This window comes from Perca flavescens, chromosome 20 (assembly GCF_004354835.1).
Source record: "Perca flavescens isolate YP-PL-M2 chromosome 20, PFLA_1.0, whole genome shotgun sequence".
NCBI classification, from domain to species: Eukaryota; Metazoa; Chordata; class Actinopteri; order Perciformes; family Percidae; genus Perca; species Perca flavescens.
This window is the reverse complement of record NC_041350.1, coordinates 21664751-21718336: the sequence shown is the minus strand read 5'-3', so window position 1 is coordinate 21718336 and position 53586 is coordinate 21664751. Positions and strand designations below refer to the sequence as shown.

At 39.2% G+C, this 53586-nt stretch overlaps 3 protein-coding genes and 8 gene segments (V, D, J or C); 7 read left to right on the top strand and 4 right to left on the bottom strand.

Moving 5' to 3' along the window:
- Positions 1–3402: 3402 nt before the first annotated feature.
- Positions 3403–5570, bottom strand: LOC114546551 (immunoglobulin lambda constant 6-like). The segment is given in 2 exon segments: positions 3403–4017; positions 4820–5570. Coding segments are annotated over 2 exon segments (474 nt in total).
- Positions 5523–6075, top strand: LOC114546552 (immunoglobulin kappa variable 4-1-like). The segment is given in 2 exon segments: positions 5523–5599; positions 5693–6075. Coding segments are annotated over 2 exon segments (387 nt in total).
- Positions 6076–11624: 5549 nt separating this feature from the next.
- Positions 11625–12117, top strand: LOC114547144 (Ig kappa chain V region BS-5-like). The segment is given in 2 exon segments: positions 11625–11699; positions 11792–12117. Coding segments are annotated over 2 exon segments (378 nt in total).
- A 488-nt stretch (positions 12118–12605) lies between these two features.
- On the bottom strand, positions 12606–14633 carry LOC114546557 (Ig lambda-1 chain C region-like; the record flags this gene model as incomplete). The annotated part of the segment is given in 2 exon segments: positions 12606–13187; positions 14507–14633. Coding segments are annotated over 2 exon segments (447 nt in total), but the record flags the coding sequence as incomplete, so codon positions are not given.
- A 538-nt stretch (positions 14634–15171) lies between these two features.
- LOC114546554 (Ig kappa chain V-III region PC 4050-like) lies at positions 15172–15739 on the top strand. The segment is given in 2 exon segments: positions 15172–15285; positions 15379–15739. Coding segments are annotated over 2 exon segments (378 nt in total).
- Positions 15740–18070: 2331 nt separating this feature from the next.
- On the top strand, positions 18071–18638 carry LOC114546555 (Ig kappa chain V region 3381-like). The segment is given in 2 exon segments: positions 18071–18145; positions 18328–18638. Coding segments are annotated over 2 exon segments (360 nt in total).
- Positions 18639–19163: 525 nt separating this feature from the next.
- Positions 19164–21151, bottom strand: LOC114546556 (Ig lambda-1 chain C region-like; the record flags this gene model as incomplete). The annotated part of the segment is given in 2 exon segments: positions 19164–19708; positions 21025–21151. Coding segments are annotated over 2 exon segments (447 nt in total), but the record flags the coding sequence as incomplete, so codon positions are not given.
- Positions 21152–21699: 548 nt separating this feature from the next.
- LOC114546553 (immunoglobulin kappa variable 3-15-like) lies at positions 21700–22261 on the top strand. The segment is given in 2 exon segments: positions 21700–21802; positions 21895–22261. Coding segments are annotated over 2 exon segments (384 nt in total).
- Positions 22262–24805: 2544 nt separating this feature from the next.
- Positions 24806–30129, top strand: tspan37 (tetraspanin 37). The gene is made up of 7 exons (XM_028565396.1): positions 24806–25265; positions 26763–26954; positions 27056–27130; positions 27225–27323; positions 28159–28311; positions 28406–28489; positions 29159–30129. Exons 1-7 carry the CDS (start codon positions 25203–25205, stop codon positions 29234–29236), a joined length of 744 nt encoding a protein of 247 aa, XP_028421197.1. The 5' UTR covers positions 24806–25202; the 3' UTR covers positions 29237–30129.
- Positions 30130–30620: 491 nt separating this feature from the next.
- Positions 30621–42600, top strand: elavl1a (ELAV like RNA binding protein 1a). Of its 6 annotated transcripts, none has more exons than XM_028565395.1 (7): positions 30621–30750; positions 32462–32521; positions 34811–34991; positions 35449–35552; positions 36133–36286; positions 36399–36624; positions 39645–42600. In XM_028565395.1, exons 2-7 carry the CDS (start codon positions 32486–32488, stop codon positions 39967–39969), a joined length of 1026 nt encoding a protein of 341 aa, XP_028421196.1. In that variant the 5' UTR covers positions 30621–30750; positions 32462–32485; the 3' UTR covers positions 39970–42600. The 6 variants fall into 6 exon arrangements, with proteins under 6 accessions (XP_028421196.1, XP_028421194.1, XP_028421193.1 ...); XM_028565393.1 differs by having other exon boundaries at positions 36133–36295; XM_028565392.1 differs by having other exon boundaries at positions 34799–34991.
- A 2198-nt stretch (positions 42601–44798) lies between these two features.
- Positions 44799–53207, bottom strand: slc1a8b (solute carrier family 1 member 8b). Its single transcript, XM_028566377.1, has 11 exons — positions 53076–53207; positions 51961–52040; positions 51138–51353; positions 48953–48995; positions 48630–48843; positions 47423–47522; positions 46501–46734; positions 46162–46356; positions 45923–46057; positions 45687–45823; positions 44799–44941 (listed from the first exon to the last, which is right to left on the bottom strand). The coding sequence occupies exons 1-11, from the start codon at positions 53205–53207 to the stop codon at positions 44799–44801; spliced, it is 1629 nt and encodes a 542-aa protein (XP_028422178.1).
- Between the last annotated feature and the right edge of the window lie 379 nt (positions 53208–53586).

Here is a 53586-nt window from a genome sequence, read left to right as displayed (position 1 = left end):
CCTTGTGTGTTGATGCTGGAAATTCGCAAGTGGAAATCGATGCGCAATGACGAACGGCTTTTGTGATCGCAGGGTTTGAATTTTTTAGTTTTTGTTTTTTTGGAGCAGACAAATAAAACCACACACATCCAACATACACATCCAACACACACACCTGTGTAAGATACCGTAGGAGAGATTCAAACCCACGTCTCCACGTCCCCAGTTGGTGTCCTTCACCACTGGACCATCTCTGGCGCTGACAAACACCAAAAACCAGAGAGACAAAGAAGATCAGACTGGAGCTGCAGAAACTTCATCTTCATCAACCTGCAGAGAAACAAAGTTTACAGACTGAAACAGATTCACACTGAAAGATTAGATTAAATTAGATTCAACTTTATTGTCCTTGCACAAGTAAGGACAACCAGTACAAAGAAATGCAATTTAACATCTAACCAGTAGTGCAATCATTAAAAGTGCTTTTTCTTTATAGCAGTGCTTAAAATAGATACATAAAACACAGAATATAGTATGATCATGTTAGTCCATTATAGTGCATTAGCAAATAAAGTGCATGGAGTTCTGAGAAATCAGAAGTCCATAGTCCATATAATAGTAGAGACAGAATGCAGTATGATCATGTATAGTGCATTGTTGAGGTGCATTGATGAAGTGCATAGTGATCAAAGGTAGTCAGACAGTCCATAGTCCATGTGCAAAAGAAGAGGTGGTGGAGCAGAGCGGTGCAGGGGCAGGGGCTAGTGTTGGGTCTTGGTGTTGAGCAGCGTTATGGTGTTATCTAAAAAAGCTGTTTCTGAGCCTGCTGGTGCGACTCTTGAGGCTCCTGTAACATCTCCCAGACGGGAGGATGGAGAACAGTCCATGACTGGGGTGTGTGTGTGTGTGTGTGGTCCTCGATGATATTGTGTGAACGTCGCAGACATCGTGAGTGATGAAGGTCAGAGATGGCCTGGAGTGATGTGCCAGTGATTTTTTCAGCAGTTTTTTTACCACTCGCTGTAGGGCTTTCCTGTCAGCCATTGTGCAGACTGGAGCTGCAGAAACTTCATCTTCATCAACCTGCAGAGAAACAAAGTTTACAGACTGAAACAGATTCACACTGAAACATGTTGACAAAGTCTGATTCTTCTCTTAGATTTCTGTCAGCTCAGCTGGTAAAATTGCAGTTTTACAGTGTGAAAATTGTGGGTTGAAATCCAACATGGACCGTTTTGTTTTCCTTCTTTAAAAACATTTAGAGGACTGTTTCGTAAAGGCTTCTCTTACTGTGTCTTCTCCACATGAAGGGCCCACCAGAGGACACACCATCATGTTTTCTTGCCCATTGGGCCTCAGGAGAGGGCACTCTATGGTATTATATCTACAGGCATCAACGAGGACACTTTGCAGCCTGTTTTCTGAACATTATCTCAATTCAGTTCAAACAACTTTATTTATCCCCGTAGGGCAATTCTGTTTTTAGCCTACCAGTCGTATCAACGAGACAAGACAACACTTAATCAAGCATACAGACAAACAGAGAAACACTGTCAGTGACATCATATTGCATAAATGGGCATCAAAAACAAAACAACAAATCCACATACACAGGCCACGATACTGACTAAGCAGCAACCAACTCTCAAGATAGTAGCATATTAAATAAATAATAATAATACTAAGTAAATACTAAATAACTAATAATAGAAAGGTTTGGAATGCCTGGCGCTTATTTAGTTGCCGCTGTCAACAGTATTTAAGAATCTAATGGCAGAGGGAATAAAAGAATTTGCATATCTGTTAGTTTTCCTTGGGGGGGCAAGGTAGCGTCGTCCTGAGGGCATTAGGCAGAATTCCTGACTAAGACCATGGCCAACTGACCTTTGACCCCCCCCATGGGTCCACTAGTGTCCCAACTGAAGCATCTGGATTAACAGATTGAAGTACATGATCAATGATGAACACAAAATCAATCTCATGTCCATGTGAAGATATTTAACCTGTACAGCCAGCAGAGGGCAGTCTGTATCTATTTATGAGCACAAAGGCCTTTGGGAAACGTTGCAAAGACAGAAACAGCAGAGAGAAGAGGAACAGAAAGTCCAAATATTCTACATGTTCTTAATCAGTCCACAGGGAGATGTAGCCTCTACTGACTCCTCCTCATCTCACCCTTTCTGTTTCACAAGGACAGGTGTACCCAGATGTGTTTTGCATGATTTTCATGCATCACTGCTCCTCACTGTTTTAAGTTCTTATGTCACAGAGAGTCTGAACTGTTTCCATGCACTCACACTGAAAACTGCATCAGGATGATGTTGCTAATAACTCTGTTTGTCATGTTGGGTTTTCTGAGTCAGGGTGAGAGATTTTGAAAGTGTATCTGATATTTAAGGAGAATTTTATGTGTGGTACAATTTCTGTTTGTTCTTTTAATGTTTGCGTCCAATTTTCTTTGTGTTTTGGTCTTCTTCTTCTTATTATAATTTAAACTTCTGATCCATGTTGTTGCCTATCTAACATTTATTCTTAGGGTCACATTTATTTTATCATTTCAGAGTCGTCTGCCAACAATTTTCTGACTCAGGCTGACAAATCCAAGTCTGTTAGTCTTGGAGGGACTGTGACCATCAGCGCCTCAGGGAGTTCAAATATTGGTGCTGATCTCAGTTGGTACCTTCAGAAACCTGGACAGGCTCCCAAACTTCTTATATACTCTTCATCAACTCTCTTCACTGGAACTCCACCTCGATTCAGTGGCAGTAGATCTGGTTCTCACTACACTTTAACCATCAGTGATGTTAAGGCTGAAGATGCTGGAGATTACTACTGTCTGGGTGCTCATGGTGGTGGAGCGTTCACACAGTGATTTGTCGCCGTACAAAAACCTCCTTCAGTTTGACTGAAGTGAAAGCGGCCTGCTGCAGGTGCAGAGGGTTGGTGAAGAGACTGTGATGAGGAGAACTGGTCCAGTGAACACAACACAAGAGTCATCAAGCAGAACCACAATGAATCTAAATCAAACTGACACAAACTCACTGACGCTCTTACACATATAGTTTTAAACTTATATTCTTATCAGTTAATTTAACTCTTTATAAGTAAACTGGGAAAGTTAAATTCTTGTTGGCATATAGCCATTTATATCAAACCCCTATTTAACAATGTTTCTACTTATAGCTAGACAAAACACCCTAAAACAGTCCAAAGAGACACCTTTCTTATTTATTGCTTCATTTTAAAAAACTCAAAAAGATTTTTAAACTCAAAAAGCAGTATTTTAAATTCAAATGTCAAACAAAAAATACAACATATCCTGAGCTATACTATAATATCAGGTGTTATACAGACATGATCAAGATGGTATTTCTCATTTCACATTCAATGACTATATTATAAAAGAAATACAAAGACACTGACTCATTATAATCCACAGTTTTATTTAATGATGGTTTAATGTTCATTCCACAGTTTTGATGAATGATTACTTTCTCTTGGAGTGAAACTAATTAAATTTAGTTTAACATGAATAGTGATGAACATAAAGAAGAATATGCAGAAGATGAGTATAAGAAAGCAACATGCACACTAAAACACAGAGTAGAGAGCTGTGAAACGTGCAGAAATATGTGAGCAGAGGAGATGTGTAGCTTCATCAAGATCTCTACCAAAGAAGCAGCATCATTTCCAGACAGGAAGTGTTGCTGAAGCTCTACTCTGAGCAGTGGTCAGGGTCCAGGTTTTGAGTGACAGGGCTCTGTCCATTCAGACTGGCCTCACAGCTCACTGAGCCCGCCTTCCTCCACTGGTCTGCAGGGAGGCTCAGGGTGCTGCTCCAGCTGTAGTGGGCGTCCCCCCCCAGGACCTCCAGGCTGTGGGACACCCCTGAGGAGCTGCTGCTGCCCCCCACCTTCCAGCCCAGCCTCCAGGCTGAGGGGAAGCCCCCGCTGGCCAGACACACCAGTGTGGCACTGCCCTGCTGCAGCTCCTCTCTGGAGGGGGGGAGGAGGCTCAGGGTGGGCCGCACGACACCCACTGGAGGAGAGAGGGGGGATGAAAGGCAGAGGAATCAGAGTGAAGGCTTGGTCATAAAGAAACATGACATACTGGTCATTTCTCATATTTGATCAAATAAAACAGAATAACTTGTGCTGCTGTTGCTCTCATAAATCACTCAGTATCAGACCATCAGACACATGGTTCAAGTGTAAATGCAACTAAAAGGATCATTGATAATGATCATTGATGACATCTTCATATGTGTTCCATAATGTGGGACAGTGAACAACTCGTCCCTGTGATGATTTTCTTCTGTTTAAACTGACAGAGCTGAAACACTCGTGAATACAGCCCAAACCTTTGTCATCTGTCTCTTTCACTTCCTTTCCACTACATGTCAAATGAATGAACCGTGAACACAAAGATAAACTGCATTTACTGATCAAATCGTATTCGTATTAAACAGGATTCCACATCAGATTTTAATTCCAAAAACATTTTTGAAAAGTGTAACAATTAAGGTTACATTTTGAAGAATGTTAATTGTTCAAATTCTACTTGAAAATGTATGTAAAATAATATTTTCTATTTCTTATTATTACAAAGATAATAGTAGAATTCCTTTTTCTGTTTCTTTACTTTTCATTATCTACAGACTGAATTAACATCGATTTTTGCAAAGTTTCCTCTCAGATTGTGAGATCAGCCTCACTTCATAAAATAATAAAAATAAATCAGCAACATACAACCACTGAACTTGATAACATTCGTGTTCAATCTTTGATAAAAAGTTATATCTGCTGTATGTTGTATAAAATAAATAATCTGTGGTACTTACAGTCAACGGTGAGTTTGGTTCCTCCACCAAAAGTGTACCACAGTGATACAAACTCATTAAGAGGCCGTACAAAAACCTCCTGCACTGGGAACAAGCATCTATCCACTGAAAACTCTCTGATTTTTCTAATCTCACAGACATTTTCATACATAATTGAATATACAATGGTTTAATAATGATACAGATTGAAATTATTGCATAAAGAAGATAATTTGTTTAATTTTGCTTTACTTTTCTACACCTGACAGAGAAACGATTACAGTCTCCTTGTAACAAAGGCATTTTTCATAGTTTTATATCAGTTGATACAAAGTTAAATGAATATGATTATTTTAAATAATAATAATTAATGCAAAATTTCAAGCAGAAGTGAAATATGTTATTTATCTTCAGTAAGCCCTGTAAGTAATTTAAAGGCAGACAAACAGACATCTCATACCAACCACAGTGGACACAAACTCATCCTTAAATCCTCAACTGCACTTCTAATATCAACATATTCTTCTATTCCATTAAGATCAGAGATATTGTTAATGCGAGCAGTATTTCTCCTGATGTTGTGTCCCACGTTGCCTTCAGTCTGTTGAGAGCAGAGAAATCATTTCCATAGAGAGGAGGCTTTGCATGGTCAGCTGATCCTCCAGTGAACTGAGAAGGTTTATAGTCCTGGGAGTTCAACACTGCAGGACTCAGATCTGTCAGTCAACACAGCAGAAAGCACAACCACCATGACTCTCATCACCATCCTCATCTGGACGCTGGTCTGCTGCTGTTTTACAGGTTCATTCACTCAGCAACATTTCAAACATCACGTGCTGCCTTTTTCTCTCATTTATTTCTGCTGATAAATGAATGATTGGTTTTTGTCTGCAGGATGCAGCGGTCAGGTGACTGTGACTCAGCCTCCAGTAGTGACATCTACTCCAGGATCCACTGTCACTCTCAGCTGTAAAACCAACAGACCGGTTTATCAATATAGTGATGGAGATTGGGCTATGTCCTGGTATCAACAGAAATCTGGACAGACGCCAAAGCTCCTAATAAAATATGCGCACACCCTTGAATCAGGAACACCAGCTCGGTTTAGTGGCAGTGGAAGCAGCTCTGACTTCACTTTGACCATCAGTGGAGTTAAAGCTGAAGATGCAGCAGTTTATTACTGTCAGAGTTACCATGAGATAAACAGTGCTGCAGTGTTCACACAGTGATTTGTCGTCTTACAAAAACCTCCCTCAGTCAGACTGCAGAGACTCTGAGCTGTTACAGCAGGAACCGACTGCAGCTGCTGAAGAGGAAGAGACTCTGACACAGACCACTGAACACAGAGCTCAAAATACATATTCACACTAATATACTGATTCTATTTTTTAGAGGTTGTTCTTATTTTATTTATATTAAATATTTAAAAAAAAAGATCTATCAGCACTACATCACGTTGTGTTCACATTTACTCTTGACCAATCACATATTTAAACTCGATTGTTCTTGTCTTTTGTTTTTATCATGATTAAACATGTATTCTTTTCTTTTTTATATCACTGTATAATTCTAAATTCATGACAACTTTAAAAAGTAATAGTATTTCATTGATCAATCCAAAGCTTTTCATTTCCCACAGAGAGGAGTATCAGTTGAAGATATGAAACCATGACATTTCTTACTACTCTTCATCAAATCAAAGACTTCATCATGTTATTCATCAGTGAAAGCTTTATTAGCAGCAACATCAATCATCAACATGATAGTTATTAAGCACACACACACACATCCAGCTGCTGAGCTACACACATGACACAGCTGACAAGAACCTCACCAAGCACAAACCTTGTGATCTCTCTTCATTGCATTTTTTTTTTTTTATCTTTTAGGGATTGTTATTCCTTAAAACTGTACCAACTGTAACTGAAAACATGCAGATGGTCCATTAAAAAGCCGTAATAAGGCAGGTTTGCTGTATAATAAGTACTATGGAGGTGGAGGTCAGACGATCAGCTCCTCTATCAGCTGCAGAGTCAGTTAAACAGCCTGCAGACTAAAACACTGCAGATCATGTAAATGTGATAACAAAATCAGCCAAAAATGCCTGTCAAGCTAGCTGGCTTGACCCACCTGGGCTGACACAGACTTACCTGTTCTCTGTTTTTTCCTTGTGTGTTGACACTGGAAATTTGCAAGTTGAAATCGACACACAATGACAAACGGCTTTAGTGATCGCAGGGTTTGAAATTTTTAGTTTTTGTTGTTTTGGAACAGACAAATGAAACCACACACATTCAACACACACACCTGTGTAAGATACCTTAGGAGGGATTCAAACCCATGTCTCTACATCCCCAGTCGGTGTCCTTCACCACTGGACCATCTCCGGTGCTGATAAACACCATAAACCAGAGAGACAAAGAAGATCAGACTGGAGCTGCAGAAACTTCATCTTCATCAACCTGCAGAGAAAAAAAGTTTACAGACTGAAACAGATTCACACTGAAACACAAAGTCTGATTCTTCTCTGGGTGAGACTCAATTTACCTAATCCATTCCTCACAGCTCAGTTGGTGGAGCTGAAGTTTTACAGTCTGAAGGTTGTGGGTTCAAATAACACCTGGTCTCTGTGTTTTCCTTCTGTCAACCCTCAGAGGACTGTTTCATAAAGGCTTCTCTTATTTTAATAAGAAAAGTCTGTCTTGAATGAACCAAACAAACTGAACCAGGACCAGTCTGTTTCATAAAGACACTCAGAGCTGATCAGAGCCTGAATTCTTCAAAACGTCTCAGAGGAGGAAATCAGTCTGAACTGGACAAATGTTCTCAGAGTAATACATGTTTAGTTCTTATTTTAGGATAAAAAGCAAAAGCATTTCATCAATTTTCTGAATAAGAAGTGAGTCATATTTCAGCTGAAATGTAGTTTTAACCTGTCAGCAGCTGCTGATGTTTGGGGAACGCTTGGTGACATTAAACATATTCAAATTTGTTACACAAATAGCTAAATAATATTATTCATTTAATCATCAACACAACTTTGGAGAGAAGTCGTGAATTAGACTAGCAATTAAACTACACTTAAAGGATTGTAACCCCTTTAATAAACCTTAAACCATGCACATATTAATAAAAAAACCCTTCATAGGAAAGATAGGATTGGGTCTAATTAAACGCTAGAAGCATTTTATTTTTATTTCAAACATTATCCGACCTCTGACCCCCCACCCACCCTGGGTCCACTAATGTCAGAACTGAAGCATCAGGATTAACAAGTACATGATCAATGATGAATACACAATCAATCTCATGTTAATATGAAGTTGTGAACCTGTACAGACAGCAGAAGGCAGTCTGTATCTATTTATGATCACAAAGGCTTTTGGGAAACTTTGCAAAGAGAAGAGGAACAGGAAGTCCAAATATTCTACATCTTCTTAATCAGTCCACAGGGAGATGTAGCCTCTACTGACTCCTCCTCATCTCTCCCTTTCTGTTTCACAAGGACAGGTGTACCCAGATGTGTTTTGCATGATTTTCATGCATCACTGCTCCTCACTGTTTTAAGTTCTTATGTCACAGAGAGTCTGAACTGTTTCCATGCACTCACACTGAAAACTGCATCAGGATGATGTTGCTAATAACTCTGTTTGTCATGTTGGGTTTTCTGAGTCAGGGTGAGAGATTTTGAAAGTGCATCTGACATTTAAGGAGAATTTGATGTGTGGTGCAATTTCTGTTTGTTCTTGTAATGTTTGCGTCCAGTTTTCTTTGTGTTTTGGTCTTATTCTTATTATTATAATTTAAACTGCTGATCCATATTGTTCTTCTTAAGGTCACATTTCCTTTCTTATTTTAGAGTCTTCTGCCAACAAATTTCTGACTCAGGCTGACAAATCCAAGTCTGTTAGTCTTGGAGGGACTGTGACCATCAGCGCCTCAGGGAGTTCAGATATTGATGATGATCTCAGTTGGTACCTTCAGAAACCTGGACAGGCTCCCAAACTTCTTATATATTCTTCATCAACTCTCTTCACTGGAACTCCACCTCGATTCAGTGGCAGTAGATCTGGTTCTCACTACACTTTAACCATCAGTGATGTTAAGGCTGAAGATGCTGGAGATTACTACTGTCTGGGTGCTCATACTGGTGGAGCGTTCACACAGTGATTTGTCGCCGTACAAAAACCTCCTTCAGTTTGACTGAAGTGAAAGCGGCCTGCTGCAGGTGCAGAGGGTTGGTGAAGAGACTGTGATGAGGAGAACTGGTCCAGTGAACACAACACAAGAGTCATCAAGCAGAACCACAATGAATCTAAATCAAACTGACACAAACTCTTACACATATAGTTTTAAACTTATATTCTTATCAGTTAATTCAACTCTTAATAAGTTAACTCGGAAAGTTACATTATTGTTGGAATATAGCCATTGATATCAAAACCATATTTAACAATGTCTCTACTTATAGCTGCACAAAACACTCTAAAACAGTCCAAAGAGACACATTTCTACTGTATTAATTTTTATTCAAAACAAATCCAAGTGATTTCAATCTCAAAATAAAGTATTTTCTTTTCAAATGTCACACAAAGAAATCTAAACATATCCTGTATTATCAGCTGAAGTATAACATCAGGTGTGATACTGAGATGACCAAGAAGGTTTTACCATAATGAAGAAATTATAAAAGAAATACAAAGACACTGACTCATTATAATCCACAGTTTTATTTAATGATGGTTTAATGTTCATACCACACTTTTGATGAATGAATACTTTCTCTTGGAGTGAAACTAATAAAATTCAGTTTAACATGAAAAGTGATGAACATTAAGAAGAACATGCAGAAGATGAGTATAAGAAAGCAACATGCACACTAAAACACAGAGTAGAGAGCTGTGAAACGTGCAGAAATATGTGAGCAGAGGAGATGTGTAGCTTCATCAAGATCTCTACCAAAGAAGCAGCATCATTTCCAGACAGGAAGTGTTGCTGAAGCTCTACTCTGAGCAGCGGTCAGGGTCCAGGTTTTGAGTGACAGGGCTCTGTCCATTCAGACTGGCCTCACAGCTCACTGAGCCCGCCTTCCTCCACTGGTCTACAGGGAGGCTCAGGGTGCTGCTCCAGCTGTAGTGGGCGTCCCCCCCCAGGACCTCCAGGCTGTGGGACACCCCTGAGGAGCTGCTGCTGCCCCCCACCTTCCAGCCCAGCCTCCAGGCTGAGGGGAAGCCCCCGCTGGCCAGACACACCAGTGTGGCACTGCCCTGCTGCAGCTCCTCTCTGGAGGGTGGGAGGAGGCTCAGGGTGGGCCGCACCACACCCACTGGAGGAGAGAGGGGGGGGGGGAGGAAAGACAGAGGAATCAGAGTGAAGGCTTGGTCATAAAGAAACATGACATACTGGTCATTTCTCATATTTGATCAAATAAAACAGAATAACTTGTGCTGCTGTTGCTCTCATAAATCACTCAGTATCAGACCATCAGACACATGGTTCAAGTGTAAATGCAACTAAAAGGATCATTGATAATGATCATTGATGACATCTTCATATGTGTTCCATAATGTGGGACAGTGAACAACTCGTCCCTGTGATGATTTTCTTCTGTTTAAACTGACAGAGCTGAAACACTTGTGTGAATCCAGCTCAAACCTTTGTCATCTGTCTCTTTCACTTCCTTTCCACTACACGTCAAATGAATGAACCGTGAACACAAAAACATCAAATCGTATTCGTATTAAACAGGATTCCACATCAGATTTTAATTCCAAAAACATTTTTTAAAAGTGTAACAATTAAGGTTACATTTTGAAGAATGTTAATTGTTCAAATTCTACTTGAAAATGTATGTAAAATAATATTTTCTATTTCTTATTATTACAAAGATAATAGTAGAATTCCTTTTTTCTGTTTCTTTACTTTTCATTATCTACAGACTGAATTAACATCGATTTTTGCAAAGTTTCCTCTCAGATTGTGAGATCAGCCTCACTTCATAAAATAATAAAAATAAATCAGCAACATACAACAACTGAACTTGATAACATTCGTGTTCAATATCTGATAAAAAGTTATATCGGCTGTATGTTGTATAAAATAAATAATCTGTGGTACTTACAGTCAACGGTGAGTTTGGTTCCTCCACCAAAAGTGTACCACAGTGATAAAAACTCATTAAGAGGCCGTACAAAAACCTCCTGCACTGGGAACAAGCATCTATCCACTGAAAACTCTCAGATTTTTCTAATCTCACAGACATTTTCATACATAATTGAATATACAATGGTTTAATAATGATACAGATTGAAATTATTGCATAAAGAAGATAATTTGTTTAATTTTGCTTTACTTTTCTAAACCTGACAGAGAAATGATTACAGTCTCCTTGTAACAAAGGCATTTTTCATAGTTTTATATCAGTTGATACAAAGTTAAATGAACATGATTATTTTAAATAATAATAATTAATGCAAAATTTCAAGCAGAAGTGAAATATGTTATTTATCTTCAGTAAGCCCTGTAAGTAATTTAAAGGCAGACAAACAGACATCTCATACCAACCACAGTGGACACAAACTCATCCTTAAATCCTCAACTGCACTTCAAATATCAATATATTCTTCTATTCCATTAAGATCAGAGATATTGTTAATCCGAGCAGTATTTCTCCTGATGTTGTGTCCCACGTTGCCTTCAGTCTGTTGAGAGCAGAGAAATTATTTCCATAGAGAGGAGGCTTTGCATGGTCAGCTGATCCTCCAGTGAACTGAGAAGGTTTATAGTCCTGGGAGTTCAACACTGCAGGACTCAGATCTGTCAGTCAACACAGCAGAAAGCACAACCACCATGAATCTCATCACCATCCTCATCTGGACGCTGGCCTGCTGCTGTTTTACAGGTTCATTCACTCAGCAACATTTCAAACATCATGTGCTGCCTTTTCTCTCATTTATTTCTGCTGATAAATGAATGATTGTTTTTTGTCTGCAGGATGCAGCGGTCAGGTGACTGTGACTCAGCCTCCAGTAGTGACATCTACTCCAGGATCCACTGTCACTCTCAGCTGTAAAACCAGCCAAGCTGTTTACAGATGGTCTGATGGCGATGAGGGAATGTTCTGGTATCAACAGAAATCTGGACAGCCTCCAAAGCTCCTAATAAAATATGCGAAAAAACTTCCATCGGGCATTCCAGCTCGGTTTAGTGGCAGTGGAAGCAGCTCTGACTTCACTTTGACCATCAGTGGAGTTCTGACTGAAGATGCAGCAGTGTATTACTGTCTGGGCTTCCATGGTAGTGGAGTGTTCACACAGTGATTTATCGTCGTACAAAAACCTCCCTCAGTCAGACTGCAGAGACTCTGAGCTGTTACAGCAGGAACCGACTGCAGCTGCTGAAGAGGAAGAGACTCTGACACAGACCACTGAACACAGAGCTCAAAATACATATTCACACTAATATACTGATAATACTTCTTTCAGGTTGTTCTTATTTTATTTATCTTAAATATTTAAAAAAAAATCTATCAGCACTACATCACGTTGTGTTCACATTTACTTTTGTCCAATTACCTATTTAGAAAAACTCGATTGTTCTTGTCTTTTGTTTTTATCATGATTAAACATGTATTCTTTTCTTTTTTATATCACTGTATAATTCTAAATTCTTGACAACTTTAAAAAGTAATAATATTTCATTGATCAATCCAAAGCTTTTCATTTCCCACAGAGAGGACTATCAGTTGAAGATATGAAACCATGACATTTCTTACTACTCTTCATAAAAGACCAAAGACTTCATCATGTCATTCAACAGTGAAAGCTTTATTAGCATCAACATCAATCATCAACATGACAGTTATTAAGCACACACACACACATCCAGCTGCTGAGCGACACACATTACTCTCTAAGTTGCTGTCCAACACTTTACAGCAGTGCTGTTCTCTGTCACACAAAGCTTTAGTTTCCTCTACAAACATTGAAACTCATATTGATCAGAGCAGCAGGTGTGTTCCTCCTGCTCCCCCCACACAGAGCTCCTGTCCTGGGCTCCAGCCAGCCCCTCTAGCCCTTACACTGGCTCCTGTGGAGGGACAGGGTCTGGCTGTGGCCATGATGGAGGACCCTGCAGGAGTACAGCTCTCCTTTAATCCAGCGCTCCTGGCTCAGGCTCAGGGTGCTGCTGCTGCTGTAGCGTCCACTCTTCTCCTCCTCGGAGCTGCTCAGGACCCCCTCTGTCACCTCTGTACCGTCCAGCTCCCAGCTCACCACGGCTCCCTGAGGAGAGTAGCCAGTCAGGAGGCAGGCCAGCGTGGCCAAGCCCCCAGAGAGCTGCTCAGAGGAAGGGGGAAGCAGAGAGACTGAGGGCCTGTCCATGGGGCCAGCTGGAGGGGAGAGCAGAGACACACCAGGAGCACATTAACTTCTACTGCAGGACAGACAGCTGAACATGAGACACTTGTGATACATGACAGAGGTTAACACTACTGGGGAGTAGCTGTGTGAGGGATACTCAGTGGTTGAATGTGACTAAGTACGTCTACTACAGTACTGTACAAATTTGAGGTACTTGTACTTTTCTTTTCATGCTACTTCATACTTCTACTCCACTATATTTTAGAGGGAAATATTGTATTTTTTACTCCACTACATTAATCTAACAGCTAAAGTTAATAGTTACTTCACAAATTAAGTTTTTTTGCACACAAAACACATGTAGTTAAAACATACTATGTTTTATTTTAAAATAAACTATCCAACAATATACAGGTCTACAAATACAGCTGAAATGATTAGATGATTCACCCCAGAACTGTTTTGATTGTTTTCTGTTTCTAAAATTTGAGGATTTTTCTGCATCGACTACTTTTACTTTTAATATTTCAAGTTCATTTTCCTGATGATCCTCCTTCTACTGCTGGTGATGCTGTGATCACACAGAGAAGAGAGGAGCTGAGACATGGGAGGAAATGAGGTCTAATCAAACTAAACTATAACAGTTGATTTCATTTTGACATTTAAAGCAATTCATCTTTTAAAAAAAACTGTGGAACTCATCATAAACATGAATTAGACAACAATATGCAACATGACTTTAAAGGTTTAGAGCTAATAGAAAAGTTGAATTAATGTTCATTAAATTAAATCTGCTTTTGATGTCTGACAGTAAATAACTCATCCCTGAGATGATTTTCTTGTGAAAGAAATGTAACATCTGTATACAGTTAAAGACTCTGTCATCTGTCTGTTTCACTTCCTTTTCACCACTTTAAACTAACGGACTGGGACGTTGAACTACAGCAATACTGCAAATAAATATAATCTCACTTACTTGTTTTAACATTATATTTTATATCAAACAATTGTTTAAATGTGAAAACATAAAAAACTAGGAACTACATTTTTAGGCTATTTTCTGAACTGTAAAAATTTGCTCAGAAAAAGTTTCAAATCAAACTTTGTGAAACAATATCTGATAAAAAATCTGCATATATTTCATCATATCATCATCTTTAATACTAAAAGAATATTAATCTCTGCACAATGTTCTTCCTGAACTTCAATATCAGACCAGCCTAATAGTTATCCAAAAATATCCAAAACATATAAAATATCCAACATAATTTTGTGTTTTATTACATTCTAATGCAAAATTATTTATTAATATTTCATGGTGTAGAAATAAATAATCTGTGGTACTTACAGTGAATGATGAGTTTGGTTCCTCCACCAAAAGTCCACCACAGTGATACAAACTCATGAAGTGGCCGTACAAAAACCTCCTGCACTGGGAACAAGCATCTATCCACTGAAAACTCTCTTTTTTGGTCTCAAAACTGCAAAAAAATTAATTCATTCAATGTACAACATTATTTAACTATTAGACCTGAAATTTCTTCAAAAACCAATTAAATCATTTTATTGTTATTTGTATTATTGTAACAGTTGAGGGACAAACAGTTAATGTGTAAAAACTGTAATGTTTTCAAAATGATTTTTTCATCATTTGTAAAACTGCAAAAAAAAAAACGAAAAGGAAAAAAAGTTTAGAGAAACCTTGATCCACAAGTTTGTGATTAAAAGCTTTCAAAAGTATATTGTTTACAATACGAGTAAATAAAGGAAAATCAATACATATATTATACCAACCACAGTGACACTGTTATCCAAATGTTGAAAATCCTTGAGCTTATAATTTATTTTTTCCCTTCACAATAACACCATAGATATTGTTAATGCGAGCAGTATTTCTCCTGATGTTGTGTCCCACGTTGCCTTCAGTCTGTTGAGAGCAGAGAAATCATTTCCATAGAGAGGAGGCTTTGCATGGTCAGCTGATCCTCCAGTGAACTGAGAAGGTTTATAGTCCTGGGAGTTCAACACTGCAGGACTCAGATCTGTCAGTCAACACAGCAGAAAGCACAACCACCATGACTCTCATCACCATCCTCATCTGGACGCTGGCCTGCTGCTGTTTTACAGGTTCATTCACTCAGCAACATTTCAAACATCATGTGCTGCCTTTTTCTCTCATTTATTTCTGCTGATAAATGAATGATTGGTTTTTGTCTGCAGGATGCAGCGGTCAGGTGACTGTGACTCAGCCTCCAGTAGTGACATTTACTCCAGGATCCACTGTCACTCTCAGCTGTAAAACCAACAGACCGGTTTATCAATATAGTGATGGAGATTGGGCTATGTCCTGGTATCAACAGAAATCTGGACAGACGCCAAAGCTCCTAATAAAATATGCGCACACCCTTGAATCAGGAACACCAGCTCGGTTTAGTGGCAGTGGAAGCAGCTCTGACTTCACTTTGACCATCAGTGGAGTTAAAGCTGAAGATGCAGCAGTTTATTACTGTCAGAGTTACCATGATGACCCAGTGTTCACACAGTGATTTGTCGTCTTACAAAAACCTCCCTCAGTCAGACTGCAGAGACTCTGAGCTGTTACAGCAGGAACCGACTGCAGCTGCTGAAGAGGAAGAGACTCTGACACAGACCACTGAACACAGAGCTCAAAATACATATTCACACTAATATACTGATTCTATTTTTTAGAGGTTGTTCTTATTTTATTTATATTAAATATTTAAAAAAAAAGATCTATCAGCACTACATCACGTTGTGTTCACATTTACTGTTGCCCAATCACATATTTAAACTCGATTGTTCTTGTCTTTTGTTTTTATCATGATTAAACATGTATTCTTTTCTTTTTTATATCACTGTATAATTCTAAATTCATGACAACTTTAAAAAGTAATAATATTTCATTGATCAATCCAAAGCTTTTCATTTCCCACAGAGAGGTGTATCAGTTGAAGATATGAAACCATGACATTTCTTACTACTCTTCATCAAATCAAAGACTTCATCATGTTATTCATCAGTGAAAGCTTTATTAGCAGCAACATCAATCATCAACATGATAGTTATTAAGCACACACACACACACATCCAGCTGCTGAGCTACACACATGACACAGCTGACAAGAACCTCACCAAGCACAAACCTTGTGATCTCTCTTTATTGCATTTTTTTTTTATCTTTTAGGGATTGTTATTCCTTAAAACTGTACCAACTGTAACTGAAAACATGGAGATGGTCCATTAAAAAGCCGTAATAAGGCAGGTTTGCTGTATAATAAGTACTATGGAGGTGGAGGTCAGACGATCAGCTCCTCTATCAGCTGCAGAGTCAGTTAAACAGCCTGCAGACTAAAACACTGCAGATCATGTAAATGTGATAACAAAATCAGCCAAAAATGCCTGTCAAGCTAGCTGGCTTGACCCACCTGGGCTGACACAGACTTACCTGTTCTCTGTTCTTTCCTTGTATGTTGATGCTGGAAATTTGGAAATTCGCAAGTTGAAATCAACACGCAATGACGAACGGCTTTAGTGATCGCAGGGTTTGAAATTTTTAGTTTTTGTTGTTTTGGAACAGACAAATGAAACCACACACATTCAACACACACACCTGTGTAAGATACCTTAGGAGGGATTCAAACCCATGTCTCTACATCCCCAGTCGGTGTCCTTCACCACTGGACCATCTCCGGTGCTGATAAACACCAAAAACCAGAGAGACAAAGAAGATCAGACTGGAGCTGCAGAAACTTCATCTTCATCAACCTGCAGAGAAACAAAGTTTACAGACTGAAACAGATTCACACTGAAACACAAAGTCTGATTCTTCTCTGGGTGAGACTCTATTTACCTAATCCATTCCTCACAGCTCAGTTGGTGGAGCTGAAGTTTTACAGTCTGAAGGTTGTGGGTTCACATCCCACCTGGTCTCTGTGTTTTCCTTCTGTCAACCCTCAGAGGACTGTTTCATAAAGTCTTCTCTTATTTTAATAAAAAAAGTCTGTCTTGAATGAACCAAACAAACTGAACCAGGACCAGTCTGTTTCATAAAGACACTCAGAGCTGATCAGAGCCTGAATTCTTCAAAACGTCTCAGAGGAGGAAATCAGTCTGAACTGGACAAGAGTTCTTGGAGTAATACATGTTTAGTTCTTATTTTAGGATAAAAAGCAAAAGCATTTCATCAATTTTCTGAATAAGAAGTGAGTCATATTTCAGCTGAAATGTAGTTTTAACCTGTCAGCAGCTGCTGATGTTTGGGGAACGCTTGGTGACATTAAACATATTCAAATTTGTTACACAAATAGCTAAATAATATTATTCATTTAATCATGAACACAACTTTGGAGAGAAGTCGTGAATTAGACTAGCAATTAAACTACCCTTAAAGGATTGTAACCCCTTTAATAAACCTTAAACCATGCACATATTAATAAAAAAAAACCTTCATAGGAAAGATAGGATTGGGTCTAATTAAACGCTAGAAGCATTTTATTTTTATTTCAAACATTATCCGACCTCTGACCCCCCACCCACCCTGGGTCCACTAATGTCAGAACTGAAGCATCAGGATTAACAAGTACATGATCAATGATGAATACAAAATCAATGTTAATATGAAGTTGTGAAACTGTACAGACAGCAGAGGGCAATCTGTATCTATTTATGATCACAAAGGCTTTTGCAGAGAGAAGAGGAACAGGAAGTCCAAAGTTTCTACATCTTCTTAATCAGTCCACAGGGAGATGTAGCCTCTACTGACTCCACCTCATCTCTCCCTTTCTGTTTCACAAGGACAGGTGTACCCAGATGTGTTTTGCATGATTTTCATGCATCACTGCTCCTCACTGTTTTAAGTTCTTATGTCACAGAGAGTCTGAACTGTTTCCATGCACTCACACTGAAAACTGCATCAGGATGATGTTGCTAATAACTCTGTTTGTCATGTTGGGTTTTCTGAGTCAGGGTGAGAGATTTTGAACGCGTATCTGACATTTAAGGAGAATTTGATGTGTGGTGCAATTTCTGTTTGTTCTGTTAATGTTTGCGTCCAGTTTTCTTTGTGTTTTGGTCTTATTCTTATTATTATAATTTAAACTGCTGATCCATGTTGTTCTTCTTAAGGTCACATTTCCTTTCTTATTTTAGAGTCTTCTGCCAACAAATTTCTGACTCAGGCTGACAAATCCAAATCTGTTAGTCTTGGAGGGACTGTGACCATCAGCGCCTCAGGGAGTTCAGATATTGGTGCTGATCTCAGTTGGTACCTTCAGAAACCTGGACAGGCTCCCAAACTTCTTATATACTCTTCATCAACTCTCTTCACTGGAACTCCACCTCGATTCAGTGGCAGTAGATCTGGTTCTCACTACACTTTAACCATCAGTGATGTTAAGGCTGAAGATGCTGGAGATTACTACTGTCTGGGCTTCCATGGTAGTGGAGTGTTCACACAGTGATTTAGAGCTGTACAAAAACCTCCCTCAGTCAGACTGCAGAGACTCTGAGCTGTTACAGCAGGAACCGACTGCAGCTGCTAAAGAGGAAGAGACTCTGACACAGACCACTGAACACAGAGCTCAAAATACATATTCACACTAATATATTGACTATACTTTTTCAGGTTGTTCTTATTTTATTTATATTAAATATTTTAAAAACAATCTGTCAGCACTACATCACGTTGTGTTCACATTTACTGTTGTCCAATCACATATTTAGAAAAACACGATTGTTCTTGTCTTTTGTTTTTATCATAATTAAACATGTATTCTTTTCTTTTTTATATCACTATATCATTCTAAATTCAGGACAAATTTAAAAAGTAATAATATTTCATTGATCAATCCAAAGCTTTTCATTTCCCACAGAGAGGAGTATCAGTTGAAGATATGAAACCATGACATTTCTTACTACTCTTCATCAAATAAAAGACCAAACACTTCATCATGTCATTCAACAGTGAAAGCTTTATTAGCATCAACATCAATCATCAACATGACAGTTATTAAGCACACACACATCCAGCTGCTGAGCGACACACATTACTCTCTAAGTTGCTGTCCAACACTTTACAGCAGTGCTGTTCTCTGTCACACAAAGCTTTAGTTTCCTCTACAAACATTGAAACTCATATTGATCAGAGCAGCAGGTGTGTTCCTCCTGCTCCCCCCACACAGAGCTCCTGTCCTGGGCTCCAGCCAGCCCCTCTAGCCCTTACACTGGCTCCTGTGGAGGGACAGGGTCTGGCTGTGGCCATGATGGAGGACCCTGCAGGAGTACAGCTCTCCTTTAATCCAGCGCTCCTGGCTCAGGCTCAGGGTGCTGCTGCTGCTGTAGCGTCCACTCTTCTCCTCCTCGGAGCTGCTCAGGACCCCCTCTGTCACCTCTGTACCGTCCAGCTCCCAGCTCACCACGGCTCCCTGAGGAGAGTAGCCAGTCAGGAGGCAGGCCAGCGTGGCCAAGCCCCCAGAGAGCTGCTCAGAGGAAGGGGGAAGCAGAGAGACTGAGGGCCTGTCCATGGGGCCAGCTGGAGGGGAGAGCAGAGACACACCAGGAGCACATTAACTTCTACTGCAGGACAGACAGCTGAACATGAGACACTTGTGATACATGACAGAGGTTAACACTACTGGGGAGTAGCTGTGTGAGGGATACTCAGTGGTCGAATGTGACTAAGTACGTCTACTACAGTACTGTACAAATTTGAGGTACTTGTACTTTTCTTTTCATGCTACTTCATACTTCTACTCCACTATATTTTAGAGGGAAATATTGTATTTTTTACTCCACTACATTAATCTAACAGCTAAAGTTAATAGTTACTTCACAAATTAAGTTTTTTTGCACACAAAACACATGTAGTTAAAACATACTATGTTTTATTTTAAAATAAACTATCCAACAATATACAGGTCTACAAATACAGCTGAAATGATTAGATGATTCACCCCAGAACTGTTTTGATCGTTTTCTGTTTCTAAAATTTGAGGATTTTTCTGCATCGACTACTTTTACTTTTGATATTTCAAGTTCATTTTCCTGATGATCCTCCTTCTACTGCTGGTGATGCTGTGATCACACAGAGGAGAGGAGCTGAGACATGGGAGGAAATGAGGTCTAATCAAACTAAACTATAACAGTTGATTTCATTTTGACATTTAAAGCAATTCATCTTTTAAAATAACTGTGGAACTCATCATAAACATGAATTAGACAACAATATGCAACATGACTTTAAAGGTTTAGAGCTAATAGAAAAGTTGAATTAATGTTCATTAAATTAAATCTGCTTTTGATGTCTGACAGTAAATAACTCATCCCTGAGATGATTTTCTTGTGAAAGAAATGTAACATCTGTATACAGTTAAAGACTCTGTCATCTGTCTGTTTCACTTCCTTTTCACCACTTTAAACTAACGGACTGGGACGTTGAACTACAGCAATACTGCAAATAAATATAATCTCACTTACTTGTTTTAACATTATATTTTATACCAAACAATTGTTTAAATGTGAAAACATAAAAAACTAGGAACTACATTTTTAGGCTATTTTCTGAACTGTAAAAATTTGCTCAGAAAAAGTTTCAAATCAAACTTTGTGAAACAATATCTGATAAAAAATCTGCATATATTTCATCATATCATCATCTTTAATACTAAAAGAATATTAATCTCTGCACAATGTTCTTCCTGAACTTCAATATCAGACCAGCCTAATAGTTATCCAAAAATATCCAAAACATATAAAATATCCAACATAATTTTGTGTTTTATTACATTCTAATGCAAAATTATTTATTAATATTTCATGGTGTAGAAATAAATAATCTGTGGTACTTACAGTGAATGATGAGTTTGGTTCCTCCACCAAAAGTCCACCACAGTGATACAAACTCATTAAGAGGCCGTACAAAAACCTCCTGCACTGGGAACAAGCATCTATCCACTGAAAACTCTCTTTTTTGGTCTCAAAACTGCAAGAAAATTAATTCATTCAATGTACAACATTATTTAACTATTAGACCTGAAATTTCTTCAAAAACCAATTTAATAATTTTATTGTAATTTGTATTATTGTAACAGTTGAGGGACAAACAGTTAATGTGTAAAAACTGTAATGTTTTCAAAATGATTTTTTCATCATTTGTAAAACTGCAAAAAAAAAACGAAAAGGAAAAAAAGTTTAGAGAAACCTTGATCCACAAGTTTGTGATTAAAAGCTTTCAAAAGTATATTGTTTACAATACGAGTTAATAAAGGAAAATCAATACATATATTATACCAACCACAGCGACACTGTTATCCAAATGTTGAAAATCCTTAAGCTTATAATTTATTTTTTCCCTTCACAATAACACCATAGATATTGTTAATGCGAGCAGTATTTCTCCTGATGTTGTGTCCCACGTTGCCTTCAGTCTGTTGAGAGCAGAGAAATCATTTCCATAGAGAGGAGGCTTTGCATGGTCAGCTGATCCTCCAGTGAACTGAGAAGGTTTATAGTCCTGGGAGTTCAACACTGCAGGACTCAGATCTGTCAGTCAACACAGCAGAAAGCACAACCACCATGACTCTCATCACCATCCTCATCTGGACGCTGGCCTGCTGCTGTTTTACAGGTTCATTCACTCAGCAACATTTCAAACATCATGTGCTGCCTTTTCTCTCATTTATTTCTGCTGATAAATGAATGATTGTTTTTTGTCTGCAGGATGCAGCGGTCAGGTGACTGTGACTCAGCCTCCAGTAGTGACATCTACTCCAGGATCCACTGTCACTCTCAGCTGTAAAACCAACCCAAAAGTTTATGTTTTTTCAGATGGAGGTAGTCGAGTAAACTGGTACCAGCAGAAATCTGGAGAAGTTCCTAAACTGCTGATCTACAATGGTAAAAATAAACCATCCAATGGAGGAACTCCAGCTCGATTCAGTGGAACAGGAGACGGAGTGAACGCTGCAATGACCATCAGTGGAGTTCTGTCTGAAGATGCAGCAGTTTATTACTGTCAGAGTTACCATGATGGCCCAGTGTTCACACAGTGATTTGTCGTCTTACAAAAACCTCCCTCAGTCAGACTGCGGAGACTCTGAGCTGTTACAGCAGGAACCGACTGCAGCTGCTGAAGAGGAAGAGACTCTGACACAGACCACTGAACACAGAGCTGACAGGAACCTCACCAAGCACAAATCTTATTGTGATCTCTGCTTCTCTCTTTAAAGTATTTTTTTCAACCATTTTAAGATTGGAGCAGGGACTTCTTCCAGTTTCTCAGTTTCTGTTGCTACATTATCTCCCTGACCTTGGTTCAGAGTGATCTGGCCTCCGGTTGCAAAAGTGTCACTTATGCCTAATTCAGCAAATCTGGATTTTTTAAACACATTTATTTTTTATTATCTTGAACCACCTACCCCAAAGCCAATCACAACTTTGCGCTAATTTCTGGTCAAAATTTATTTTGCTTTTCTCTCTCTGGCCATCATGTTTTGACAAGCTACTGGCTGAACCCCAAATGATAAACACCAAAAACCAGAGAGACAAAAAAGATCAGACTGGAGCTGCAGAAACTTCATCTTCATCAACCTGCAGAGAAATGAAGTTTAAAGACTGAAACAGATTCACACTGAAATGTGTTGACAAAGTCTAATTCTTCTCTGTGTGAAACTCAGTTCACCTCATAGATTCCTGGCAGCTCAGCTCCACCAACAGTCTGAAGGTTGTAGGTTCAAATCTCACCTGGTCTCTTTGTGTTTTCCTTCTGTTAACCCTCAGAGGACTGTTTCATAAAGGCTTCTCTTATTTTAACAAAAAAAGCCTGTCTCAAATGAACCGAACAAACTGAACCAGGACCAGTCTGTTTCATAAAGACCCTCAGAGCTGATCAGAGCCTTAATTCTTCAAACGTCTCAAAGGAGGAAATCAGTTTGAACTGGACAAGAGTTCTCGGAGTAATACAGTACATGTTTGGTATTTCATTCGTTTTTAAGCATTTCAGCAAATTTCTGAACAGGAAGTGACTCATCTTTCAGCTGAAATGTATCAGAGCTGCCGAATAGTTTTAACCTGTCAGCAGCTGCTGATGGAGGTCACACTGATATTTGGGGAATACTTGGTGACATTAAACATATTCAAATTCTTTAGACAAATAGAAAAATAATATTATTTATTTATTTATTATTTAACACAACTTTGGGGAGAAGTTGGGAATTAGACTAATAATTAAACTGCCCTTAAGGGATTGTAACCCCTTTAATAAACCTTAAACCATGCACATAATGCATTAAAAACCCTTCTTAAGAAAGATAGGATTGGTTTTAATTAAAAGCTAGAAAGATACATTTTTAGGGGTTTTAAAAAAACTCTTAAATAGAGGAAATTACCAAGTGGAAGATTTTTAGCATATAGGGCAGCCTATATGGCACTGCATTGTATTTACTCCACTGGAAGGGAACCCTATAGGGCACGTTATCACGTTTGTTGCAGAAGAAGGATCCTCTGTCACTCTCACCTGTAAAACCAGCCAAGCTGTTGATACATGGTCTAATGACGAGGCTATGTTCTGGTATCAACAGAAATCTGGACAGCCTCCAAAGCTCCTTATAAAATATGTGGGCACCCTTGAATCAGGAACACCAGCTCGTTTTAGAGGCAGTGGAAGCAGCTCTGACTTCACTTTGACCATCAGTGGAGTTCTGTCTGAAGACGGAGAAGTTTATTACTGTCTGAGTCAATACATGATAAACAGTGCTAATGTGTTCACACAGTTATTTGCCATCATTCAAAAACCTCCCTCAGTCAGACTGCAGAGACTCTGAGCTGTTACAGCAGGAACTGACTGCAGATGCCGAAGAGGAAGAGACTCTGACACAGACCACTGAACACAGAGCTGACAGGAACCTCACCAAGCACAAACTAAAACACAACAAAACTCCTAAAACAACTGCAATATATTATTCAGTTCAATTTTATTTTGTTGATAATGTGAAATCATGACAGAATGTATCTCAGGACAGGCAGGACTGTGGCAGCAGGCCATAGTAGGCTATCTGGTTTAGGACCCCAATTTTAAATGGGCATTAAAGCACAACATGCTGGATGATCCTTGGGGTTTAGTTCTGTTTCATGAAAGTTTTTGAAAATGGCTGCCCTAAAGTACCACTCCACATTGCATTAAGACATATTATACTTATACTGCATATAAAGATTATCATCAGTTTATAACATAGGCTAATATACATTATTACCTATATCCAACAATATATAAAGTATATCCTAGTTAAATTCGCTTCACCATGGTCAGTTTAGGTAACATGTTAAATCATACATTGTTTATATACCATGATGATAATGACAGGGGTAATTCTGCTGTTACTTTTGATTTGCAGGACTTTTACTTGGAGTATTCCAACATTGTGGTATGGCTACTTTTACTTAAATATTTTAACTAAATGGGCCTATTTCTTCTTTTTGTATGGTCATTACGCTTAAAATCGCAAGAGGGCAGTGTTGACCAGATGTAGGATTGCAAACAGGTATTGAGAGTTTCAGTACCATCTCACACAAGCGCACCAAGTAGCCTAGACGCTTCAATTTGGATAATATGAAGCATCAGTGCACATCATGTAGGGGCCTACAGGATGTCAGGGTCTACTGTTCTTTCTTGGAGTCATATAACCAAACAGACCAATAGTCCTGATTATACAGCTAACCATTTCGCTGTAAAACAAAATAGGTCGTTATGTTGCATTTTTGCCACCTCAAACCGCAGAGATGTTTCCGCGTTCTTTAAGGGAAGTTGATCTTTGGCCATCGCGGAAGGAAAGTTGTTCTCGTCTACAGCGTTGTAAAAAAAATAAAATCACGTGCATCCAACCCTCACCCGCTTCATCTAATGTACTGTATTTATTTTACATTATAGGTTTCATGATTCATCTATGACAGCGCCATTTTCATGATAGCGCGCATCTGCAGGTTGCGTCGATTACTGCCCGCTCGCTCCTCGCGGCTCCTAAAGTCTGAAAATGAGCGATCAGAGAAGGAAAACGTTAAAAACAATACTACAGTTGACGTGTCAAATTCTGTGGGTATGTAAGACTTTATCCTCTGTTTTCAGCATCTTGAAGGCCTATATTGTTTTTGTATTCTGCCACTAAACATTACCAATAATATTTGGCTTAAGGCTATATATTTATTAATGAAGTTACCATTTATTTACTTCTGTTTAAGATTATATAAAAACAGAGCTACAAGTAGAATAAATCACTTCCATTTGTTGTGTGCGGGTTTTGAGGCAGGAACAAAGTAGAAGTAGGCCTACAGCATGAACAAAGCAGGACACACACACCTGGACACACACGCTCTTTCTATAATATCTTTAACACAGTGTGAACTGTATTGTGTTTACCTTTGTCATTACTTGATTCTCTATTTTGGCAGTCATGTAACTGAGTTTTATTCTAGAATGGCAGAATGTTCTGTGGTGACTATGTGAGTTTTTGTGTGAGATTTATTTTTATTTTTATTAGAGTACTCTGGACAAAATGTTAAGCTTACAATCTCCCTCTTTCTTTGTCCCCCTTTCTTTTTAATTGATTTCCCATGATCTGCAGAGACTTTAAATATTACCCTTACAGCATGAAATTCAGAATCACCACCAGCTTTATTGGCCTTCATATTATATTTATATGTGTACACATAGAAGGAATTTGACTTTTGACGGTTGATAAGGATAAGTGTGGTATTAATATTTCAAACTATTAGTCAAACTATTCCTATACTTGATGGAGGAATGTCAAAAGAGGGTTTGTTTTTCAATGTGTATTTTGGATTATGTTGTTGTCATTTTCTTTTTTTTAAATGATAAATAATTTAAAAAGGGGGTGGGGTGGGGGGCTGATGAGTAGTCATTGAGAGCTCAAAGCTCCATTGTGTAAGGTTTTGAGTTGATTCTTAGCAAAAAAAACTTTGTTTTTTCACAAATATGTGCTCATTCATGTGTAATTATTTCCACCAACTAATCAAAGTATTCTCATAAGCGTAGAATCTGCCATTCAGAATCATTCAGAAGACAGCAAGTCGCTTGTATGTATTCTGCCATGTAGCGCCTCCATCTTTAAAATACATTAGCCAAAGAGGGACATACCTCCGCCTTTCGCGCTTTTAAACTCAGTGGCACCGTGACGAATGCCATGGGGAGATTACTCGATCTGCCGGCAGATTTGAAAGCCTGTTGAAGATGGAGGATCACTGATACTTTACTAACATTAACTTGCATTCGTTTGGTAACCTGATAGCTGATGTTAGCAATGACATGGTACCAAAATAATGAAAACGTAAAACTGTTATTACACTGGAAGGAACATTCACGGACAAAATCGTACTTCTTGGAATAATACGACCACCGTAGGAGTTAAAACGCGATCGGAATGGGAAGCGCTAGAAAATAATATTTAGTTGGTTGTCATATACATTTTCACCGCTAGATGGGAGAAATTCTTACACAATGTAGCTTTAAAGGTGTTGATATCACGAAGGCATATAGGAATAATCTGTCATTATAGATCTTTTCATTTATTTACCAGGTGGTGGGGCTGGTGGTGGGTCTGAGTGGAGTCTACCTGCTGATGAACTACAGACAGAGCAGCTTATTTCTTTCTCACAGCTACATCACTCTGCCAGCGGTCCTTGCTCTCACCAGTGCTGCATTCCTATTGGTCAGCGGCTGTCTCGGCTCCTGGCTGAGCCTCAGAGAGTCCACCTTTCTGCAGGGACTGGTAAGGTTGTGTGTGTGTGTGTGTGTGTGTGTGTGTTAATGGGAGTATCTGTACTTGCATCAGTGTTTGGACTGTACATAATAAAGTGTTTTCTTCTCCAGTTTGTTTATCTGCTCGTTTTGGTCTTTTGTCTGGAAAGTACAACTTCAGCGTTGGCTTATTTTCACTCTACAAAGGTAAAAAAGTTACTCTAAAATGAATGTGCACTGAACACTCATGCTTTCCTGTCACTGCAGATCATTCTTTGTGTGTATTGCATTTTTTGTTTAGCTGGATTCAGAGCTAGCTCCTCTAAGGGGAGTCTTTCAGAACTACACAGGCAGCAGCCAGGACCTCAACTCTCGAGCTGTGGATGCTGCACAAGAAGAGGTGTGTGTCAGTCATAACTCATGTGAATTGGGTCATGTAGGCATCCAAATACCCCAAGCATGTTTCTGGTGTGCGGAATGTGTAATAATGATGTAATATTTAAAAATGTAAACTATTAAAACTATCTAAAGCAGTAGCATGTACCTGAATCTTATACCATTATATATTAATTGGCTTTAGCAGGGTCTTGAATACAAGCAACAACTGTAGCTGAGTGTTGAAGCCAGTGGATGAACGTTACCGGGATAAAGCCTGAAATCCGGTGTCTCTCGCGTGCCCTCCCCTCTTTCTTTCGCCGCTATCGGGGCTAAGCCCCATCCAGGACAGTTATGATTGGTTTAAAGAAATGCAAACAAGCCAGAGCGTTTTTTTCCCCTATCCCAGAATAGATAGGCCGTGTTGCTAGCCCATACGTAGTGCTGACACAGCGCTGTGGAGGAAGGTCTGGCTAGACTAGAATTCAAGTGACTTTGGTTACACTTCCTCTAATGGCAACAAGATGCTATCTTGGAAATCTACCATTTTTCCTTAATGGCAAGTTAGATATTAATATTTTCCATTAAGAGGATATTAAGACTTAAAGGTGGGTATGTTTGGTAAGTATTTGTCTTGAGTGATAGGTGTCTCAAGCTACACTCAGCTGTATTAGTTGGCCCAAACAAATCCCCCTAAACCTCAAGCCTTAAATCTTCCATTCATTAATTAAGGGAACCATCAAAGGTGTTTTGTCTACTGGAAAAATTATACCAAAATCCTGCGAATAATGCTCAAGTTAAGAAAATCTGAAGATCTATTTTGGAAGTGCTGGGGAATTTTGTCTTTTGATTCCCGTTAGTTGCAGTGTTGCGGTGTCCATGACTACAGGGACTGGCTGGAAACCTCCTGGTTTAACCGCACTGGAGGCCTCTGCGTTCCTCACAGCTGCTGCAACTCTACTTTCCCCTCCTGCAATGGTGCTGTGAACCAGCCATGGCAGCTTTATGCACAGGTAGACATGTGCATCCAGATAAATTCAACACTCCAGTTTGAATTCAACGCTCCCAGTTTTTCTGTCTTTATTTTTGAATGTGTCTCTCTTTCAGGGCTGCCAGGTGAAGCTGGAGATCAGATTACAGTTTGTGCTGAGTTTTCTCATCTGGGGCTCCCCGCTGGTTTTTCTAGTGGAGGTGTGAAAAGAACACTTTCTGACTGTTTATTCTGTATGTGATTAAAATAACCGCAGCCTTATTGAAAAATGAAATAATTGTGCAATAATTGATTAGCCAAGCTGTACACCATTACATATTATCACATTATAAAGTTGTTGTGGCGAACGTGTAAGCAAACAGTGGCCTATTTACACACCCAGCCTATACAGAGCAACACTAGCATCAATTTGTCATATTTCTGACCACCCAGTGCATTGAAGTCCAATATTCACTCTCTTTTAGCCCTCTTTTGGTCTCCTCCAACTCCTGAGGGAAATATCCATCTCTTTAGCTGCTAAATGCTCCACTATGTACACCAGCTAGTCCCCTTACTGTCTCTGTCTGCTGTTGGGTGTTAGCCAGTTAGCGTACTTTGGCTGCGTATAATAATTAATTAGCTCTTTTGCTGAAAACATTTGCTTTTTGCTTGAAATAAGACTGATGAGAGCAGTGAGAGTGAAGGTTGGGTGCTCTAAAACCAAAACAATGAGCTGAAAACACAAAAAAGCCCTGTAGAGCTGAGAGGAGCTGTTGAATTGGGTGATAATTCCCTGTAGGAAAATGTGTCTGTTAAGTTTTATCAGTTTATTAGAGCATTGTTTAATTCGGCTGTTAACCTAGTCTCCTTTCTGCCCTCTTATCGTGCAGGTTGTTTTGTTTCTGGCGGTGGCACAGCTAATGAGACACCAACCAGTTATGGATTATCAAGTACTGGACAAAAACTAAAAAACAGTGTGACGGATGGGACAGCATTGTACTTTGTACAATACTTCACAATATGTTGTATCATATAGTGTAAATGTGCATCAAATTATTATTGGGATTGTTGTTAGAATAATTATTCCTGAGCTGCAGACCTCTTACCTGCCCCACCACTGTTGATTAATACAGGTTTACTCCATTACACTGCAAAACATGACATAAAAGTGGTGAAATATATTTTGTGTAATGCAGTCGTTGGTATTACTGACACCAAAAAGATGACGATGGATGGTTTATGGAAAGCTGTTTATTGCTCTAGATATACAGTTGCACCATTCAATCTATGTTGGTAGTGACGTATAATCCTTCAGAGTGGAAATAAAAGGCTAAATGGTTCTCAGTGATGTATAACATCTTCTGTTTAGTGAATATGACTTGCCATCAGGTTGAAGGTACAGTCTTTTTTGCCTATCCTGTGCCTAGATATGTTTCATACCCTACAGTATAGCAAACAAATCATAATATGTGATATGATGACTCTGAGGTTACATTGTGTTGTTCTTGATTTTTGGTTGTTGGTGTGTTATTATTGTATACAGAGCACTTTTTTTTACTGTCTCTATGTGCAATTATTGTTGTTAGTCTGAAATTGACACTCAGAATTAATTTCTGAAAGGACAGTAAACTAAACTAAATGTTTAAATGCACTGTGCTGTTGATTACACTTGCATTGCATGATTCATAAGCTGAATACTCATGATCTGAATACTACTTATGTATGTATCACATTTCATGTCTCGTTCTGTATATCCTTCACTCTCTGCATTCTCTCTAAAATTAGAGCGTCTCTGCATCTTTTATCATAATGGCCATTTGAACCAAATAATTAAAATACTTTTCAAACTGAGGCGACGTGATTAAACAATGTTGAGTATGTTTCTTTCTTTCTTTCTTTCTTTCTTTCTTTCTTACAGAGAGCACACAAACCAAAGAGAACATTAGGGTAAACTCTACTGCAAGCATTTTCCCACTGTAAGCCCACAACACCAAGGAGACCAACAGCATAAAGAAATGTAAGATAGTATATCTGATGTGTCTGTTACTGCATTGTTTATTCCAATTAGCCTAAAGTAGGCTATACATATTTCCAATAAAATGCTTATAGCTAACATTGTTCTCCATGTTATTACAATTCCTTACAAACTGAAAAGGATCTATACAATTGTTTCAAATCTAATACCATGCTCTTTTGGTGTTATAGGTATCCTCAGTTTCTGAATGAACTCTGGCAGCAGCATGTTTAGCTCTATTTTAGGATTGCATGTTGATATCGGTTGATATGGATGGATGTTGACCACGCTGTCTCTTCTGCAGAGGCGTGGCTTGGCGCGAGTGGGCGTGGTGGGCTTTGTCACGTAACGTTAGCTCTTTCTCCCTCGGTTTCTCCACTACGTAAGGCTGACTTGGAGGGAAGTGAACGTCGCTAAGAAAAGAAAAAAATAGGAGAAGAGAGCTGAAACAACTACCCCCAAAAGCTGGTAATGCGTAAAATGTTGAGAAATGTTACCCGAAGCTTCTCAGATGTGTGCTCTGATATTTCGATACGTGCAGGTCAGTCAAATGCGAATGACTGCCATGCCGCTCTTGCGGGCCTTGGAGCCGTCGGTTAGCTAACGGTGGCTAACGCAAGCCTCCGTGGCCTGTTAGCAGGCCGCTGGGGTTTAGGCGCGGGGACTGAAATGCTTTCATCCGACGCTCTTCAAAATAGGGTCACGATGCTTTACGTTAGCTAACCTGCAAAGACACCGCCACGTAATGTATACCTTCTTAGCTACGTAAAGGAAGTATGTGCGTGTGTATGCAATGAAGTGTAAACCAGTAATATTGTTCCCTGTTTTTGTCGAACCTTGTGGAACACATGTTTACCCTTCTCATCAGAGTGAGCATGCAGCTGGCTAACCTGCTAATGCTAGCTAATAACATTAACGCTAATCAGGCCTCTGCATATTTCCCGAGTTAAAGATCATCTCGCGAATTGCTGTGCTCTTGACCGGTAATTAAAAACAAAAGTGAACGTTTAAAACGTAGTTTGTGGTTGCAGAAGACAACGTTATGCTGTTTCTTCGGTAATTTAAATGTTCGCCATCATAAGTGGCCAAATGTGTGACGTTAACCTGAAGGCAATGTCGCCCCAGTACTGAAGTACAGGAGAAAATATCACACCCACATTCTGAAGGGTGTTCATCCAGAGAAAGCGCGTTAATTTGTGAGACACAAGTTAATACTTCTATACTTTGTGGTTACTCACTCAAATACTGTACGTCTATATTCTGACCTAACGTTACCCCTCATACCACAGCTCCAATCTGACACGCCTCTTTCCACTGGATAACCTAGCTAATCAAAATACTAGCACACTAGATTGGTTTTCCACAAGGACTGGTGCTCATTACTTTAAACTGTATATCAAAGTAACCGAAATATACTGCATTTATTCTCGTCTGGGATAATTCATGTATGCATCATCAGTTTACTCTTTTTGTTTCCATTAAATTAAGGGGTGCAAGACAAAATGGCTGGCAACCTTTTGTTAATCTCCAGTTTTTTTTTTTTTTTTTTTTTCTAACAATTTGACCATCACATGAGACTGATGTCCTTGTTTAGCTGACCTGGCTAGAGCTAACATCCAGAAAAGTCAGTACTGCATATCATATAAGCCAGCTTTAGCTGCCAGGTTAGATGCTGGCTAATTTCGTGATACACAGTTAGTTTTTGTTGTGGATTACAACGGATGTGGCTCATAACTCCAGAGAAATGGTAAATGACAAGTTCTCAAGCCCCGTTCACTCAGCAACATATAGTAAATGATGTAAGCGTGCAAAAATACACACAGCAAAACAAATTGATTGCTAGAGAAATAAGGCAGTAGTAAACTACACCAAACTTGTTGGAACTTAAAACATAAAGGCACAATTCAACTGGAAGAGCCTTTTTAAGCTCTGTAATAGTGATCTGGGATATCTGCCCAACTTTTTTTATATGGCCCCTCGAAGAGTTAGGAACCATGTGGGACTTTTACATACAATTCTGGTGATGTTGTGTTTTTGCTTCTTAAAGCAGGTGTTTGTCACCCATCTGGTTGTCAAGTGTATAACCTTTTTAATGTCATCTTCTTCAAGCAGTTTGCTTGTTTGCTCACTGCCACGTTGACCAAGTTGTTTTGTTTTTGTTTGTTTTTTTCTTTTTCAGCCGCAGGAGCAGTGAAGTGTCTTCATGGCAATTCGTCGAGGACACATTAAGTACTTGAAAGTGAGTATAAGATCTTGGCTCCCATTTCAAACAACGCTGCAGTATGGGACCTTATCAACTAGGGATGCACCAAAATGAAAATTCTTGGCCTAAACCGAAAACCGAAAAAGAGGAAACCAAGACCGAAAGAAATTATGCCAATTATTAGTACCATTGCATTTATGGCTATGACTGTGTACTAACTTTACTAAAATCAAGGAATTGCAATTGTATAAATTAATATTAAAGTTTAATTAAAAAAAATATGGCTACAATCGGATAGTCACATACAGTATATAGTAGCCTAAGAACAGAATAGCTTACCTATTATTCTTGTTGTTGGCCTGGATCATTTCTCGTGCGCCCTGCTTTATTTCCGCATCCAAGTAATGGTCTTTGTTACGCGGATCAAGTACAGTCGCGATGAAGTGCAGAGGATCCGAATAGATCTCACTGAAACGTGTGCTGACAGACTCTAAGAGCGTACTTTTCATTGTTTTCACTCCGTGGTCCGTCTCAAGCTCTTTGCTTAGGAGACGCTTTGCAGGTGGAACAGCTACTGACACACGTGCAATTCGTGGTTTCTGTTTGCGTTATCACAACATTTCGGCCGTATTGTTTCGGTGATTAAAGTATTTCGGCCAAAAACTTTCTGAATTTTCGGTGGCCGAATATTCGGTGCATCCCTATTATCAACTAATTGTTGTTGACAAAGAATTGAATGCTAAAGTCCTGTTATATGGTAGCAAGAGATTTGGCTGTCTTTTGGTTGACCCAATATAAAGTTTGACTTCCAACTGAAAATTGGACAGAGCCTTGTTATAAATTTGTAAAGGATGTCACGACTGTACACAGTGATCTCTTAATTTGCTGGTTTGAGATTTGAAGTGAGACGGCATTAAGAGAAATTAAAAACACTCCCGCATACCAGCTCCCACCAGCTATGCCCATGTTTACTGGATTAATACAGGACTCTCATTCATCCTCTCAAACAGTGTATCTTACCCACCAGAATACACAATCACAACCCTTCTGTTGCATGAATGGACCTCTGTCAGGTTCACCACCAGACTGGTTCCCTTTTCAGGCCTGATCCCATTTCAGCCACCACAGAAGCAGCTATGTAAAAAGTATTTTGAATTCCGGTTCCATTCTAGTTGTGGGAACTTAACATTGTTAATAAACCAATTTAAACTGGTTATCAGACTCGGCTGCAGTTCATTTGGTGTTAAAAGAGTTTCTTGTGTTTCATTGTTTAAATTTCAAATTGCCGTATTGTAAGCCACTACATTGAAACTAATTTGCAGCTTAAATCCAGTCACATGCTTGTGTAATATAATTCATTACCATTGTGTGGCTTTTAACCCTTGGTTTTCTGTTGCATTGAAAACTAATTACACTACACAGACACTCTTATCCCTTGACGACCAGCAATACCAAGAATTACTTTTTTCATTTCCACCACATTTTAAGAACAGTAAAGATTAGGTAAATTAGATTAATGGTGGTTTAAACAACTGTGGCACAATTGAAATTTTTAAACCCAGAGCCTGTTTTTTGTATTTACTCAATCAGTGTGACTGATGTTTGAGTTTAATGGAATGGATGAAGATAAGTCACACAGAGGTGGAAAAGGCTTTGAAAAGTACCATTTCTGGAGTAGAGTTAGTTTTGCACATGAACTAACTTCCAGTCCCTGTTTCCTAAGTTTTGAATGATAATTCTGTGTACTTTTTATGAATTAACTTAATGCTGGAGAGATTAACCACAAACGTTCTCATTGTTTTTAAAGAGTGGTGGGAATTATTTATTTTTTAATCAAGATATTTTATTAAATGTAGTTTTTCTGTTCAGAATGCATGCACTTTTTTTTTTTTTTTTTTTTTTTTAAATCGTACAGCAACATTTTAAGACACGTACAGTGCTTCAACTGATTATTTACATTATGGATTAATCTGCTAAATGATTATCAATTAATTGATTAACTAGTTTTATCTATAAAATCTTGGAAAAAAGTGAAAAAGACCCACTGTTGATTATCAGAGCCAAAGGTGACATTCAAATGGCTTGTTTTATTCCACCAACAGTTGAAAATGCAAAGATTTATTAAGATTACTATCATATATGAAAAAGAAAAGCTGAAATCATCACAGTTTTAAGAAGTGGGGACCAATAAGTATTTGGCTTTTTTTGCTTGGAAAAATGACAAGCAATTAGTCGATTTTCTGTCAATCAATTGATCGGCTAATCGCTCTTGTTCTGTGTACTTACCTTGCTTTGTGTTTCCCGGCCCACCTGACCGACCTGCAGGAGGTGTATGACATGTCGAACGGTTATGAAGACCACATGGGAGGGGACGAGGGGAAGGACGCCAAGACCAACCTGATAGTGAACTACCTGCCTCAGAGCATGTCGCAGGATGAGCTGCGGAGCCTCTTCAGCAGCATCGGGGAGGTGGAGTCTGCCAAGCTGATTCGAGACAAAGTCGCAGGTATGCTACACTCTGAAGCAATGAGACCTGTGACAGACCAGATGGACGCTTAAACACAAGATTTTGTTTTACATGGCAAAGGATTTGTGTAACCTCTGACTATATCAGTGGTGGTTCAGCTTTATCCAAAGACCTTTTATTGGCAGGATATCTACTAAAGGCCTGTTTTCTGGCTCCTCGGTGATTTTTTTTCTTTTCTTCTCTAATGTAATTTTTATTTGAAAGACGTTCCAAATTGATTTCCTGTTTGAGTTGGGTTGTAGTTTGCTCAGTTTTTCCACCACCATAGACTTGTTTTTATTACAACCAGTCCTGTAGTCTCTTTGTTTGTTTACACTAGCATGCAATGTTAAGATTTGTTTTTGTTTTTAAATATTTATTTGTTTGCAGATTTTTTTGAACTATACAACGTTTTTTTTTTTGTTTTATTTTATTGTTTTCCTTTTTTTTTCTCTAGGCCACAGTTTAGGGTACGGATTTGTTAACTATCTTAACCCTAGTGATGCAGACAGAGCTATCAGTACACTGAATGGACTAAGGCTACAGTCCAAAACTATCAAGGTAACGTGCAATAAGGTGTTCTACAATTCTCAAACCAAAGATGTCATGTCATATAACTCCTGTGGCTCCTGTGCTGTCAGCTAACTAGCTAGTACATGTCAGCCCGAGGAAGTGATACTGCTTTTACAGCTCACTTACTGCCCTATCTGACATGTCTGAGTTTGATTTTAATTTTACTTATTTTATTTGACACATTCTCTCAAATTCAATGTATTTCATGTATGTAGTTCTTCAAAAAGTACCTTTTTGATCAGTTGGATTTCGTTTTGTTGTTGTTGCTGTAATGTTCTTTTATGCCTCTCATTTTTGCTCTGACCAAATGACTTAATACTTAAAACCACTTATCAGATCGTTATATTCTGTTTTCTTTTATAGTCCAACATTTTTTTTTTTAATAGACAAACTCATTCAGATGAATTAGAGTGTAACTTATAAAAACACCTGATATAATTGCTTTTGAAAATCCAAGAAATTGATAGATTTAAGTACTAATTTTGATAATAGATTTTTTTTGTTACTTTGTTTTCTACATGTGTATCAGTGGAGTTTTAATCAGGCACTTGTTGCTTCCTGTTGCTAGGTTTCATACGCACGACCCAGCTCTGACACAATAAAGGATGCCAACCTGTATATCAGCGGCCTGCCAAAGGCCATGACCCAGAAGGATGTTGAGGACATGTTTTCACGTTTTGGCCGCATCATTAACTCCCGTGTACTTGTTGACCAGGCCACAGGTACGACAGGTGAATGACTTCCTTACTTTTCAAGAATTCTCTTTAGTATATTGCGCCTAGTTATGTTTCTTGTATCAGAATAGGCAGTCACCAGCTCCTCTGTTGTACCCAGGCTCATCCCGCGGGGTGGCTTTTATCAGGTTTGACAAGCGGGCAGAGGCAGAGGATGCCGTCAAAAACCTGAATGGCCAAAAACCACCTGGATCCTCTGAGCCAATCACAGTGAAATTTGCTGCCAACCCAAACCAGGTCAAGAACACGCAGATCATCTCTCAGCTCTACCACAACCAGTCCCGACGCTTTGGAGGGCCCGTACACCACCAGGCACAGAGGTTTAGGTGAGCGAAGTTGTGAACGTTGACATACACTAAGTAGGACGAGCAATGCAATTAGTCAATGATTTTGTGACTCTGGTCTGAACCAGTACAGTATGGTTGCCATTGCTCTGTTCTTTGCAACTTTTAGACTTGTTATAGCTAAGTAATTGGTGATTAGGGCTGGGTATCGTTCAGAATCTTTCGATCTGGTGCCAATTTCGATACCTCAGTTTCGATACCGATTCCTAACGATACTTTTTTCGATAGCATATGTTTCAAAATCCATTTCAACATCAACAAAACACATTAAACGTAAAGCTTTTATTTTCCACTTTAATTGTGAATCAAAACAGTTTTATGGTAAAACTGCTCACTCAGAGTAACATTAATAAAAGTGCCTTGCCTTGCAAGCTCAGCCTGTCAGTCAGTCATCAGGGCAGAGAAACCACCGTTGTGGCTGCTTGTAAGAGGAAGTGTAACGTCAACAGCACCGCGACCACTTTCGGCTCGCCATTAATATCATATCACAGCTAGGGCTGTAGCGATACACTAATCTCACGATACGATACACGATATTCAGCTCACGATACAATATATATATCACGATATTCAGCCAATGATACGATTCGATACGATTCGATATAATTCAATACACTTACATAATTATGTATTGTATGTAATATTAAAGGGGGGCCGAGTGATTTTGGTGACATCTTGTGAGTGTTCCATTTACTTGGATTTAATTAATTGAACTGAAAACATCAATTACACAATATATGTCTCTGACTGGACAGAGAGTCTACAGCAGGGATCATAAACTACATTTTTTTCAGAATTTTTCTAAGCACTCTGGCGGCCGGACTTTCAAATAAAAGAAAATAAAATGAATTTATACCTAATACGCCTATTCTTTTTCACTTTCTTACTGAATTAATGCTTTTTTTTTATTTTATTTTTTTACATGTATTAGTGTGAGCAAACTCCTAAAAAACATGGAAACTCCCTAATGATAACTGGCTCTTTAACTAGAAAAAGATCTCAGACTAGGAGGCAGTTCACTGAGGAATGATGGTTAAAGTCTGTGATTATGGAAAAATTATTGTAGTATGCAGCATCCTGATTGGTGGAAAATGCTTGCAGAAAGAAAGGCTGTTGTCGGGTAAACATGTCACTGTCAAAGAGGCTGAAGCAAAAAGTTGAAGTGGAAAAGCCAAAAGCCCAGCTTTAATGATGAATGGACTGATAAGCAGACTATGCACTCGTCATGTATGCCTCATTTGCAATGAAGCGATGTCGTTGCAAAATAATACAACCAGCATCATCATCATCACTGAACATAACGATCGCGTCATTCACGTGCATATTAAGTAGCTCCAGATTGTCCGCTCTAGCGGAGGATTTGGTTTGTTAAGCCAGCAGTGAGGTTTACAAGAATTTGTCAAAATTTCCAGATTCCTGGCAACCTAAGATAAACAGTTAGATTACAAACCGACAACTTTTGTTTTAGCTTGTTTGTAAAAATTCGCTATTTGCAGAGTAGAGCTGTGTTTGTGTAAAACAGCGCGGTGGACTGAGCAGATTGAAATATCGCTTTCTACATGTTGATGCCGGTCTACACAGGTGAGTGCATTGATAAGTATTGACTTTCTACTCACGAAGGTTTAATTGTAGCCTATTTACAGAAAAGAGACAGCGTGAGTTCATCTGCCCCAGCGGCCATTGGCAACTCTGTATCGTTCCCAGTCAGGTGCTGCGTGTTTTAACCTTTAACACACACACATCTCGGCTCAGCTGTGTGTGTGTGTGTTTTAACGCACACACATCTCGGCTCAGCCGTGTGTGTGTTTTAACGCACACACATCTCGGCTCAGCCGTGTGTGAGGAGCTCGGGCATCGCTGTAGAAAATCCCGGCATGTGAATAGAGACGTAAATACAGGAGGGCTGGGTTTTTGCTCTAAATGCTTGAAATGATAAATAACAGAACACATTTTTTCCTCTTTTACATTTTGTGAATTCATGATTATTCTGCGGGCCAGACTAAAAGCTTTGGCAGAGGGCCGCCAGTTGACGTTGGCTGCTCTACAGCGACACTAGCGGCTGGCTGACCAAATCGCTCTTCCTGCAATGCGAACGGGGGTAAACACGGGGGATTTGAATGGGACAATATGCAGAGAGGACAGATAAGCTTGCGCTTACGCGCTCAGACGCTTTTGGAACCGAAATTTGGCACCGAAAGATAAAGAATGTTTTGGTACTCATAGGATTGGAGTTTTTTTCGATACCATAAAAGTATCGACGTTCGGTACCCAGCCCTATTGATGATAGCTTCTAACCTCTTAACCCTCATTTATCAACAGATAGTCAGTATACATAACACTAGCAAACACGTCAAGTCCCCTGTGAATATATTATAGCAGGAGAGTGCTTGTTGTTTTTTGTGTACCAAAACTCTGGCAGAGTTTGGTAAAAGTTTAACTTCCATTTTTTAGTTAAACACCAGAAAATAATGAAACCGTTGTGGAAAGAAACAGAGTTTGCATCAGGAGCAAAGGGAGGCCTGTTAGAACCAGCTTGGAAACCAGTGATTGAAACAGTTCTTAGATGTATCAGAAAGTACTGCCATGGCCAACTACGGTACCTTTTGAATGTGGTTCTGGCTCAATGAGAAACCTGCTTAGGTTTTGATGGAGGAGTTTTAAACATAAGTTGATGAACTAGAGCTGAAATAAGTCAATTAATCGTATTAATCACTTTTAGAGTAAAAAGTAAAAGTTCTAGCTTGGTTTTCTTAGTAAAAAAAAGAAGACATTTGAGCATGTCAACTATGGGAAATTGTGATGTGAAGGGCATTTTTTTAATTTCTATTTTTCCAGCATTTTTTAAACAATTGTAGAAAATAATTGACAAATTCGATATGGAAATCATTAGTTGCAGGTCATTATATTTTTAAAGAAACTGTTGTTCTAGTGACAGACTTTCACTTCTTTTGTTTCAGTGTCATTGATAAATCCACAGGTACTCTAAACCTTCTCTTTTCTAGGTTCTCCCCCATGGGCGTTGACCACATGAGCAGCATGGGAAGCGCCAGTGTTCCTGGGAACGCCACCTCCGGCTGGTGCATCTTCATCTACAACCTGGGCCAGGACGCCGACGAGAGCATCCTTTGGCAGATGTTCGGTCCCTTTGGCGCCGTCACCAACGTCAAGGTGATCCGTGACTTCAACACCAACAAGTGTAAGGGCTTCGGCTTCGTTACCATGACAAACTACGAGGAGGCGGCCATGGCCATCGCCAGCCTGAACGGCTACCGGCTCGGAGACAAGATACTGCAAGTGTCCTTTAAGACCAGCAAGGGCCACAAGTAGAGCGCTTGCGACAATCGGGTGTAGAGGAGAAATGGAAATGACCTGTGCCGAGCTTTTACAGCAGCGAGCAGAAGTATCAGTTTTATAAGTCTGGCACATCTGTTTGGTTTTAGTGTATTCAGAGTTAAACTCTTCTGCACCTTTGTACTTGTCTAAAGAGTGTCTAGGCAGATTTTTTTTTTTTCTTCATCTTTATACTCATGCTTGGAGCTTGAGGACACTCAGTAGTTTTAATTTTTAGTGAGGGGATGGAGAGGGCAAAATCCCATCATACCACCAAGATAACTTTTTTGAAAATTATCTAAAAAAACTAAAATTCTGTCCGTATGTGTTGCATGTATATGTGGGGACTAGATAAAGGAGACACGCAAACGGTTCTGAGCCGTGCACTAAAAAATACGGAGCATAAGGAAAGCCCTGCAAATTGTTCTCCAACTGTTTGTGTGTTTGTGGATGATTTAGTCTAAAGAGGGCGAGGAACAGTCTTTTGCTCGTTGCCAGTGGTTGTTTTCGTTTTGGAAAAGCTGTGCTCTGTTCTGGATCCTCGTCATAAGTAGAAATAGATGCCTTAAATTATCATCCAGTGGACACAGACCTACAATACCACTCACTGTCTCAAGTCAATCTAAGAGCAAAGCACTTTTAACCAATCTGCTTTAGGTTACTATGAATATCAGTCTTTTCCATGTTAATCTATGACTTTTGCTCAGCCTCCTACCAGGTTAACAAGTTTAAACATGACGAGCTCTGGAGGGAAATGTTTATGTTTAGATATCCCTGTGTATAGTGTCTTTTTGTTATAAGTTGTAATTCAGGAAAAGTCATGTAGAATATGAACCCCAGTCAATGAGTAGGGAATTAGATGGACCAAAGACAGGGAGAGATTTGATCCTATTACCACACAAGAATTCTCTGAGCAGATTTAAGGTAAATGTATACCTATTTTTTATTTTGAAGAGGTACTAAGGTTATATCTGACGCTGACTGAGAGTAACATCACTTTGGCTCAGTGTGCCGTTCGGTTTCTTTTTTTTTTCTTTTATTTGTATTTTTGTTAGGAACATTTTTTTTCTTTTTCTCTAAAGGCATATATTTCCATTTGTTACCATGTAAGTTACAAACTTGTTTTGATGAGTGCTTATCTCAATTGCTCAAGTTTGGAAAGAAATGAATGGCCTTTATTCATGATTTCAGTTTAGATTTGCTTTCTTTTGTTTGTTTCACATTGAGCATAAACCATTAAATTTTATTTCTTTTTGCTGAAAGTTTTGTTTGGTTTGTTTCTTTTTTATTTACATTTTTTTTAGATTTGGCATTTTCTTCTATTTGTTCTATTATTTTCTATTAGCAAATCTGCAGTGTTAATGAAAGGTCCCCGGTCAAGCAAACAGGCAGTTACAGAAAGTGTTTCCACTGGAGGCTTCTAAACGTCTGAGACAGGTTAACATTTTTTTTAAAAGAAACAATATACGGACCAATGTTAGTTGTTAGAGAAAATATTATTTAACCTGTACACAGACAATTGAAGGAAATGTATTGTCCTGAAGACATTTCATGAAGCAACTTTTCTAAGTTTGCCAGATAGACCGTTTGAACCATTCAAGAGCAACATAATTAGCATGTTATAGCTGTAGATTGGCACTTTGATACGGTTGTCTTTTAAGCAGTTTTGAGTAGAATCAAAGGCTTCTTTATTGACATCAGGCTCAGCAAATCTGCGTTCTGATACCTTGCTGTTTAGGGAGGGCGATTTTATATTTACAACACAAAATAAGTATACATTGTTCACTTGAAGATTTTGTCTTTTAGATCCAAACACATTGCTTTGTCTAGTGGGGATTACTTTTAACTAGTGAGGCTTTGTTTACTTATGTCACCCATTTAGAAACCATCGTTCATGTCATAGCTCATCTTTTAATAGTGATGAATTTGGTAGATTGTCTTGTTCTCCAAGGTGGGACCACTGAGAGTAACATTATAAAATCATTTTTGGCAACAGTACCTGCTCACACTTTTTAGGATTCGCTTTTAAAAAACCTTTTTCCCCCCCAGTAATAACTACCTTTCGCTTCATTAAATGCCTCTTTAATCTGTGCCCCTTCGGAAAAGAATATTCGCATAAGCTTCAGATTTTGTCAAAGTGCTTTTTGATTTAGTATTTTCATGTTATTTTTGTGTCACAATTCTTAACTTATCCTTAACTTTGTGCAATATTTTGTGACTTGCTTGCTCAAAGCAGGTAATACAAAGTTGTAGTCTTGGACTGTCATCTTTTTTTTATGATTTCCTTTTTCTACTGACGTTTTAGGTTACTGCTCAGTTTTTTTTCAGCAGTCTAGTTAGAATTGCATGAATGATGCAAGTGAATTTGTTTTCGGGCAGTCAGAATAAGCTGCATTCAGCCTTAATTTATAAGTGGGAATGGTGTATTTTACATCAGAAGAGGCGCAGGTAATTTATTTAACGATGTATGTGGTCATACTTGTTACTTATTGGAGTGTTTTTAATGGATCATTTTCAAAAACATTTTTGTTTTTCTTGGTTTTGAAGGACACTAAGTTGAAGTCCAGTAAATGTCTTCTAACATTGGATAATTTCAATAAAAACATGGTGGCTTTTCAGAGTTGAAAATGTCTCTTCAGAAGCTTATTGTGAATTTGCTGTAAGTGATTTCATTGACAAATGTACATACATGTGCATGCACAGTTTAAATTTAGCATGTTACTTAAGTCTGCATCGTTGTAGGATGAATATTTCCTATTTTACTCAGCATGCCAACAACTAAAAGTAGAAGTAAATTGGGGTAACACATCTAGTAATGTCAACTGGCCTTCAGCTGGTCACACAATAAAGGCCCAGTTATTACCTTCTGAGACCAGATGAGGGAGACATGTCTGCATATTTTCTCAACATAATTTACTGTAACGGACCCCACCATCAGCACTGAGTACATTTCCTGCAGCACTGTAAGTGGCTGTGTGTGTTTACTTACCACTTCATGTGGAATAAGTTAGTAAGGAGGCTGAACTGCCTTCACCTTAATAAAATATGAATACTATTTTAGACATATTTTCCATCATTAAGGTTATCAATAAGATGGCCCCACCAACTCTTTCAAATGTTTGGGGAAAAAGGGAGAATAGAAATGGTTATATTTATCATTTATAGTAACCTAGAAGTACTGCATGGCGTACACAGAACGCATAACTGGCCCTACTAAAGTTTTTTAAAAACATTTTTGCAGAATGAAGTCTAAAATAAAACTACTCGTTAACAGGACTTGTAGTACAGCAGGTTTTTTATTAGAAAACAACACACAATTCAAAGCACAGGTATAAAAACACATGATTGACTTACTAGCATAATGTAAATATGTTTTTTTTTTAAAGCTGCAGGAGGTAGAATTAAACTAGAATTTGAAGTAGAGTGGGACTTCTTCCTTCAGTTCTCCCTCTCCCCTCTCGGTCTAGCCTCATTAGGCAAACGGGCATGCACCGGCTTCAAACCGTAACGTTTACGAGTACTAATTTATTTCATTCAGAGGTGGTGTTATATAGCAGCGAATCTTTGAGAATATCCTGTTTTCACTGTAAAACCCTCTGAGATGACATACTATGAATTGAGGCTCTAGTTAGCTAATATAAACATGAACTTAAAATAGCTGCAGCCGTGAGCTACGGTTAGCAGAAGACTAAACTACTGACTCGTCTACCACGTTTCTGTTTCCTCTCAGACCAGCTCTGGCGTGTCCTCGTACAGATGGCAGCAGTAGGTTTAGACTTCTGGTCCTCGTAGCAGGCTGCTGCCATCTAAACAAGGAGACGCCCCAGGCTAAACATGGCAAATTAGCCGGTGTTCGTGCTAAGCTAAGGGCTAACTCCAGCAGACCAGCTCCCCGAACTGTTTTCACAGCAAATGTCTGTTCCCTGGACAATAAACTGGACTGCTTTTTTTTAACACAATTTCGTTAACAATAAAAGTCTCGTATCTAATAGTTTAGCCTTGAATTAGCTGCCATAAACAAAACACGCATTTGCATTGGCAGAACAGCCAATACGAACGCTCTCTCTCTCTGAAATGATTTGTGATTGGCCAAAGTCTCCCGTCACGGGTAGATTTACTAAACTGACTACACAGCCAGGAGGAGATTCAGAAGTCTAGTTTTCTCTCAGACCACTTGAATTACAATATCCTAAATGATTATTATGGACATTTTGCCCAATTATCCAAAAATAAAGTGCCTCCCCCAGCTTTAATGTTGCTTTAATATCAATATCTATCCACAAATGCCTTGTCTAATATAAAGGTTCACTTCAACAAAATAAATGTGCTCCTTGTCAATCAGTTTTTGTTTACTTTCAAGTCTTTCAAGTTCTCAGAATTATAGTCAATACTGAGATCATGTTAAGGCAACTCAAAACCTTGATTAAACATTAGGACAGGCCTACTGTGAATGTCTAAGTGTCACAGCTGACTGATAAACGCTAATCTCTATCTAATGCGTGTCATTGCAACACATCATGTCTGCAGGTGCAGTCTGTTTAAGATTTAGGTTACATGTGAAACTTGTGCAATTCCTCACAGTCAAAAATTGAATGGAGACATACTGTATATCAAGTAATGAAGGTCTTTGTTTTCGGCATGGCACAGGCGAAATCCATTTAAGCCGCTAAACAATGACACCACAATATACTCAAACTTTGGTCTCATTTAGAACCGAAACCTAACACAATTGTATCCAAACTGGATTATTTCTGGCCTCAGATGATGGTCCCTTTGATCCAAAAAAAAAAGGCAGTATCCCTTGCTCTCTGTCCTGTAGAAGTGTCTCATACTTGGCAGAGGTTGTAGCAGGCCACAGGTTTCTCCAGCACGTTGTCTCCATCCACCTCATACACATAATCGCAGCGGTGCGTGATCAGAGGAGCATCGGACATTGCCACGCTCTGATTACCAAAGGAGATTACTGTGTCTCTCTGTAGGAAGAAGTCACCAACAGTACAGTTATCTAAAAGTAGTAAAAGTAGTAGAATTACATGAGTTTATAAAATGGCCGTGAAATTGAATGATGAGGTACGAAAGATATCCTCTATAATTAGCATTTTCTTACATACTATTCACAATTTTAACATGTGAATGTAAAATAAGTAACTAAAGTAAGGTGAACATGGTGCGTTATTAGGGCGCCCACTGCAGTTCTAGGCAAGACCCGCCCTACGAAGCAGCCCGATTGGTTGAGGTCAGGCATTGACCTCGAGTAGTTAAGGTTAGGATAGCCGATTGGTCAGGGGATAGGACCTGAACAAATTGGGTTCAGTTACCTCGCGCAAGCATAGACGCCTGGCCAACCGTAACGCGCAAATGCTATTGAAGGGCGGGTCTTGCCTAGAACTGCAGTGGGTTCCATAATAACGTCAACATGGTAGACATTATTATACCTGTTAAGCATCAGCATGTTAGCTTTGTCATTGGGAGCTTGACACATGTTGACCTTAGGTTTCACTGTATTACATCCTCATAGAGCTGCTAGCATGGCTGTAGACTCCCAAGTCTTGTTTACCCAAAATGTATCTTTTTGATAGTTGCTTAATATTTAATGTTTTAGAGAAATACCTAAGATTTTAAATCATGTTTCCGGGGGCTTTAAATCATCACACGTGCATGTGCACTGTAACCTGAACAAAAATAAATAGTCCTCCTTACCCGATTAGGGCCACCTCCGTTTTCTGCATTAGATGGGGTAGGAGTTGCACCATTATTGGCTGCTTTCTCAAAGTCCTTCCGACATAAATGAGCCATAATCCCAGCAGCTAAGGCATCACCAAGAACATTGATCATAGTCCGGAACCGGTCACTGAGAATGAGAGGAGATAAATAATTCACACATTGCCCCAACAGCCCCTTTAAGAACCACTTATGCTGTATATAGAAGAATCATTTTTGTGGGACTTACAGAACCCAATCTATGGCCACAATCAGCGAGATGTCAGCAGGCGGCAACCCCACAGAGGTCAGGACAATCACCATGGTAACCAGACCCGCCTGAGGTATCCCAGCTGCCCCGATGCTGGCTGCTGTCGCCGTTATACTGATGAGACAAGAGCCGGGATGTTAGAGATGTAAAATAAATAAATTGGTTCTCAACACAAATAACTAACCATGGGAGGATAACGAGCTCAGTGTTTATCTCACCTAATAGTGACCAGCTGACCAAAGTCCAAGTCATACTCATTGACCTGGGCGATAAAGATGGCCGCCACTGCCTCGTACAGGGCAGTCCCATCCATGTTGATGGTAGCTCCCACTGGCAGCACGAAGCGAGCGATCTGCCGGTCCACTCCACAGTTCTCCAAGAGACACTTCATGGTGATGGGCAATGTGGCTGAGCTGCAGAGGGAGAGAACAAGAGGAAATGGTCAAGTCAGAGTACATGAGCAACTAGAACTGGTAGGATGTCCTTACAGTACATACTATTAAGATTTAAAACGAGAAAACCAAGACGCTGGGCTACATCTACCAAAAATATCTTACCTGGATGATGTGGCCAGTGCAATGACGAGAGCCTGCAGCAACCCTCTGATGTAGGTGAAGGGGTTTTTGCGAGTGAAGAAGAAGTAGAAGGCAGGCAGCAGGATGAGGCCGTGCACAAACAAACCACACAGGACCGTGATGAAGTACATGCCCAGCTTCTCTCCCAGGTGGGCCGGGTCGTGCATGTCCAGGATCTTCCCTGCCACCAGGAACACAATGCCAAAGGGGAAGTACCTGCATGGAGGCGAGAAGAGAATTCTTTGTTTCACACAATTTTTTTCAACACAACCTCAAGACTACGACACCCTGCATTTCAACAGTAATAATGTTTTCCCGAATTTGGTGTGGAAGAACTTGACTAGCCTTACCATAACCCCATCCAACTCCTTTGGGATTAATTGGATTGCAGACTGTGTGCCTTATCTGTCCTTCAATCAATGAATTAACATTTATTTATATAACGCTTTACAGCAACCAGCAGGTATCTAAGTGCTTTAAATCAAGGACAAGCCTTATCCTTCAGCATTAGTGACCGCCCTTACAAATGATCTTGGGACTGAATAGGAAATCCCTGTACTCAGGCTCTACAAAGACAAAGGCTGTTGAAGCAGCAGATAAATGCCTTTGGAAGGAGCTGTTCAAAAATCACATGTGGGTGTAATGTTCAGGTGTCCACATACGTTTGGCCGTACAGTGCATGAAGCTATCCCCACCAATTGTATTTATATTTAAGATTATTCAGCACTAATCTTATTTATGTCTCTTTGCTCCATTCAGTGTAATCCATGAGTTGACTCATCAGCTGTGAGAAGCAGTAAGGACACTTAACTCTACCCGAGTTGCTGTATGAGAGTTATTTTTAGATATAATCTGACACAGTCATCTATTTTTGAAAAGTGTTTGTGTAAAATTGCAATCTTACCACATGGCAGCGTTAATAATCTTCATGACGCACTCGTTGATGCACTGGCACACGTTCACTAATGGCGCCCCGCGTTCTCCCATCTTTCCCAGCAGCAGACCTGAGAACAGACGATACATTCACATGTGAGTTTGCAAGTACGATACCATTGTCTTACAAGTCACTCCTGATAAAGTGTTTATAATTACTTAATTAATCATGTATGCATAATCATTTACTAATGCTTAATAGATCAGATATTTGAGTCCCATCAGCTGGTTACCATGTCTGCAGTTAACCCGGTTAGTAAGTCATTAACAGTGGTGGAAATTAAGTAGGCTACATTTACTCCAGCACTGTACAATCCTTATCCCCATTCTCCACTACATTTAAGTAGAGCTGAGAGCTGTTGTCAATATTTACTTTCCAGATTCATGTTTTACATAAGATAAGTGGCAGCGTGCATTGTTAAATAGAAGATTAACTGGTTCTCAACCTTTTGGACTTGTTACCCCTTACAAAAAAGCAGTGTCTAGTTGGAACACCCTTGTCAGGTTTCAAATGTCTATGAGTTGTTACCAGTTCCACTCTCAGAAGTTTCAACAATGGCTTAAGGCCCAAAGAAGTAAAGTGATCCAATATTTCAAAAGAAAACCAAAAATGACAAACACTTTGTGTAGCAGAACTTAGTTTTTTCTTCTTCTTTCCTACCCCCATTAACCCTCTCATGACCCCTTAGATTTATTTTATGACTCTCTGGAGAGAACCCAACCCCTATGTTGGGAACCATCAGACTAAACTACCTAACTGTATAAACTCCATCACAACCAGCTGCAACAGCAAAATTCTGCTTACACTTGCATCAGAAACAATCTAACTACATGATATATTATATCAATTGCAGGGGCCATTTGATTTGATCTGCAAAATCAGTACACTTACTTTTAAAACGTATTACTATATCTTGTTATCTACAAAAAAAAGTTATATTGAAGTCAGTTAATCTTTCTGATACACTAAAGTGTCATGTTGGATAAACACCAGGATGATTTTTCACAACCTGGCAACCCAAAAGTTAATTCTTATATTGTACTTAATATAATAATAGGGATATATTAAGCACACTGACCTATAAGAAAACAGTAAGGATTATACCGGTACTTCAATAAATAATGGTTATGGTTTTGAGATGTTTTCTTTGATGTTCTGAGATGTGCTTTTGTCTTACCCATTGTGGCGGAGAAGATGACAATCCCCAGTACGTTCATGCCCTTGCTGGTGCTGGGGACGATTTTATACTTGATGTCGGGAGCAGGGGTGATCTCCAAGAAGACTGGGTGGCCCAGTTGAGGGTTGTGGTAGTCGGGCATGATATACACATAGTTGGCCTGAGAGTCTTTTACATCAGAGTTCTGTACAATCGGGAGCAGGTCCGTTCGGTACTGGAGTTGGATGAAAGAGAACAACCACATAGGTTTGTTAATACGTTAAATTAAATTAATGGACAGTATTTTACAATCCATTGCAAGTTTCCTCCTTTTGTCCACTCACCTGCTGAAAAGTTGCTTCAATTAGATTTGATGGGATCATGTTCCTATAAAATACAATATACAGACAAATATATCAGATAATGTCTGGACTTTGAGATAATTTCTTTTTGTTAAAATGGATTTTATAAAATTGGTGTCCAAAAACTATTATTCAGGAACCGGTATCAAATTCACAGTATCAAATTCACGGTATCGGTATCTGTATCAAAATGTTTTGAATGCTACCCAGTGCTCCACCTGACCTTTGTCTTACAGCAACGGATACAAACCAGCTACAGCTCACTAATAATAATCCTCCAGTAAGCCTGAGTGCACACACCAGACTGACGTCTTTATTGTACAGAGTGTAAAATTGCACAAGGACCTTCTGAGAAAGTGCAGGCTTAACAGATCACAATTAAGTGTCTCCCTATTCTTAGCCAACCTGCTGTGTAAAAGTGACACTGTTGTGGAAGCACATTTTTTTCCTTCCCCTTTTTTAAATTTGTTGCTAAAATGGCCTGCTGAAAAAAAGACTTCTAGATTCTGATGGTTTTTCTCATATGTAAAAAATGTATTAAGATGTTCTGCCATTTAATTTGTTTCTAATTTTTGTTTAAAAAAAAAAAGAAACTTTATTCGTTGAGAATTTTATAATTTCTGACTTTCCATTATTTATTTGTGAGAGCTATTATGTCAGCTCCCAGAGTCAAACTGATACCTCAAGATCGTGTGATTAGGGAGCTTCCTGTTCCCGAGAAAAAACACAGGAAGATCACAAGGTCAGAACTGGATTTGTACTGGATTTATTTGGTCTGTACTAGTTTTCTGTAGGTGGTAAAAGGGTATTACACAGCAAATCCTTATCATGAAAAACAACACTAATACTCTTCATCCATCATTGAGCGTGTTTATGTGTTGTTTTTTTATGTTTAACTTGCTAAAAATAACCTTTAGACTCCTTTCCCAATGCCAGAAAGTATTTTTTCCTTTTGTGTTACGTCCATTGTTACAAACGCGCCATTAAGTGTAAACTTTTCCCTCTCCTCTGCTCAGACTGAACGGAGGCAGCATGGAGGCCAGTGAAAATGTTACATTGGTTACTTATAATTAATTTGGTGTTTGAGCACTTCTTGGGCGAAAATGAACATATCTATCCGGGTGTCTTTTTTCCACCACAGCCAACCGGAGCTGGAGAGTCAATTGTCCTGGGAGTGAATGCCGATTGTATCCTTTCCCACTGCAGACAAAAGCCAGCTATTACTGGGTCTAAGTGGGTAATTTTGGCCAGTGGGAAAGGGGTATAAAACGATGGAGAGGGATAATCTGGAATCTCTCGATATACCCATGCCAGGAGGGGGATTTTCTCCATTTCTATGAAAGAAGTGAAGGTGGGAAATACTTTTTTTCCAGTCATCAGATCTTTTCCAAAAAATAGCAGGTACCCCAAGCATGTCATTATGTCTTTGTATTTTTTTCTAATGGGGAAATCTGCTTAATCCGCTTTTTTTACATGCAAAAAAAGAAAGAAAATCTGTTTACCAGGAAAGCCTGATTGTTTACTTTGACAGAATGCTGTACAGTCCTACAAGCTGCTCTAATGAAATGCTGTAGAGCATGAACATCTTAGAAGAGCCAATCTTTATTATGCTGTTTTTAGCTGTGCTAGTAGCAGGGCTCTCTTGGTCTGAAGGTCCACCACTTGGGCCAGACTGAAATATCTCAACAACTATTTAATAGATGGCCATGGAATTTAGTACACATATTCATGGTGCCCAGGGGATGAATCCTAATGACTTCAGTGATCCCCTGACATTTCCTTAAGCGCCACCAGCAAGTTAAAGTTTGCTCTTGGCAAGTGATATATGGCAAACATCTACAAGATGGATTGGCACCAAAGTTTATGTAGACATTCACGAACCCCACATGATGAATCACAATGACTTTGATAATTAACATTGTCATTGATAGCATTGTTAGCATGCTGACATTAGCACTTAGTTCAAAGCATTGCTGTGTCTAAGAGCAGCCTCACAGGGCCGCTATCATGGTTGTAAACTCTTGTTCGTCGTGGAAGGAAAGGAAGAATTATATTGACTCGTGTTAAGAGGTTTGATACAGAGCAGCATGTACAGCTGGTAGGGAAGGGACCCCATCACTATGTTTACTTTGTCAAAGAGTGAGCGTTTGGGTCTGTCAGCGTTTACCTGATGAGGTCCAGCAGAGCGTCCGCGGAGGTCATAACAGGCCCTGAACTTGCATGGTGGCCGTCTTTCTCTGAGCCCGTCCCCGGGTGAATGATGAGCACCAGCACGATGCCGACGATGACAGCGATGAAGGTGGTCCACAGGTAGTAGGTGATGGTCAGGACTCCCAGCCGACCACTTGCCCTCGTGTCCATGGCTGACAGGCCGGACATGAGACTGGATGGGAAAACAGGAGGATTAAAGCTCTGGTTAAAACTGTGAAATGCTTAGTTTTCAACTCATTTCAAAACAATGAATTAAAGAGTTGTATGCTTTATTAAAGAATTTGAGCGCATTTTGAAAACAAATCTTCCCAGACCAGATTAAAAATCGACATCTTGTCTGAATGCAGCATTACCCGTTGCCAAGTGAACAACCAGGATTACCCATGCCTCTCATATCTAAAGAAATATTCTCCCCCTCCAAAAAATATTTTGTATAATTAGTTTCCCCCTGTAACATTTGCACTCATAAACATATAACTTCTTTGAGAATGGAGCTTCAGATACATTTCTTATTACATACAGTATATTGCTTAATGAAACAATCTGTGTATATAAAAGGAATTCCAGGTGATATGACATGTATAAATAATAAAACTATTCTGTATGAGGAGTTTTCTATGGTTGATGCTGATGATAATCCTGTAATGACATGAGGATATTTATTAGATATATCAGAGGACTTCTCTGATCAGGGTAAGAGAGAATGTGACAGGTTTTATATACCAGCTTCAAAACAGCTGTTTGCGGTTGCATTTCACCTGAGTGAGGACTTCTCTTACCTGGAGGTGATGAGCGGCAGAATCAACATCTTTAACATCCTCATCAGCAGCTCTCCAGGGAAGGAGAAGTAGATCTTAGCCTGTGTGAGAGAGCAACACATGAAGCAAAGCTTATTTTGGACAGTAAGGACCAAATTACCTTAGCTAACATTCAAATCTAACAAAATGCTCTTTTAAATGATTTTCTTAAAACACTTTTTATGTGCCTCATTTGGGTGTAACTCATATGTTAATTCAACATATTAAAGACGTTGTTGTCCACATTCCCAACCGGAAGGTAAAACAACTGCTTTGCAAAGTCCCAGCAGATGCGCATGTCTTTGCTGCAATTTGCTATTTGTGTTTTACAGATTGTTTCTTTGCTCAGCAGATTTCGATGCTGTATGTTTTATGGGCTGCTGCCAGCTCACAAGGTTACATTGCTGAGCACACTGGACACTAATCATTGATTAAGCCTCTGCCAAAACACATATGCTATCTGGTCCATTTAGAGCATTTTACATCACAGTAATATAATATCAGGAGAATCCTTTAAACAGACATTTAAACATTTCTAAATGATTGGATGATAGAGAAAAACTTGCTCATGAATTGAAAGCAAAACACAAAAGAGTTTTATCATACAAATACCATATATTCTTTAAAACTGCAATGATTGTTTGACCAAGAGCAGAAACGAGCTCTAAACATAACACTGACATCAACTATTGAGTTCATATATAGTAATAGTTGCCTATTTATTTACACATCCAGCAGTTTCTGAGCAACATTCATTTGTTTGGCATTGTGTTGCTGGATGAATATGCTCTGTTTTGGTCTCCACCAACTACTGAGGGTAATGTATGGCAGCTAAATGCTACACTACTTTCACTGGCTAATTGTTAACTGTGTTTGTCTGATTTGACTATTACATAAGTGGCTTTAACCACAGTGTCAGTGCATGGCAGAAATGAGCAGGACAGACTGGCTGCTACTTCCCATCCTGAATATTGAGTTGATTTGCGCACTCTGTTAAAAGTACCACCACATTCTATTAAGGTAATACTGGATAATAGAAATCTGTAAGATCCAAAGCCAGTCACATTGCCTCCTGTTAATTTGCTATCCATCCATACCTGTGTGGAAAGGTTTAAGGACCTGAGGACAAATCCAAGCACACAGCCCGTCACTACAGCGAAGACGGAGAGTGTCAGCAGGCCGTTCCTCTTGCAGTAGTCCTTAATGTACGCCCTGGTTTTCAACGACATTATATTCTTTAACCAGTGCATTATAATTCAAGCTCGGTCCGTATGCCAGCAGACCCACCCTCCCCCCTGAGTGACTACAGATATCCGAATCTGAGTGAGTAAGGTCTATCAGTATGGATCCCCCAGGATCCGAGGCGGAGGACAGCTAGTGGATGTGATCAAATGTGGGTCCTGTCTCTCACACCGAGGAGCTCATCCAGACTGAGAGACAAAGTGTTGACGAACTGATTCCTGGTAAAGCATTGCCTAAAAGGATTATCCCTATCCCATGCATACAGAGACTTCCACACAGCCACTCAGGCTTAGAGGCTCAGCACTGATTAGCTCATAGCTCATTATGAGTTATTACTACCCACACCTATGTTTTCCTATTCGTGAG

What these genes read in the sequence shown, in the direction of transcription:
- elavl1a (XM_028565390.1), top strand. Translation starts at nt 32,486, where the DNA reads ATGGCAATTCGTCGAGGACACATTAAGTACTTGAAA. An exon ending in GATTCGAGACAAAGTCGCAG is followed by an intron (nt 34,992 to 35,448) that starts GTATGCTACACT and finishes TTTTTTCTCTAG; the next exon opens with GCCACAGTTTAGGGTACGGA. An exon ending in TACAGTCCAAAACTATCAAG is followed by an intron (nt 35,553 to 36,132) that starts GTAACGTGCAAT and finishes TCCTGTTGCTAG; the next exon opens with GTTTCATACGCACGACCCAG.
- tspan37 (XM_028565396.1), top strand. Translation starts at nt 25,203, where the DNA reads ATGAGCGATCAGAGAAGGAAAACGTTAAAAACAATACTACAGTTGACG. An exon ending in TGACGTGTCAAATTCTGTGG is followed by an intron (nt 25,266 to 26,762) that starts GTATGTAAGACT and finishes TTTATTTACCAG; the next exon opens with GTGGTGGGGCTGGTGGTGGG. An exon ending in CATGGCAGCTTTATGCACAG is followed by an intron (nt 28,312 to 28,405) that starts GTAGACATGTGC and finishes TCTCTCTTTCAG; the next exon opens with GGCTGCCAGGTGAAGCTGGA.
- slc1a8b (XM_028566377.1), bottom strand. Translation starts at nt 53,207, where the DNA reads ATGTCGTTGAAAACCAGGGCGTACATTAAGGACTACTGCAAGAGGAAC. An exon ending in CCTTAAACCTTTCCACACAG is followed by an intron (nt 52,041 to 53,075) that starts GTATGGATGGAT and finishes TCTCTCACACAG; the next exon opens with GCTAAGATCTACTTCTCCTT. An exon ending in ATCTAATGCAGAAAACGGAG is followed by an intron (nt 44,942 to 45,686) that starts GTGGCCCTAATC and finishes TCCTACAGAGAG; the next exon opens with ACACAGTAATCTCCTTTGGT.